Raw genomic sequence first — 71,860 nt, forward strand, 5'->3', positions numbered from 1 at the left:
CCTAAAACTGGATTCTGTACTTTTATTTACCTTGAAATTTTAAGGCTCCTTAGATTCTTCTCTCTTCCATTGGTCACGTGGTAGGATTTCTCAGCACCAGAGGGGTCCAGAAATGCAATCAGCTACTGTAGACATCCTTTTCATCTTTTGAAGGGCACTTTAATGAGGGATCCAGAAGGAGGAAAGAATAAATAAAGACAAATTACAACTTATTAATGGTACTCAAAACTGACTCCATGCAGGTGAAAGGGATTTGTGGAGGAAGATATTTTCTCATTAACTTTTCTCAAGTGGAGCCTTCCAAATATCCACAATTTGCAGATATTTAGCAAAGATTTCTTGAAAACCTTTTTCACCAACATTAGTATATCTTCCCTATAAATATGATGACTGACCATCAGCTGACCTTGATTGGATGATCAACACCAGGCAAGAGCCCAAATCCCCAATCGATTACCTAGACATCTTGTGCTCACTGGCTGAGAGAGGCTGTATCTTATTACATGAGTGTGAGTGATGTATGGAAAGCGAGACACTAAGTGGTCCTTGTATTTCAAATGCTTTTTATCCAAAGGTCTTGAAACAATAAATGATAGTTACCTGGATAGTTTCTCCTTCCAGTTTTGAAAAGAAAAAAGGAACGGTACTTTTCCCACCTATCCTTGGAAAACAAATTAAGGGAACCAAAGTATATTAGAGGAAAAGAGATTGAGGAAGTATAGTGAGGAATTAGGTAACAATAGAAATTGGCCTCTGCATCTGATTGTCTGGTGGTAACCAGAAGAACAAAGAATAGGACCTACAGGTGCAGGCTGTAGGCTCTACTGATAACTTATTCTGATGCTTCCGAATTTGTGGGACTCTATAGCTCTAGTTGCCAAGTCTCTTTGAAGAGTTATGTATTATTTTTTGATCAAAAGATTTTGGTAGAAAATGATCTCAGATACATTTAATCTCTCTTTCAGATGTCCATAGTCCATTATCTGAAATCTTTAGGCCACGTGTTTTAGGAAAATAATTTTCCAGAGTTTAGAAAACTCATATTCTTGATATTAGGTAACAGTATCCACAGGGTCTTGATGAGTTACTCATAATCAAATAGATTGATATTATTTCAAAGAACATATGAATATTTAACTATGTAGGATAAATAAAGATGATAAATATCCTCACACTAGTTCATGTCAGGTTTTACAATCACTTTAGGTCAGGTTGTGCAGCCAAAAACTTCAAGTTTCAAAGTTCAGTGGATTTCAAGAGAATGGATAAGGGGTTGTGGCCCTGAAACTAAAATAGCGGTAGAAATCCCCTGGGTCTCTGCTTTATATTCTGTAAATTGAAGATGTTGGACTGATTGGGATTTTAATTCTAAATCTGCTTCAACATTTAAGATTATCCAAACTGATTCTAGATAGCTATTTTATAGGCAAGTTAGAGTCCCAAATGTTAGTACCTCAGCCAAGAAATGAGACAGAGAAATTCTAATGACAGTCTTCATCTTCCTATAGGGCCTAAATAGTGAAAGAATAGAAAGGAATCCCAGACAGTCCTTATTTTGAACAGCTAATTTAGACATAAGTGGATCCCTGCTTTCTTCTCATTCTTCAGCTAATGCAGCTAGGAATTGGTGTTAGGAAAGAGAGCAGAACTATTTAATTATTTCCTTTTCTTTGGTAAGACGTAGAGTTTCTCAGTGGTTGGGAGCAGTATTTCTGAAGCCTTGACCTTTTCTCAAAATAATTTGTTCTGCCACATTGAAGAATAGTTTTAGCAACAGCCACTATTCTGTCCACATGGAGTTGGTAAACCACTTTGGTGAAGATCTTTATCTGGGAAGAATCACTAATGTAGTATCTCTTAAATTAGCTAATAACAAGTTATTAGATAACTTGTTTTGAGGATGAATATGCCAGAGCCTTCCTTATATGATACATAAAACAGATTCTACCCTCGGAATTCTTGAACGCCTTGGACACAACACTCAGATTTCAAATATGAATCCTGTCATTCCTAGCCTTATCCATACATATAACCCAGGCCCTGGGATTGATGACAAAAGATGCAAGCATTCTGTGAATGTAGACATGCATGAAAAGTACATATTATTTAGGCGTCTTCAGACTAGCCACAAATGTTAACGGTACCGCCACAAAGAATATCAGCCTTTTAGCAATGGAAGAGCAATAAATGTTGGAGAATTTTTAAAAATTCTAATTTGAGGGGTAAGATGGGAATCAGAAGAGGATAGTGTTGTTGAGACCAATTAATGAAGATTTCAAGAGGAAAATTGTCAGATATGTCAGATGCACCACATGCTCCACATATATTAAAAAACAGAAAAGACCCATCATTTTCCAAAACATCATGCTGTGTTATGCCACCTCAAAATCAGTGTGCATTGCATGATATTTCTTTCTGAATTTCTAGCAAACAGAACAATGTCTGGCATAAAAAATAATTAGAGAGGACAAGCAGCAGTGAATTTGACTTCAGGGCAGAGACAGGAGTATGGTATTCCCTCTGTGCACTTTGTCTGGAATGTTGACTTGGAAAGCATATGTGTGATCAAATTAAATGGATCATTCTTTCATGGGAGTCTTTTTGTATCCTCTCCAACTCAAAGTGACCTACATGTCCAGGTATCTCTGTTTTTTTTCTTCTCTATCCTTCGGAAATGATTCCCTATGTGATTACTTGCTGCCTTTATCATGTTAGGTAGAGTAATGACAATAGTCCTTGCTTACCCTAAAGGCATAAAGGAAGAGTGTTGAGTCTGAAAGTCAGTTTTTTAATAATTATATTGAATAAAAATCATCTCTGTTTGCCAGGACAGTCCAGGTTTTTGTTTGCTCTTCAGCATAATTGTTTAATGACACCCACGCACAACCCGCCTTGAACAATAAATTAAATGGTCACTCTTTGGTAGATATTCCTCTAATGGTTCCATCTGGACACCAGCAGGGGGCAGAAGCAGTCCGATGAAATTTCCCCTTTCTTCAAGGATGCATAGAGCAACTTTGTTTTAGAACTGGATAAGTGTAAGGGAGGCCAAGCCCTTAAGGGTTTTGGCATGGCTGAAGAGATAAGAACCTTCTATAAGCCTAGTGCAAAGAAACCGGGTGTTCAGCGTTCTGAATATGCTAGCATCAGAGACAACTTATTCAAGACAAACCCAGGATAGGCTTAAAATACCAGTTTATATGAATGGCTATTAGTATTAATTTTGCAAATGGTCTCTTTATTATATATTATTTATTTATTCATCTAGTCTTTACTATATATTTTACTTACGTATTGCATAAGATGTCTATAAATAATACTCTCATCATGATTGAAATATCGAAAAATTATTATCCATAATTTAGAAGCATAATAAAAATCATTTTAAGTGATGCATCTGTTTAACTGTGGCTATCTGGATATTTGAGAAATTTCCATCAGGATTTGTATGAGTTGCTTGGACTATGACATAAATGATCTCTTGCAAGGGAGTTTATCTATTTTGTTTTAATATTTTCTCTATATTTAAGAAAATATGAGACAATTTAAATAAAAATCAGACCTAATAAAATGACAAACACTGAATGAAGGATAAAAACCAAGCAGAAAAGTGTAAAGGGCAAGTAAATCTATCTTTAGTTTTACTAAAATAAGCAAATTTTTTAGCATAAATACTTAAAGTGTTACACATATTTAAAATTGTTCCATCAAAATTTCAGCTTATTGCTAAGACAATCTAATTCATTAGCCTCTTTTTCATGATAAAGAAACTTGTAGGGACTTTCTAAGAAATTGAGAGCCAAAACCAGGACTTCTAGACTCGGACCCAATTGTTATCCAAGGCATTTCTATGGCTTCATCTAGAATCACCATCTCTGTCACTTCTCTCATTCTCTGATCCTCACATACTGGAGAAGAATAGCTTTGCCAGCAACAAAAAGTATTGTCTTATCAAACCATTAATATCTTCAGAAAGAGATCTAGAAAACTTATGGGTAATACACAGAATTATATTTACATCAAGAATCGAGATTTATTCATGGAAATTCACATTACCATGATTGTCTTTACATGCTTGATAGAAATTTTATTAATAATGAAGTTTTGAGTTAAGGTACTGGCATTAATTTCCAGTTACATCCTATTCTACAACAGGAGACTATGAGGAACTGTAAATTAATCCCTCAAATTTGCCTGCTTCATTCCCAACTGAGAGAGCAGTACTTTGCTTAATGGAATCTAGGCCCAGATGATTGGATATTACTGAGATAATTGTATCCCAGACCATAGGAGAGAAGGAGGTTGTAGGCGACGGAGTCCAGGATGACTAGCAGAGGGGGATCCCCAAATGGCTGCCCAACTCTCCTACACAATCAATGGGAATCCAAATCCCTACAGACAAGAAGGAGTGGGAAATGGTGTCCAGCACATCGCTAAAGAACATGACTTGCCTGCTAGCTCTACTGCTGCCACAGAGATGGGGCTCTTAGCTACAATTCCTTGTGCAGAGGATAATGCTAGCCCTGATCTTAGGATGGGAAGTTTGCTAAGAGGCGAAAATTAACCCATCCACTGAAATTCTAAACTAAGCCAGATAAAGGAGGGCTGGGAATGTAGCCACAGTGTCTTAGGGAAGAGAGTTACTCAAAGCAATTCACCAGGATGTTATTGCCAGGATGTGCTATTACTGGGAAGAAAAGATGGTGGGGTATAAACGGGTAGACTTCCCTGTAGAGCTTACATGAGGACATGTGTGACTAATATGGCACCTTTGCCTTTCCAGTCCAAGATTCATCTATTCTGATAGATGCAGTGCAGGAGGCTGCCCTTGCTGTAGACTTCAACAATGGATTTTTGGATTGTATAAGAATAGACTATTTCTTATTTATACGAATCAAATTTTAGTGTTTATTGGCCATCGTTTTATTGTGAAATTGTAGAAGATGTAAAATTTTATTTTTTCTGTTTCCTAGAATTCCTAGATCGTTAGATTTCTAGAATGCCCCATAGGTGAAAAAAGCTTATTATCTCGAGACACTAGATCCAGGCATTTTTGGAAATGAGAGTCCCAGGTTTCAAGGCCACACAAATCAGGTACGAGCCAGGCATGTCTCTCAGACTGGAAGTGGTAACTATTTGGAAGGATTCATTATTCTACAATGGGACAAAATACCCAAGAAAACCACTGGTATCATAGAGATTATTTTTTCATTCAATCTTGCACTGTCACTTAACAAGTTTTTCTTTCTTTTTTTATTCTCTTGTTTTGTTTTGAAAATACACTGTGTATAGGTATGTGTGTCCAGGTTTTATAGTAAAGGTTATGGTAAAAAAATAGACAATGTCCGGAATCATAGAGTTTAGAGATTAGTGAGTAATAGAATCTGGTGTGATATCTATTTTTCCAGTTTTAATGCATATCTGTGTGCTGTGGAAACACAAATGAAGGCCACAGCTGGAGTTTCAGAGGAAGAGAAGGGTCAGCAAAAATGTACTGTAGGAAGTAACACATAACACCAGAAAGACAGTATATATTGGTGAAAATAGTGGCCTTGGTGATCCAGGAAGGGATGGCAGCATATGTTAATGTCTAAGAGTAAAGGAACATGCATAATATTCTTGTGTGTGTGTCTGTGTGTGTTTGTGTGAGTATACATTTCAGGGAAAAGGAAATAAAGAGGAAGGATGAGCCTGAAGAAATTTTCAGCTATTACACCATACAAAGGAGGGGTACAATCAAATTTGTCTCTTAGAAAGTCCACTGTGGCCTCAGGTAGAGAAAATTGATTATTGTAATACATTTTGTTGTTAATATCACCATGATGATTATTATCAAGAGCTAACCATTTATTGGGAACCTATGTTATTTCAGTCATTGCTCTAAGCATTTTATCTTAATTAGCTCACTAGAACAAATTGTAAAATATGTACTTTTATAGTTCTCAACTTATTTATGTGGAAACTGAAACAGAGAGAGATTAAGTGATTTTCCCCCAAAACAGAGTTATCAAGTTATAGACTTGAGATTAGAACTCAAGCTGGCTCATGAGAGGACTTGCCAACCCATATTGCAAGGTACAATAGGAAAGTGAAGAGAGTTAGTTAGAACCTGTTGTAATACTCCAAGGAAGAAATGATCATAGTTTGAAATTTCAAGTAGAGTAAGATAGAGACAATGTATGAGTTTGGGAATATTTAAGAGAAAGAAAGGCCATGAAAGAGTGTGGAAATTATAGCTAAGTGAATGATCCTTGGAGTCAGTGAAAACTGGGTTCAAATACTGGCTTTGATATTTACTAGGTACATAACTTTGAGCCAAACACTTAAGCCTACTTAACAATTAGCTTATTTTCTAATAAAGTTGGTATGAAAATAATATATGAGAAGCAGCTCACTGTCTGGTAATCAATACTTATAAGTTTCTGTGAAAATCATTACAATGACACGAAATTAATGAATTAATAGATATGCAGTATGGAGGAGAGAGTAGAGTCACCTTCACAGATGGAGTTTGGGCTTGGATAACTGAATGAAACATTCACCAAGTTTTGTGAATGTACAGGAGAAAATTCAAATATGTGGGAAATGATGATTTGTAAAGTTTTCAACATATTGAGTTTGAGATGTGCATTGGACACGTAAGTGGAGATGACCACTATGCTATTTTAGCATTTCTTCCACGTCATGAAATGTGTGATAATTTAACCCTGGAACACAGCAAAGAATTCCCCATCAATGGAGTTGTTCTTAGGGGACATGGCATTATATGGCGAGGATATAACTGGCTTTGGAATTAGAAAAATCTTGATTCTACCAATTAATACTTGTGTGATCTCACCACCTTATTTACCTTTCCCAAGACCATGTGTATGAAATGTGGCATAACAACTGCTTAGAATGTACAGACCTTACTAAGGAGCTACCTCTTTTTTACGTTGTTCTTCTAGGCTCTGCCTTTCCCTTCTGTAAGTATTTTTGTTACTTTTCTATTTCCTTCCTCTTTTCTCCGTAGAGTTAAGATTTTCTACCTAGATTTAGGTGCAAAAGCCGATATGGTGGTGAAATTTCAAGCCAATTTAATTAAAGGCATTTAAGAATGTGTTAATACCTAAATCTATAGGCATTCCTTGAAATCCAAAGAAATAATCTGGCTTTTTCCATTGTTTATTTTTTTAATTTTGTTTTTAAATATTTTAAGTACAATATTCATATAGAAATATACTCAAATCATAAGCAGCGGGCCGGCCCCGTGGTTTAGAGGTTAAGTGGCATGCTCCGCTGCTGGTGGTCTGGGTTCCGATCCTGGGCGCGCGCGGAGGCACCACTTCTCCAGCCATGCTGAGGCCGCGTCCCATATACAGCAACTAGAAGGATGTGCAGCTGTGACATACAACTATCTACTGGGGCTTTGGGGGAAAAAAATAAATAAAATTAGACTTAAAAAATAATAAGCGTGCAGCTCAGTTAACAATTGCAAAAATGTAGCAACAACTCAGATCAGGAAATAAAAAATTAAAAGTATCCTAGAAGACCCCCACATGCTCCCTCTTTGTCTTAGCTTCATTCTCCCCAAAGTTAACCAAAATCCTGATTTGTTTTATTATATCTATCATGATTGATTCATTTTCCATTTTTTAAAATTTATATGAATTGAATGTTACCATGCTCTTTGTCTGACTTATTTCTGTGACATAATATTTATGAACTACGTTCATATTGTTGATATAACTGTAATCGATTCCTTTTCAATGCTGGATAGTATTCCATTTTATGTATATATAACAATAAATTTATTGACACTACTATTGATGGGCATTTGGATCTTTTCTAGCTTTTGACTGTAATGAATAATCCTGCTATGAAGATTCTTGTACATTTTTAATATACACACACACATATATATGAATTTCTGGAAATTGCTGCCTCATAGGGTATGCATGTCTTCATCACTGGTATATAGTGCCAAACAATTTATCTTTCCATTGAAGAAACTGAGTTCTGGTAAGTTTAAATTGTCCATGGCTGCATTCTGTAAAAAAATGCACACATTTTTTTCCCATGCTTGACTAGGAGTTATATGAGGAGAACAGTTGTGAGAGGCAAGTTGGCCCCAGTAGGAATAAAATCAGAGAAATACCAGGGCATCTAAAGGGATTCACACTCTTCTTAAGGTCATTCTCTCAAAAATATCTGATTAAATTTTGGGTATGCTGTAGATCATCTCGGCAAGGTAGGAAATCTCTTCCTTGCAGGCAGTCAGACTATTCTTTTTCCACAGCTAGGTCTACTATGCAAAGTGAGAGGAAGGGGAGGATCACCTATGCTAAATCTTCTGTTACTTTAGTCTATTTCTGGGGGAAAAACAATAAACCCATATCCGTACTACCTTCGGAATTTCTCTACTCTCTCCATTCCTAAATTTTTTTGTTTTTCTTTTCAGGTATTTTTTGTTCCTTTTTGTTTCCTCCCTTTTCTTCATGGAGTCAAAGCTGTTTAACCTTGGTTTAGGTGCAAAAATTGATATTTTGGTGAAGTTTATAGCCTAGTCTTACCTTCCATAATGAGTAGGCAGCTGGGGAACAAAGAAGGGGCTAGGAGCAGCACCAGCTGAGACTTAAGGTCTCCTACTTTTCCCACGTGCTCTGCATGTTGTGCTGGCAGCTGCCCAGCTCAGGGTTCATCAGAGACTGAGAAGGTCAGTTCTCTTATGCATTTCACTCCGTTACCAACAAAGCAAAGCTACTTTTATCTCCATTTTCCCCTTCTGATAATTCCTGCATGAGCTCCTTCGTGGTATTTCTTAATTTTCTTAGTGCCCTCTGATTTAGTTTCAGGAGTAGGACTTGAGTTACTATAATGGCTAGAAATGAATATTAATAATTCAGGTTGGCAAAGGAGATCAAAGAGTGCACCATGTGTGGAAATATTTTATTGCCACATGCATCTGAGAAAGAGAATGATAGTCGTAACTGAATATCTTTAAAGAAGAGGAAACTTCTTGAACTAAATTGCTCATAAATTTTCTGAGGGAAAAAATAATATTATTTTTTACCTTCAACACCTAAGACATTTAAGTTTTATATTTACTAGATAGGACCAGTATAAATGCTTGTCGAATAAAACTGAACCAAAAAGTGGTAAAGAGTAGCAAATCACCAAATTTCTCTCATGATGTACACACAAGAACTGTTAAGGACTCACAGTTAGGTGTGAGATTGTGTGTTTTGTCATGGGTGATCTGATATAAGAAAATTAGAAGAAAGAGAAGACAGAGCGCCTGCAGAGAATGTCATACCAATCTACCAGCAGGCTAGTTGAGACTTTTAGCAATTCTGCCAATTATCTTTGGCAAAGAAAAGAATGTCACTCTTTATTTGAGAGCACTTTGGGTAGAATCTTATCAATCCCTGCCTTTCTCCCAATCTCATTTTTTTTCTTTCCATAATACTCCTTGGCTTCCAAATCCCCTTTAGTTGATGTCTTCTTAGCTTCCTTGCGTACTGACTTACATCTGGATCCATGACTCTGTGGAATCCCCAACAAAAGGGAAAATCGATCCAAAGTCTGAAGTCTGAAGAATACAGACAAGATCTTCAGGATAGTGTCATTTCACAACCTGAAATGTTATGAAGGGCCCAGGACTCCGTTGGAGAACCTACTTCTAGGCACTGCAGAAGTTTTAGACCTCTGTTAGAGTACGTCAGGAACAGTGCCTCTATGCTCTTATTTTCTGTTCTTGGAAATACTCAGCCACAGCAAAATATAAAAGAGAACATTGGATGTTCTGCACATCAGCCAACTGATGCACATTTTCATATGGATTGCCTATATCTTTGTCTCTTTGTTTTATTTCACCTGGGCTGTTTCAAACCCCTTTCTATCATCAATCATTTTTCACCGCTGATCTGACCTCCTAAAACCTTTGACTTTAAAATGAAAGAGTTTTTCCTACATGTTGATTCCAGATGCATATAGGAATTCAATTTCTTCTAGACCTGGATCCTGATAGCACTTCTGCCTTGATGTTGCTCAGGCCCATTGAAAATAAGCTTCCCAAATTTCATACTACCCAATATTACCATCCCAGGCTGAGATCTTTGGGATTTAGGAAAGAAGTTAAATGAGTCAACTCACTCTGAATTCTCACCTGGTACAAATTTTTGTTAAAAGTCAAAATAGGGAAGCCGTTTCTTTTATTCTGCTATGTCTAGTGGTCCCTGGCATGCCTGGTCTTTCATATTTCAATGTTAGTTCTTCCAAGCCCTGGCTGACAGGTTTTCTGGGATTTGAATTGGCTTGGTGCTGAATCTCCATCCCTATGTTCTTGGTATACCTGGTGGCAGGCCTGGGCAATGCCGCTGTTATTCACATTGTCTTCATGGACTCATCCTTGCATCAGTCCATGTACTATTTTCTGGCCATGCTGGCAGGAACTAACTTGGATCTCTGTGGATCAACCACAACCACAGGACTGGGACTGCCATGACTAAATTTTGTAAGTATCCATTTATATATCTGTCTTTTCCAGCTTCATTTCATCCATATCTTTTCTTTCATGAAGTCAGCCATGCTTTAAGCCATGGCATATGATCTCTTTGTGGCCATCACCAACCCTCCGAGATATCCCTCAGTGCTCACCAGCTGGGTGAGCCAAGATTGCAGTGTTTTGGGGGATCAAATGCATCCTTTGCCATCCCTCCTGGCCTGCGCCTCCTTGGTTTCTCCCACTGTCATGACAATATCCTTTCTCACTCCTGTTCTCTAGACCAGGATATGATTCTTCCTGCTCTGACACATGGTTCAACAGCCTCTATGCCTTGTTGGTCATGTTGCTCACTATGGTCTCAGTCTTTCTTTTCATCTTGTTCTCCTGTATTCTGATTCACAGATCTGTAATGGCCATTGCTTTCCACAGGGAGCAACTAAAAGCTCTCAACACTTGTATGTCACACATTTTGGCTGTCCTAGCATTTTATGTCCGTGTGCTAGGACTTTCCATTGTACACAGGTTTGCAATGCATTCCTCCCCCGTCATTCATACCATCATGGGCAATGTGTATGTCCTCTTTCCACCTCTGATGAACTCAGTCATTTATAGCATCAAGACTCACCAGATCTGCAGAGATATTATCAAGGCATTTTCTCTGAAACGGGCAGAAATCTAGTGTGTTCTCAGTCACTCAAATCTCCTTCAGCTGGATTAGTTGTGACAAAACATGCAGGTTTTGTTCAGCTCTAACATCAGTCCTCCTCATGTGCCTGAGTCCTCTTTCTCATTTTGTTGTGAGAAAGTAGTAAATATATTCATTTTAATATCACCCAGAACCAAACAATCAGAAAATAAAATACAGTCCTAGAAGAAAAATCAGTAACTTTATTAACCAAGTTTTAGAAGCAGAAGAAAATTTGAAACAAATCTGACTCTGATCTATTTTATTAATCTGAATAATTGAGAATGTTCTGCACTGCTTGATGGCTATTAAATTATTCCTCCTTTCCTACCTCCAACTAATGTTAGTGCAGGAGTAGAACAAAAGCCAGATAGCACCTAGTTTTGCCAAAGCTTGGCATTTATCACTCGAAGACACTATACCTCTAGCCAAAAGTGTACTAAGTGATGCTTATAGAGTCGGTAATTAGTAATGTTTATTGAACGTTTCTCAGTCTTGATATTACATTTTTTATGCTTCTAATGATTAAAAGAAACAAAAACTAGAAGAGAACATTTGAGAATTTGGATGGTAGGAGGCAAAACCTAGTGATACAAGAGCAAATTATCTGATGTGCATAGTTTGTTTCCATAATAAAACCATCTTTAGCTTAAGTACTTTTGCACAATACTACCTACAAAGTGTACTCTGCTAAACAAATCAAGTTATAGAACCTGGACCACTTAATATTATTAGTCTTTCACCTCCATTCTCAGGCCCTTGTTTGGACCTTCTTTATTATCAACATTTCTGCCTGCCCCACTCCCCGCTTTCGTATTGATGCCTATGCAGGCATGTTTAGTCCACTTTTTTTCAGACTGTTTGCGTGACTCTTCTTTCCACTTTACTCTGTGTCTTAGTCTATCAGCTAATACCAATCATCATTTCATCTAGATCTACAGGGCTCCTGCTCTTCTGTGCTCTCTCTGTATGCAAACTCCTTAACACTCAGATCAATATTAAAGGCAAGATTTCATTCAGAGGATACACGAAGTTGTCACCAAGACACACGTTTAACTTCCTTCTGATCGTGGAGGCTTGGAGGATTCCCATTTATATATTTGGAAGGACATCTTATATTCATTTCCATTCTGTATTTAGGTGAAGATTGTTTGCATATTAATTAATTAATTTACTTATTATTTTTTGACTTGGTACTCTAGCTTTGTGAATAAGCAAGTTCTTCTGACTATTCACCAGAATAGAGCAGCAATGGATAATATTCTCATATCACCACATGAAAGTCTGCCACTGCTGATAGAGAAAGTCAGCCATTTGATGTGGAGTTACTGCATACGTTTTTTTAAATCTACATCCTTCAGGAAGACCTAAATTTCTGGCCCCTGGAGCATTTGTATGTCTTTTGCTGACTTGCTCCCAGAATCATTGTCTGTGGCACAGTAACAATGTCCATAATGTTCTCATAATTTTTTTCTGATAAGATATGATATTTACTTGGTTATATTCTCAACAGCATGATATGGCATGATACTTACTTCATATACTATTTACTTCTTCGTATTATATTTACTTGGTTATGTGACTCAATAGTCTGCAAGTTATGTTAACTTTTTTATTGCAGTGTGCTGAATAAAAGCTCAGGTTTCAGTTTGGGGAGGGTTATATGTTTCCAACTAAATGAGCCAAAGGATCAAGAGGAAGCAATTTCCAGAGGGGACAGAAAGTAACACCTTTATAATGATTATCTACACTGAAATCTATGGGTACATCTTTTGGGTGATATCTATCACCTCTTAACAAGTTCATGCCGATTATTAATGCCAAATCAACTCAGAAGGATTGAGTAACAGTAAGGAGCCCACCTGTAGTATCAGGGTTTTTCACCCAATCTCCCTGACTAGTTAGAATCTTCAATTGTGTAAATTTAATAGGTAGACTCTGAAAATCTTCAGTTCCATTTAAAATCAGAAGACCTCGGGCTCATCCCAGAGTATGGGCTTCATAGTATTGTATATAGCATGGACCAAGCAGGAATTGTCTGAGCCTGCATTTTATACTGGTGACTTCAACATGCAAGGACATGTTTTTCTTGTACCTTCAACTATTCTCTATCCCAAGCCTCTTAGTCTGTTGAGCTGTCTAAACCACGAGAGCAAGGGATATTTCTAGGTTGTATGCTACATGCTAATTAGCATATAGAGTTTGATTATTGGTTTCATACTTAAAGTCTTTTCTTTCTTCAGGGTTCACACTAGAGACATTTAGATCAGATCCAAGGGTCTAATATATTTACACTGTTATTTCTTGAGCAATTGACTAGGCTTCAATAGGATGTGGATATGTTGGCTGTCTCCCTTCTAGCAGAACTGATGAAAAGCTGAATTCGCTGGCCATGCCTGGATAGAGTCACTGTATATACTATGATCATCAGCTAAGGAAGCTATCATCCACAAAACTACCTTAGTGAGGCTGCTAAATTTAGATTTTCATCCTAGTTCTCCGTGGAAGTCTGAAGCTACCTTTTAAAGCTTGAGAGGGAGGTCATTTTGGGTCCATCTTCCTCAAGAGTACATACTATTTCTTATTTCTTATTGATCTCTACTTCAGCAATTCTGATTTACTCTTTAAAAAAAAAATTATTTATTTATTTATTTTTTGGTGAGGAAGATTGGCCCTGAGCTAACATCTGTTGCCAGTCTTCCTCTATTTGCTGAGGAAGATTAGCCCTGAGCTAACATTCGTGCCCATCTTCCTCTATTTTGTATATGGGACACCATCACAGCATAGCTTGATGAGAGGTGTGTAGGTCCACCTCTGGGATCCAAATCCATGAGCCCAGGGCCGCTAAAGTGGAGTGCATGAACTTAACTACTACACCACCAGGCCAGCCCCTCTGATTTACTTTTCGACCTATGGCGTTTTAATTTCAGATTCCATCCTAACTACTGAAACTGCTCTCATTATGGCCACAAGTGAATTTGTAACTATTGAAGTTGATGCACAAATTTTAATATGTATCTTACTTGACCTCTCTGCTGTATCTGACTCTTGCAGACTACTATGCCTTATTCAAATATTTACCTCCCTTTGGTTACATGGAACTGGGCCAAAATGCTCAGAATGATAGCATTAATTACTGATATTATTATTAGCATTTTTTTTCATGGTGAGGAATATTAACCCTGAGCTAATATCCTTTGAGAATCCTCCTCTTTTGGCTGAGGAGGATTGGCCATGGGCCAAAATCTGTGCCCATCTTCCTCTACTTTATGTGTGGGATGCCTGCACAGCATGATCTGACAAGTGGTGCGCCCCAGGTGGGTCCCTGCCCAGGATCCGAACCTGTAAACCCTGGGCTGCTAAAGCAGAGTGCGTGCACTTAACCACTATGCCACCAGGCCGGCCCCGTGGATATTGTTTTTAAAGTGTAGATTATGCATTGAACTTTAATACCAGGAGGAAACCCAGAGTACTTCAACCACTCAAAACATGGGATTTTTACCTAATCAGGAGGATTGTAAGATAGTAGAAATATACATATATATGTATAAAATATCCTTAACAAAGTGGATAAAGCAGGCAACACACCAGCAGTAGCCTCGGTATTAAGTGAGATTTAACGGAACTTTGGCCTTGGGTAGAAATGATATTAAATAGTAGAGCAAAATACAGGCTTGGCTTTTACCAATCACTTTACTGAGGGATATCATAGAAAAGTGGTGACGTAATCTTGTAGATATCTTGTGAAAACAGGGAATAAAGAAAACCTTGAATGGTTATTGTTGAAGGAAAAGATAATGCAGCAGGCATGTGAAGAAAGACTCAGCTGTGAAACCCATCTAATCTTTCCTTCTCCAAGTCGTGCAGGCACTAGACTATAACATTTAGATAACATACCAATTATATTGCATCATTTTTTTAAAGCATTAAATGCTATTTTTAATCAGAAAAGAGTTTACTTTCAACTCTTTTTTTTTCCTGTTCCAAAGTTATGTCCTCCTGCGTGACAATCACATTTTTTATTGTTTTATGTTATATCGTTATATCACGTCTCTGTTATTGACAATCTTTTCTTTAATGTGATAAAGAAAGCTTTGTCTATAGTCTTATTTTTATTTTTCGGAACAGTTTCATCTTGCTTTCACTTACTACGTACATATATGCGGATGACTCCCATATCCTCTCTTCTAAGCTCTAGCATCCTGCATGTTTCTCAGACTCAACACACCCGAAAGTGATCTTATATTTTTTCCACCAAACATATTCTTTTTTTTTTTTGCTTCCTTGTCCTGTAAGTGACTGCCATCCTCAAGCAAGAAATCTGAAATTGCTCTATTTCATTCACATCCCCCTGCCTTGTTGCTGTTTCATGACCAGCTGCCGAGGAGTTGCCCCTTAGGTTCTGTGGTTATGTTGTTCCTCTTCATTTCACTGCAAAGCCTAAATCCTGGCACATGTCTCCTATAGAGACTATTTCAAGATCCTATTTTATGCTCAAAATAGAAAAGGAATAAACAATATTAAAACTGTATTCATCATTAATTTTTTTATAAATTAATACATGTTGGTTATATGCAATTTGGAAAATGTAGAAATTATTATAAGTGAATAAAACACCTGCAATCCAATTTTGGTAGACTTTGTTCTTGTTTGAAACTCTTCATTTTCCTTTGCTGTAAGAAGGTTATATGCTATTCATTGTATATTAGAATGTTTCCTATGGGAAAAATGCACATCTGTACCTCATTGACCTGATTTAGCTATGTGACTTGTTTTAGCCAGAGGAGTATGATTCCATGGGACATATGCAACATTCCAGCATAAGCTATAAGAGCCACTGTGTGTTTCTGCAAGCTTTGTTCTTTTCCCTCTGCCATAAGAAAGACATATCCCAAATAGGAATTGCTCTTTCAGTCTGGGTCAAGAACCGATAAAATAGAAAGAACAGTCTTAATCAACTTGTAGCTGCAGATATCAATATAAGATGCAAATAAACCTTTATTTTTGTAAACTACTAGGATTTACAATTTTTAATTTCCTCACTTTTGCCTGGCAAAGCTTACTAATGCCCACCTTTCAAGAAATCCTAACTATCAATATGGACTTCAGTGTCTTTTCTCTAATATCTTATTAATACATTAACTTAACAAGTGACCATATTATGCATGTATGTGTCTAATATACATGTATATTAGATATATAATACATATATACATATATTCACATTATATATATGGTTTTCTAACCTATTTTTCACTTGATTATGAACATATTTCATACATCCATAAGTGAAATATATTTCAAAAATATTATTTGTAATAGTTTTACAAATTTCCATAAAAGTTGTGTTAAATTTGTTTTACAGTCCTTATTGATTTTTAGGTTAAGTAGTTCACTAATTTTAAATAATGCTGACCCACACATATTTTTATATTTTTTCATCTGATAAATTCCTGGAACTGGGATTACTTGATAAAAAAATGTTAATATCATGTGTTTCATGTGCTCAAAAAATGTTAACTGATCTTAGAATCCCTGCAACAATGTATGGGGGTGATTGATCTCCCCACCATCATCTTCGACAACATGGCACATTATGCATCTGAGAAGATAATGTAAGCCAGAAAATATACCCACTTAAAATTACATTTTGAAATAACTGACCAAGTTAAAAAGTTTTGAAGTTTACTGGCAATTATTATTTCTTATTGAGTATACTTGCATGCCTTTTTAAAGAGTTTTCTCTGTTTATATTTTGTTTTTGAATTGAATGAGAAATTACATTTCAGAATTTTAACCATTTCTCTGTCACACATCTAATAAGTGTACTTTCTTTTGTCATTTACCTGTTACTTTTATTCACAGGATTTTATTTAACATAGAGAACTTTTTAAATGTTTTTATTGTCAAATGAAAAGGAATGAATGCAATATGTAGTTATCAATGTTTCTTCACTGCTTGAAGTAATAATAATAGGAAATCCAGGGGCTAAAACTGTATAAAATATTTACAATATATAAAAAAAGATGAATCAGAAAGGGGAGAAATGCAGACAAAATGTTCTAAGTCCGTTGTATTATCTTGGAAAACAGTAAAATGATAAATAGATGTTTGTGTCTGAGAAATCAAGGACGCAACTGTAATCATTGAGATGCACTTTTTTTGTTGTTTTATTTGTGTGATATATTTTATAAAAGTGGTCAAAACCCTCCAAAATTACATAAAGGAAAATCTAGATAAATAGAAACACACGCTGTCTCCATAGACAGTACAACTCAATATAGTAAAGATTTCTATTCTCCCCAAACATGTCTCTAAATTCAAAGTTACCTCATTCAGATCACCAGCTAAACTATTCAAAGGAATTGTCATTTATAATACAGATCTATTCTAAATGTACATGAAAGAATAATTTAGAAAGAGCACATTAGATATTTAGACATACTGCAGAACTATAGTTAAAAAATAAAGAAATATTAGAAAAAAATATGATCCTGGTGGAAGAATCAACAAAAAGAACAATGGAACATACAGAGAGTTCATAAATAAAGTCACATATCTATGGGGACCTGAGTGGTGACAAGGATGACATCACAAAGCAAAAGCATAGATTGATTAGTAGATGACATTTGGAAAAAACATCCTCTATTTGAAGAAAAGCAGAGCTATATTCCTATCACCCTCCATATGCAAAACAGGATTTCAAGTAGAGTACAAACATAAAAGTTAAAGTACATTGACAACAAAATGTTAAGGGAAAAATCTTTGTGTTTAAATATTAGGGAAAGAAATCTTAAACCAGTTCTCCAGGTACAAAGAATGAGAGGAAAATTAAGCATCTCAGCTCAATGAAAGATATCACAGAGTTAATCTAGAGATGACAATCTAGAAAAGCATTTTTAACATTCAAAATCAATTAAAAAGAAATCTTGAAATTAATCGAAAGGTAGGACAATAATTAAAAATTGAACCAAATATATGAATGGATAAGTCACGCAAAGAGAAGACTGAATTACCTAGAAGTGAATTAAATGATCTTTAAATAAAGTAGTAATCAGATAAATTCTATTTTTAAAAAGTTGTGATATTACTTTGCACTCATAATGACAAAACATAAGAGAGTTGAGTAAAATCAAGTGTTGCATAGGAAATGCTAATAGGAATATAAACTATATACACAATTCTTGAAAGCTGTCTGCCAATATTTTTGAATTAAGTATTAATAAATTTTATGACCAAGCAATGCCACCCACATTTATACAGCCAAGGCTATTCGGTTTCCTACAAAAGAATGCATTGAAAGATGCTCATTTTATTGATGTTCATGTTGGAGAAAATGGGAGACAATTTCATTGTTCATCTCAAGGGGAATGGCTAAGTAAAATGTAATGAATGTTGTTTTTGCAGCTGTGAGAAACAACTGGATTTTCATGTAACAGATTGAGTGAAAACAGCAAACAAACATGAGATTTTATGGAAAAATACAATTTGTGTAAATTAAAATGTGTACAATCATTGTGTATTTTACAAGAGTACATGAACAGTTTTTAAGTACATAAAAAAGGATAACAATGTAAAGATGAAGGATAGAGGGGTAAAAATAAAATGAAACCTTTTTTGGAGTGGTGTTAAAAATCTGCTATAAAGTGAAGAGTATAATGAACCCAACTGTGTGCTTGAATTTCAAACTCATCATCATAATCATGATCAAAACAAAAACAAAAAAGTAGTAGTAATCCAAACAATCTTTCTGTTTGGATATTAGGGTCCCAAAAAAGACACCCCTCCTGTTGGCCCAGCATGTGAACAAGTTGAAAAATATATCAAATTTACACAGAGGAAAAACTGTTAATCCAAACAGTAGTAAAGTCTGCTCTATTTCTTTTATTGATTCCATAAGCCTCTAAATACTGCTTTATTGTTTGCTAGTTCTAATTGAGTTTTTCTTATTACCCTACAGACTTTAACTGACACAAGAACCTACTGTATGTCAGGTGTGTCAGTTGTCAATGGATTGCCTATCAATTCCAAATCCACTCAATCATCTATTCTATGATAATAGAAGTAGACCCTGTTAAAAGTTCTCCTTTTCCAGTTGGCACAATGTTAAGTTTTTGTCAGCAGAGTGTGCTAGAGAGGCACTGGAGAAGGAAAAAGATTCTCTTCCTAGTTCTGGTGTGATCTGCTAGGCAGGATCCTGCAATAATCTCTGTCTTTGCGACACCAGACCATGGCAAGGTGCTCAGCTTCTGGAGTGCCAGGTTCTAGCAGCACACGTGGCTTTGCAGCAGAGTGCTGCCAGTGTAGCCTCTCCTGTGAATGGGTCCCTCTGACACCCCCTTGGGTGGCTTTGTAGCAAAGTGCTGTCCTTTTGGAATTTCCCATGAATCACTTCTGTTACAACCTCAGGCAGTTTCATAGGAAGATCTGAGGTGCAGTTCCTTCACATGGGTGGCTTCCCCTGGCACTCCAGGGAACAGATTCTCAATAAATGCTGCTGAAGTGGTACCTGCCAGTGGATGGCTTCTCATGCACCTCCCCTGGGCAGTTTAGCAGCCTCAAAAATTGTTCAGCTTTCTCTTGAGCTTTGGGCATGCTGTCTCTCAAGAGGTTTGGCTATCAGTCCCAGGAAAAAGACCCCTCGCAGATTGTTCCTTAATCGATTACTTTATCCAGCACTAAGAGCAGTGACTGCTCTCTATGTCTTCTATTCTTATATTTTCAGAGTCCTCTTACTCCTTATTGACTAATCTTCCATTTCTCCAATCTTTGGTTATAGTTAACAATTCCTTATAATTAAATTTCTCTTTTCAAATTTCTGTGTGGTTTCAGTCTTTTAACTGCACCCTAACTCATGCACTCAGCTGAGGCTTTCCGATAATCAACAAATCATACAGATTCCTGAATATAAGAGGTTAAGGGGCATGGATGGTACCAGTCGAGGAATGATATTTCTGGCTATGGTTTTCCTCTTTAATGAGACAATTCTTTCAAGCATCATCATCAGTATTAATGACACCACTTCTACCTTTATTATTCATAATGATTATAACAAAAACACTATTTAGATTACGTTTGCTGAGCCATGTGTCAGACATTGTGAAGTACCATATGTTGCAATTAACTTTTTTTACACTTTATCTCATTTAATACTTACAGTCACACCACAAGAAAGATATATACCATTGGGTATTTTACAGGTAAGAAAAACGAGGTTCAGGAAACATAAGTGATTTTCACAAGGTCAGAGCTAATAAGTGGTAATGTTTTCTATCCAGGCTGTCTGTTTTCTATCCAGGCTGTCTGATTTCAAAGTTTATGTCTTAACCTGCTATACTATCCCATCTCACTTGTCAGTTCTTAGTATAAGCATCTCATGCATAATAGCTAGATTGTATCCTCTCCTTTATGGATTTTTAATTTTAAATATATCCTCCACAATGTTCATGAAAGTTCATATTCTATTCTATTCTATTCTATTCTATTCTATTCTATTCTATTCTATTCTATTCTATTCTATTCTATTCTACTCTATTCTACTCTATTCTATTCTACTCTATTCTATTCTATTCTATTCTATTCTATCCTTATCTTATCCTATCCTATCCTATCCTATCCTATCCTATCCTATCCTATCCTATCCTGTCCTATCTTATCCTATCCTATCCAATTCCCTTGCAGGCAATTTTGCTTTGCTTGTCTTTCTTACCTACTTGAAATTCTCAGAATACCAAACACCTTATTCATCAGCAATTTGGCATATGCTATTCTCCCTTTCTGTTTTGATTTTTTCTTTTTCCTTCTCATTCTGATAAGTATATACTTAACTTTATCATTCATTTCATATGGAGGGCTTCACCCTCTGATCTCATAGAACCTCGTGCATACTCATTTATAGTCACTTGTTAGATGAATTACTTTCAGATATCCCTAACTAGATTCAGAATTGGGGGTGCAAGAGGAGACAAGGATCGCCTGAAATTCTTATTTTATTTTCAGAATCTAGTATCCACATAAGTGACTATTGAATGAGAAAATGAAATTAGGGTGTGTTGCTAATGGTAACTCTATGCTAATGACTACAAAGGTAGAGAAGCCACCAGAGGCAGGATAAGGAAGAGAGCAGATCTCCAATCACTTCCTGAATATGAATGCTAAAGCATCCTGAAGAGAATGGGCTCACATTTGGTGTAAGCACATGAAAAGATTATAAAATAGCAGTGAGTATCAAGCCACAAAAAGCCATTTTTTACATTATCCTCAGTCCTATGCTTATCACAATATTAGCAGCTCCCTCCTTCGAGTGCAGACTGAAAGGCTTAGGGGAAGAGTCAGGGAAACTACCTCCCCCTGCTTTTCATCCTTCAAGCAGATCTCCATGGGGTGAGAGAGAGAGAGCTAAGATAAGAGCTATGAGAGGATGGCAATGGGGAAAGCAGAACACATAAGGGAAATCTTGGAGGGACAGGGGTGTCTTTAGGAGAAGAACTTAGTGAATTTAGGGCTGTGAGGACAACTTATTGGAGAGAACATGTTTATAAGGAAGGCTAAATAGAATAACTAATTTAAATAAAACATAGCAAAAATCTAACTCCCAAATCAAGCCTCAATTTGAATCCTTTTCGAAGGGAAACTGAGACTAGACAGCAGGGTCTGTTTCCCACATATGCTAAATATTTACAACCTCTTCTTTCATGGAGTCCAAGATATAGATGTATTTTCCCAAGGTTTGAACTAGCTCCTCATTTCTTTATGTCTTAAATGCCTTCCCTCCCACGTGCCCATCTGAGTGAGAGACACAGAAATAATTTAAATACACCAGTGCAATGAGAATAAATGTTCTTTATTAGGCAGAAGCCAGATGCTCACATCCTTTCATAATATCCCCATGTTCAGGTGTTGGGCTCTAGGGACAACGACCTTTCTTGAAAAGCAGGAAAGGGAGTTCAGTGGTATTTGTGGGCCAGGGCATTGGCCACACCAGCCACCACCTTCTGGTAGGCAGCCTGCAGTTGTGGGGTGAATTCCTTGCCAAAGTGTTGAGCCAGCACAACAACAAGCACGTTGCCCAGGAGCTGTGGGGAAAAGACAAGAGACAGGGGCATGGTTAGCAGAGGGACCCAGCTTGGACTCAGAATATTCTAGCCTCATCTCAAACTTGTGCCCTAGAACACAAGCAGAAAGACCGCTGGATCTTGGATATTACTGTTGATGTGAATCCACCCATATCAGTCTGAATTTATACTTAATAATGTCCCTCCGTTTCTGTCTTAATTCAGAACTTAAGTTGTCACTGTTATTCTTTAGAACCATGCAAAGAAGCAATAATACATTTTATTCTCTTTGCTTTGAAAGAAAGAGATAGAGATAAGGGAAAGAAAGCGTTAGATAAATTTTTTTGTGAAGTAGATTAAAAGAAGAAAATTATTTTTAATTAAACACTCAAAATAAAATGTTTAATTAAAAAGATAGAGAGAAAACATGGCAGAGAACAAAAAGAGGAAAACAAGATTGAATAAGTAGAAACAAGGGATGTGAGCAAAGAGAGTAAAAGAAACTAAACGTTCCTCCGGAGTCCGCAGAGATACAGCCACAGTACCTCTTCCCATTCTGAACTGCATCCCTCTCCCCATGACATGAGCTTGACCATAAGAAGGAAGACAAAGGAGAAACTGAGGGCCACATAAACTCACCCTGAAATTCTCAGGATCCACGTGCAGCTTGTCACAGTGCAGTTCACTCAGGGCAGCAAAGGTGCCCTTGAGGTTGTCAAGATGATGCACACCGTCACCAAAGGAGTGCAGCACCTTCTTGCCGTGGGCCTTCACCTTGGGGTTGCCCAGAACAGCAGCAGGTGTGGACAGATCCCCAAAGGAGTCAAAGAACCTCTGAGTCCATGGATAGACAACCAGCAGCCTAAAGGATGAAAACAGCACAAAGGACAGAGGGAGTCAGTGCCTGTCAGAAACCCAGGGGACTGCTTTGTCTCCATCTCCACATGCCCAGCTTCTGCTGCTCTCCTTAAGCCTGCCTTGTAACCTGGATACCAACCTGCCCAGGGCTTCACCACCAACTTCTTCCTCGTTCACCTTGTCCCACAGGGCAAGGACGGCTGCCTTCTCCTCAGCAGTCAGCTCCACCATGGTGTCTGGTTTTGTGGTTGCTAGAGAACACGGTTGTGTCAGAAGCAAGTGTAATCAGCAGTTGGCCCTGCTCGTCCTTTTATGCCCAGCCCTGGCTCTGCCCTCCCTTCTTCTGTGAGCAGATTGGCCAAGACCAGGGTGTGGTTCTGCAGGGTGAGGCCTGAGTGATGGCAGCCATACCTGTCCTCAGCAGTTCTAGCACTGGCTTATGAGTCTGGCTTCAGAACATCAGCCCTCTCTCTAGGTATCTCCAGGCTCCATCCCAGCAGTGCAAATGCTCCTATAATCGTCCTCCTTGGAAAATTGACTTGTACGTGTTTTTAGAATGACAGCCTGGTAATCTCTCAGAGTTTGCCTCTTCAATTTTCTTATTGCACAGATGAAGAATCTGAGGTCCAGAAAGTGGAAGGGATTTACCTGCTGTGGTTCAGCTTCAGACTCTGTGGCTGGATGACCTCCTCAGTCTTCGGAATACGCAAAATAATGGCAAGGACAGCATGGATGAGACCTCTGCCCCTGTTCTAAGTATATCTTCCTTCTCTGGGTTTGGTTTAAATCCTTCTGGTAAGAAAATAAATATTCATTAATTTTTTCTTAATTTAGTCATATAATCAAATAAAGGATGATTGAAAAATAGAATAAATATGAATCAAGAGTGGTCTGTGAAATAATTACTCTATTAGGTTTTGGGGATCCGCAGATGAAAACATAGAGATCTCTCAATGTAGTAAAAAGTAGAAATAAATGAAAATCAGTTACAACCCAAATTGTTAGTCACACTAAGGGAAGCAATGTTTTCAACGAGTAACCAGGGATATATAACTTGTTTCTTTCTGGACTGATCTGGGAAAGTGTCTGCAAGAACAGAGCAGCTTCTCTGTGACTTCAAAAGAGAAATAGGAAAGTAGAAGGAATTCCAGCTTTGTCTCAGATTATTTTTTTTCCTCCAATATTGTTGAGTCAAAGAAATAATCATTTCTTTGCCTCAAATTCATCACCCATAATCCCATTTTCTCTATATATTTTTGTTTATTTGTTTAAACTCTCTTCTATTAAAATTTACCCTTCTATCTGTATAGATTTTCCAACATCCCCCCTTGTTTTCCCCCATGTAATAAATTTTGTTAACTTCACATGTAGAGTTCTGCCCCATTAAAAGATGCAATGAAAAGAACAAAAGCAGCAAGTATTTCTGAGCTCAGCATTGCATCTCAGATGTCCCTGAGGGCTCTGCTACTTATTTTCCCTACTGTCTATCATTTCCACCTACCGCATCTTCCCCCTTCCTGAAGTCCCATTTCCTGTCACTAAGGAAAGGGCCATACATTTTTTACTCACCATGTTTCTTCTACCTTAGAATCCTCTCCTGATTCAGGCACCTTGATGTCTGGAATCATCTTTCTCTCTCCATTGCCATCACTGGCAACAGATATTTAACAGAAATCTCTCATCATTTTAGCTCTAACGCTCTGAAACTCCAAGTACAGAAACATTTTTAGGTGAACTAGAAGAAAAGGACTGCTCCGTTTCTAAAGAAATTCACAAAATTCCCACTTCCATTGCTTCATTCTCCAAAACACTTTCTCCATCACCCCCCAAAAAAAGTAAAAATTCATCACCTTATTTACCCGTCCCAAGCCTCATCAAGTACTTGTGGAAAAACTTACTCTGATTATTCTTAGACATGTAGGAAAGGCTTGGTTCTTTTCTGGCTATCCAGAGATTAGATCAGAATTATATGCCCATAAAAAATTATAGGGATAAAACAGATAGAATTTAAATATTTTCAATTTATATTAATTCTTCTCTAAAACCTTGAAGCAAAGAGGATCTTACTATTGGTCTATCCTTGGGAAAGGGTATTTCAGGTTGGCTTCTGGGAAAAGAGGTCTTTCAAATGTTTTAAATATTAAAAAGAAAGAAAGAAAGAAAGATTTGGTTTTACTGTTAGAGTTTGAGTTTCATTTTATTGAGTTTAAACCTCTATTAGCTTTATCATTGTTTTACATTCAGCCTGTTTTCAAGACCCTATGTCACTCCCCTGATATCAGAGGTCAGGCATATGTAAATAAAAGCAGGTTTTCTGGGGAAGTTTGAACATGTCTTTTGCAGGAACTCTGTGTCATGGAAAATTCACAGACCTTATGAAATAGTATAGAATACTTTTATATTTTCCTGTAAAGAGCCAAATTGTCAAGACTGCAGCTTTGCCATCTTGATTGACAGAAATTAACATCTACTTAAAGCCTTCCCCTGCCATTTCTTGTGCTCAGAAATTGTTGCCCTAAAGTTCTTCTATTGAGCCTTCTTCCTTAAACCTTCTTTTGCCATGGATGACCCATGAGCCACTCTTTTGTACTGGCATCTGCTGCAGCTACTGTCATCCTGGCTTCCGGCCAGGAGTTGCTGCTCTCTCTCACCATTGCTACTTAGCATGACTGAAGAGTGAAACAGAATTTTCCTTCTATTGCTCATAACCTTGCAGGGATAAGGCTGCAAGCTGTAATAAGACATCAAAAGCTCAGACATACCAGACAAAATAAGAAAGGATGAATATTGATAAATGTGGTCGTGTTCAGAGCCTTAGGTTCAAATCCAGATCAGCATTCAAAGGTTCTGGAAAGTTCTTAGGCCCACTGCCATCTTCACCATTGTGAAGTTACTTCTACTCTGTGAAGCATACCATAGGATGCCTGCTCTGCTTTGATTCCAACCCCACTGAGCCTTCAACACACAGACAGACAGACAGACAGACACACACAGACATAGACACACACACACACACACACACACACACAAGTCCCCGAGAGAGACAGAGAGACAGAAGGTTTTTTCCTTTACTCCAGTCTGTCAAGTTTACCTAATTTCTAATACTCTATACCAGGATGGGCCTGGTCTGAGTATAATTAAGAGGGTGAATATTAACTTCCTTCAAAAGAATCATGACATTCATCTGGAGAGGTGTGGTATTGTCATTGTTTCAAAAATTACACTCAACTAGAACACATTTGTACATGCTCTAGTGTTCAATTTTAAATTACTTAAGTAGACTATTTCAGCAATTTAATTTATATTTTCCTGAGTCAAGCACAGTTATTCTTTACTCTTCTCTTCCAAATACACAATCTCTTGGTTACCTCAGTTTAACATCTTTTCAAAAATAAAATATTATTAAATTAAATTAATAAAATAAAATAAAATAAAAATGCTCCAAAAAGAGTAGAACTCATAAAACAAAGGACATATAGATAGAATAGTTTGAGAATAGGATAGTTCAACTTGTTTTTAAAATGTCATATTTCTTTCTAAAAAGCAATGAAGTTAATATAGCCATAACTTTGATAAAGTATATTCTAATTATTACAGAACAATTAATATGTCAGTCTACCACTTCCACATTAACATTTCCTCCATTCAGCTCAGACTTTCATTCATAATTAGCTTTTGTTTACCTCACTAAGTGGCCCATGTGCTGTTTATGGAGAGCACAGGGGCAGTCTTTCCCCAGTTAAATTTGAACCTCTACATCTTTAGAGACAGAAACTTGGCTTCAGTTTGGGCACCCTTATCTAATACGTAAGGTATTAATTCATAAGGCCAAATCTCCAAGCCATTGCGCTGAGGCTCAAGAGATGGATAATCTAGAATATCATGCTAAATTCTCTTAACATTAAATTAAAGTATTTTTAAATGGTTATAGAACCTAACCCACAATATTATTTTCTTCTCTGTCTCTTTCTTACCTCTCCCCTCCTCTCCTCTTCTCTCCATTCTTACCCTCCTCTTTCCTCTCCTCTCCCCTTTCTCTCTCTCCCTTCCTCCTTTCTCTTTCTAACTTTCTTTCTTTTACACACATACCCCATCTTCATTCAAACATACTAAACATACTATGTAAAGCAACATTATAGAGAGGAAATTGAAATAACCGTTGGGTAAATTATCAAATATAATTAAGATCAAATATTAAGGCATTACTTATACTCCTAGACTTTTACAGAAGCTCTACTCTAACAAAGAATGAGAATATAATAACAAACTGCCAAGTCTCTTTCCATCCCTTCACTTCCTCACTCCCAATGTGGAGACAGTAATGCCTGGTATATAGTAATTTTTTGTGCTTGATGCAAGTCCCATCCGGGTGATGTTCTCTTGAATTCTCCAGTATTGGGACTTTTACGCCCAACTTCTTGTCTCAATTCATTGGCCAGTTCCAGAGGTGAAGGAACAAAAGAGAGTACAGTAAGTTTTATATATTTTGGTTCTTTTCATGATCATTTAGAGGGAAGACAGTTACTTTGGTTCCCCCTTTCCAGATCATGAAACCTACAATCTCTCTTACCCTCTTTCAAATTGTTTGAAAGTCTCTGCTTCTCCTAATAGCTGATTCTTATGAGAACTATTCTGTGTTCAGGAGTATAAATGTAGTCTTCATAAAATTGCTCTGAGATATCTGCTTCTGGGATGTGAGCCCATGGTTCTTAAGTATCCTATTCAGATATAAAGAGTTCGCAGTGCTTACTTTGTAGAATGATCTGAGAAGAAAAAAATGAATATAAAAAAGCCTCTGCCCTCAGGCAATTCAAAATATAAAGGTGAAACAGTAAACTCTAATGCGTTGCCTATATGCTGGTAGAACAGGCAGAGCTATTATGAAAGCACTTTTATACAGAAAAAAGCAACAGGTTCTGTTTCAGGTAGTCAAGTAAGTCTAAAATTAATCAACAAGATCATAATATAGATTTAAAGAAATGCATACAAATTAGAAGGTTCTAGATATCCTTCTAATTTGACATATGACAAAAATAGTGCTCAAATTTGTTTTACTACCTATGATCAGAAAGCAAATGTCTGATCAGTGCTTTACTTTCCTACACGCTTCCCCATTGTAGACTGAGGCATTAACACCAAAAGAACACTATACAATCATCCATTGTTCAGATTGTCCCTCTAGTCCCAGGAGTTCTAAAACAAGGTATAATTATTCATTAATTCGCTGACTATATCCTTTAACAAATACTCACTTACTGCTTATGGAAGCACTTAACAAGCCACAATAGTCATGTAGAATAGTACAAAATAGGCAGCAATGTCTATACAGCATGGAATGTGAGTGTGATGGATAAACAAATGTGAAAAATGGGTAGGGGAGAAGGGTTTGTAAAGATTTCCCTAGGCAATATTGCAAAGATCTTTGAGGCTAAGGTCAAAAGAGGTCACAAGTGATATGTGAGTGTTGAACTGTGCCTGAAATGGGACAAGGGCAGGAATTATTTTGGGAGATGTTTTGGGGCAAGCGAGAGAAGGGTGTTATTTCTTAGAGCAGGAACTCTTGATGGAGTGTAGTATTGTGGGCTACAATGTGCAGGCAAGGGAAGGAAGAAAAAAGGAAACATAACAGTGTCTTGAGCAATCATGATATCTCTAATTGAGCATATTATCTTTTGAGTAATTGTTGGAAATGGATCAGATCATAAGCTGAAGACTATGTCTTAGGTTTGAAGTCTCCCATAGGCCCCTGTAATGCCAGTATCCTCTCTATATTTCAAACCTTCTTGACAATTCCTCTGCTTTGGAGGTAGAATTGTCATCCATTAGTGACTATGTGTGGTTCGCTTCTTTTTCTCATTTTCCCTGACCTCTTTGTATAAGACACAAAAGCTTCCTAACTGTAGACACTCAGGGATTTTCCCATACACCCAGAGGAAAAAAATAAAATAAGTGAAATGAATCAGGATGTTGAGATGAAAGTTCTTTATTAGGTACAAGCCATACCCTTGAGGCGGAGGCATTATTTCCCCAAGTTCAGAAGATAGACTCTAGGGAAATAGAGTCTTCCAATGGTCTCCAGGAAACAGGCCAAGATCTCAATGGTACTTGTGAGCAAGGGCATTGGCCACTCCAGCCACTACCTTCTGATAGGCAGCCTGCAACTCTGGGGTGAATTGCTTGCCAAAGTGTTTAGCCAGCACAACAACCAGCACGTTGCCCAGGAGCTGTGGGGAAGAGGTAGATAGACACAAACACATGATTAACAGAGAAATCAAGCTTGGCTTCTGAGAAATTGGGCCAACAATCATTTTCCTCTGCCCACACTGTAGCAGAAGTTAATCCTCAGGCTACCTCCACCAGCATAAATGAGTAAATATATATGTATGTATTACAAACAGATAGATAGATATGTACTCTATACATTTATATATTTTATCATATATATTATATGTACTAATTAATGGATTAATTAGTGTGAGGATGGGCTGTCTTTTAGCAACTACTGCTGCCCCAAATCCCTACTTCTGGTCTTTCATCCTCACATATTCACTTTCCTTTCCTTTCCATTGAATCTTGACTCTATAATGTTCCGATTATTCTTCAATTTTGAAACGATTTAGAAATTCTAGAACAGCACTATCTGCCTCTCCTCTTTGAGGAACCTTTCCAATACCATTTGGAGAGACAGAGGGTTTTTCCAAGCGTAGAAATAGCATACGAGAGCTGGTATGCACAATTTGAGCACTAGGTACGGAAAAGGAAGTTAGGGGGAAAAAAGCGAGAGAGGCAAAAAATAAGACATTAAATAAAGAGCTTGATTAAAAAAAAAGAAAGATTATGAGAAAGGAAACAATATGGAATAATCAAAGAAAGAATATAAAACTGTATAAATTTTGAAAAACATTAAATGATGACATGCAAAAATAAAAAGTAATGTGGAGGAAGAACATGTAGGTAAAAGAACAAGCAAAAGACTAGAAAATGAAAAGAAGAAAAGGGGGGCATCTCTTAGACTCACCCTGAAATTCTCAGGATCCACGTGCAGCTTGTCACAGTGCAGTTCACTCAGGGCAGCAAAGGTGCCCTTGAGGTTGTCAAGATGATGCACACCGTCACCAAAGGAGTGCAGCACCTTCTTGCCGTGGGCCTTCACCTTGGGGTTGCCCAGAACAGCAGCAGGTGTGGACAGATCCCCAAAGGAGTCAAAGAACCTCTGAGTCCATGGATAGACAACCAGCAGCCTAAAGGATGAAAACAGCACAAAGGACAGAGGGAGTCAGTGCCCGTCAAAAACCCAGGGGACTGCTTTGTCTCCATCTCCACATGCCCAGATTCTGCTGCTCTCCTTAAGCCTGCCATGTAACCTGGATACCAACCTGCCCAGGGCTTCACCACCAACTTCTTCCTCGTTCACCTTGTCCCACAGGGCAAGGACGGCTGCCTTCTCCTCAGCAGTCAGCTCCACCATGGTGTCTGGTTTTGTGGTTGCTAGAGAACACGGTTGTGTCAGAAGCAAGTGTAATCAGCAGTTGGCCCTGCTCGTCCTTTTATGCCCAGCCCTGGCTCTGCCCTCCCTTCTCCTATAAGCAGATTGGCCAAGGAAATAGCAGAAGTTCATTGGTTTGTTAGAATAGAAGATGCACCCTCATCCCTCAGTCCCGTTCAACAGGTCCTGTTATTGACTGTTCTAGATCTTAGGTGTCTTGACTCAGAAACTCTGCTCTCCCTCTGCTTATCTCCTGATCTCATCTCCTTTAGTAGTTCCTTCTACAAATATACTCCTAGTCTCATTTATGCATAAATGTTTTAGTCTGATATAGTGGTATGTACCTTAGAGTTTAACTTACTCAATTCTTTCACTTTATAGATAAGAAAACTAAGACCTAGAAAGCAGAAATTTTATCAAGTTGATTCTATATGGAGCTTCCCTTTGCCTCTAGAGATATTTATAAATGATTGGAATAGATAAATATTTTGTCATCGTTTTAACTTTCTTTCTCCTTCTTTTGATAAATATTTCCAGTCACAAAACTTCTTTTTTCCATTTCTTCATTGAAATAAATGTTCATTAAAAGAATGAGAAACAGTGAGTATTGTCTCCTTACCAGCTACTAAAATATATTTGTGGAGCATGAATTATAATGGGAAGAATTTAATGAGAGATAAAGGAAAATGTCTGATACCTATAACATATTTGTTTAAATCTGTGATATGACTAAAGAAAGAATGCAAAGGAATTGCCAGGAAGATTTTACCTCACTCAGTCAGGTTAACTCTGACAGGGTTTCTGGGAAAACGCAAGTGCAGAAATTTCCACAGCTGTGTCCTCAGGAAAAAAGTAGACTTAAATCCAGGAATGAAGATTCAAAGGAAATTACACTCTTTTCTCAATTCAAAATAATAATAAAATGACATACAAATATATATCCACAAGCATAGCTAGAAGGAAGAAAGGAAGGGAGGGAAGTGAGAGAGGGAGGGAGGGACTAACAGAAGGGAAGAGAATGGAATGAAAGGGAAGGAGGAGGGAAAGTAATATAAAGAAGAGGAGAGGAGAGATTGACAATTCCAAAATTTGACAAGGATATAGATCAACAAAAACTTTAATACTCTGCTAATGAGAGTGTAAAATAGTATAATTGCTTTGGAAAATATTTGGTAGTGTCTACTAAAGCAGATTATATGCAACACCCATGACCTAGCAATTATACTTCTAGATATAGAGAAACGTATGCTTGTGTGTGTCCAACGACATGTAGATGAATGCTTGAAACATCAATATGCATAAGAATCTCAAGCTAGTAGCAACTTAAATGTTCCTCGTTTAGTGGAATAGATAAATACGGTAAAGGAAAATAGTGAAAAGAATCAATTACTGCTTCACATACAACAATACAGATGAATTGTACAATGTAATGTTCAAACTATATGATTTATATATTGAAAGATGGACTGTGTGACTGTGATTTAGATCACAAGGGAGAGTGGTATATGAAAGGAAGGTGCAGAGGATACATGAATGATCTTTAAACTATGTTACATATTATTATTCTTTAACCTGAAAGCCAAGAAAAATCATTGAAAACTTCAAGGATAGGAGTTGCATGATTTGATTTGTATTTTTCAAAAATTATTCTTACTTCAGTATATAAATAGATTTTAGGGATAGATAAGCAAGAGACAAATAGTTAGAATGATATTGTAGTGGGAGAGGAGTAAAAATGCCTTCTCTATTTCAGGCTTGAGCAATGGATGATGCGTTAGTCACTGAGATGGGGAACACAAGAAGAGGGCCACGTTAGGAAAAGATCAAGAGTTCAGTCTTGGACATATTGTATTTGATGCACTTTTGAGAAATCCAAAATGAGATATTAAGGAAATAGTAGGATACATGGGTCTGGAGCTCAGAAAGAACATAATCAGGTCAAGAATACACAATGAATCAGAGCACAGAGGAACAGATCCTAGTGCATTGTATAAACCATGACCACTAACTTTTCAAAAATGATACACAACACACTTTATAAATATCTCCTTGAAACCTTGAAACATATTGTGAGGTAGGAATCATTATCCCACTTTACAAACCAGAAAATTAATTCTGAAAAGAAGTTAACTAAACTTTTCTAGGGGATGGGGCTATAATTTGATCTTTGTCTATTAATCCAAAGCCCTGGCTTTTTGCTTCTATGCCAGGGACTTAGGTACAGGAATTTGAAGTGATTGCCACTAAGGTAGCTGTGCTCATTGCCAGCTCCAAACAAGAGACATGTAGGCATTTTCTGTTCTGTCAATATATTTCCTTCTTTTCTTTCACCAGACAGGGAACCTGGCTATCATTGGTGACTTCTCCACTCTCTGTTTCACTATGTTCCCTTTGCCACAATGGTCCCTTACTTAATTTATTCTTAGTTTCATTGCCCCTGTCAAGTTCAGTTCTTTGCTCACCACTTCACTGTAATCACAGCAAGCCTCTATGGCTATATCCAAGTTAAATCCTTTCTTGTCAGTTTTATACCCACATGTGGATCAATTTCCCTATTCATTATGTCACTCTTGTGTGCAAGAAACTTCACTGGTTCTTTCTGCTGTGAAAATATTGTCTTTTCCTGCTTCTTCTGGTCTCTCTAACAGCTTCTCTAATTTTATACCACCCCACTGCTTCTAAAGGACCGATTTCTCTTTTGTCACTTAGTTTTGGCATGCTGATTCCTGAATTTGTCATTTCCCCATGTAAATGGCCTTTTGTCTCCACCAAAGTCTTAATAGAATTATAAATATGTTCCAAGTCACAGAGCTAGCAGGTGAAGTACATATTCAAACCAAGGCAGTCAGTTCCTATGACTTATGGATGGTTCCTCCATTAATACCATTGAAAATATGAGAGAAAAGTTTAGAGCGTGGTCCCTGACTGGGTGAAGCCCCATCTTCACTGCATTATAGCTAATAAATATGTTTCTTATAGTAAATAGAAGTGAACTTAACCCAAAAAAGACCTCTATCCTGAGTTTGTACAATAACAGCCTATCCAGGTCCCCTAATTTGAGTCCTAACATGCCCATGCTTAATATCAACAGTCTTCTTGCATCTCGCAAGAGTACCTCCAGTCTCTCCCTTTTTCTAAAGACCTCGTCCAACTCAAGAGTCTACTTTCCGTTCTTAGGGGTAACTACTTCATTGAAGCCACTCTTATCTTACGGAATCTCATAAAAGTTTCTTCTCTATTTACTCCAAATTCCCAAACTCCAATACTCCCATTCCCATCAGAGTGTTTTCTATTAGCTGAATCAAAAAAACAGATAAAGACAGAGAGAAAAGACAAGGATATTCCATATAGAGCATAATTTTTATTTTATTTTTATCATGTAGGACTTAAGTCTGGAGGCAGGGCACTGTCCCCTAGCCTTCAGGAGATTGACTCTTGGGACACCGGGCCCTCCAGTAGGCGCCAGCATAGCTGGACAGGGAACTCAGTGGTACTTGTGGGCCAGAGCATTAGCCACACCAATAGTCAGCTTCTCCCAGGCAGCCTGCATCTGTGAGGTAAATTCCTTGCTGAAGTGGGTTGCCAAGACAATCAGTATCATGTTGCCTAGAAGCTGGCGAGAGAGTAGGAATAAAAACAAAATAGTACATGGTGAAAAGAAGGCCTCAAGCTGGCCTTGCAGCAAATAAATAAAACACTCATTTCCTTCCTAGTAAGAGTTTGAGCAACTTTAAGGGTCATGCTCCTCCAAAAGTGCTTCATTATGGGCTTTACATTGGCTTCAATATGACTCCAAGCCCTGTACCTCCCATTGTGTTCTATTCTTCTCTCATTTGCTCTGCCAATTCATGACCTCAGAACATTGCTTGGGATTGCTTCTCTCCTTTAGAGACTCTTTGTCTTTTTTAAAAGTAGGATTATAGTGCTTCAAGAAAACTTAATATATGTAATCTAAGTCCCCAGATAATACATACATTCAAATTGTTTGGACACTCATATGACAAAGAATCCTGTGCCTTGTACACAAGAGCATTTCATCACTGCTAAGGGGTGAGAGGAAGAGGAGAAACACAATCATCCATTGAAAAAATTTCTCTTACTTTGCCCTGCTTAGTCCTAGTTCTACACTCAAGAACCATGCAGAAATATATTCATCAATTTTTATGGAAAATTTCTGTTTCCAAACGCAAGGTGTCCCTCTGCCTGGCTCAGTTTGTATTCTCCACCCCAAAATATTTAGCTCCATTTTGGCCAATGCTCTTCACACCATGTATTTTTTAAGAAATATCAGAAGGCCAGTGGCCTCCACTGATCGTAGTAATTGGTCTGCTTGGTCTTACGTACTATGATCTTTGGAACAAGTTAACTACCAAAATCCAACCCTTCTCTAAAATATTACCTCCCCAAAATATCAATATAGGAAAAGACTTAAGTGCATGTTTCTCCTAAAATACCCACAGCACAAATACATAGGATGAAAGAACAAAGCACAAGCTCGCTCAGAACTCACTCTGAAGTTCTCAGGATCCACATGCAGCTTGTCACAGTGCAGCTCACTCAGCTGAGCAAAAGTGGCCTTGAGGTCATCCATGTGCTTGACAGCATTTCCAAAGGATGTCAGCACCTTCTTGCCATGGGCCTTGACCCTGGGGTTTCCCATTATTGCAGATTCAGAGGACAAGTTGCCAAAATTGTCAAAGAACCTCTGGGTCCATGGGTAGACGACCAGGAGCCTGTCGGGTGATCATAGTCACAGACCAGATGGGAACTCAGTGTACGTAAGAAACCTGACCAGTCTCTCTTTCAGGAACGCTGTCTGCCTTTCTGCCCCCTGCCCTGGCCTCCAGTGCCTACCTTCCCAGGACCTCGCCTCCAACTGCCTCCACGTCCACCTTGGCCCACAGGCTAGCAACAGTAGCCTTCTCCTCAGCAGTAAAATGCACCATGGTGTCTGGGAGCTTTCTGGTGATCACAGATGAGCCAGAAGCAAGTCTGTGCTGATGCTTCTTTGTGTGGTCTTTTATTCCTCCTCTCTGGCCCCCAGGCCCTCTCTTCTCCCAATGAAATAAGACCATTGGTCAAGGATGGGTTGTCACCGCCAAGGGTGGGGTTTGGACAAGGATGGGTCAGCAAGATGGACATTGGTGTTTCTGATAGCGTTGGTTGGCCTTATCAGGGGGATTCTGCTGTCCTCTCCTTTACCATCTATTATGCAATTCATATCTCAACCTCCCCACCACCACTATCCCTGAAGTGACCTGTAGGCTGACCATGAGACATAACTAGAATTAGAAAGATTAAGAATTAGAAATCTGTTTGGCATTGCGTTGGGTATTTACAAGACATCATTTTGTTGCTCACCTAGAGTGTAGAAGAAGCCACAGCTCTTCTTGGTTACCAATTTTTCTAAAGTTCAGATAGGGGTCATGATTTTATAGTTTTTGCAAACAGGAAAAAAGATCCCAATCCAACATCAGTTTGGACACAGGATAAGTAAGAACTGGGTAATTTAGAGAAGAATTGAGCATTGCCTCATTGTTGTTGTGTTCTGTTTATAATATATGCATATGTCTGAGCAAATTTTTTTCACTCAGATTATATGGACAAGAGTCTCTGGCTAATACCATATATCTACTCATTTGTGTCAGAGAATACGCAATTGAGTGTGGGGGAAAATAGCTGCTCTTGTGTTCAGTGAAGAGACTATTAGAACACTCTGTGGCAATGGCTCTGGATTAAGGGAGTAGTCTCTGCCACTGGAAGAGTGTGTGCTGGAAGCACACTCCTTGCTGTGTTTAATTTTTCCTCATATCTAACTGGCAGAGGCAATCTTCATTGACAATATTCCACACACTACTGCACCTGTGATCTAAGGTACTTTAGTCTCATGAATCTCAAACGAGCGTTTATAAGACAAGACAGGGGACACTTCCAGTGGGAAAAGGAATGGTTTATTTTATTTTTTTTTTATCTCAGAGCGTATTTTTCCTCCTTTTTGAGCTCCAGGAAGCTGGTTGTTTGTTTCTCCCCAAGATGAATTTTCCAAAAAAAAAAAAAGTGTATACATGTATAAATATATATATATAGTTTAATAAATAAGCTCCATGTGTATTTACAGAGGAACTCTAAAATTTAGAGTTCAACCCGATATTTTAGAGCTGAATTTCTTCTATTAGAAAATAAATCCTTTCTATCTATTTGATATAATGAGAGCCTTTTATCTATTCAGCTTGGAAAAGGCTTAAATATAAAACACGAGTAAGAATTGTGAAGGTACCAGAAGCTAGTTTACGATGACAAACCCAATTATCTGTGAGCTCTCAGTCCCAAACTATATTCGTGGGAGCACTTTGGTACAGAGATATGAAGACAAGAATTTGAATCAATCCCGAAAGGGTTTGCTTCAGAAGAAGAGGTCAATGAAATACAAGAAAGGAGAGAAAACTTTAAATACAGCTAGGAATCCCACTTAGACTCAGTTGAAGTCCTGGCCTGAGGTTTTAGCTCATGGCACTTGCTCTCCAATGACCCTAAAGCTCACATTCAACAGGGTGTGTGCACACTGTAGTCCCTCTGACTCAGGGATATTCGCAGCTCTGAATGTTGGTAAATAGCCTCACATCTTTCCAGCAAATCAGACGGTGATTCTAGCAGTTACCTCTAACTCCTGCTTTTCTCTCACTCTCTTCAGAAATTTGCTTGCCAAGACTTTTTGATTCTTTCTTGCTCATGGCTGTTCCACGCTTCCAATTTATTTCCGTGCTCACTGCTCCCTCTGGCATCTAGATGCTTATCACATCAATGCTAGATCATCATCATAATCGTTTAACAATTTTCCAATCGTTCATCATATATTAAAAAAACAAATATTTGGGGGCGACCCAGTGGCGTGGCAGTTAAGTGCACACATTCTGCTTCAGCAGCCCGGGGTTTGCAGGTTCAGATCCCGGGCGCGCACAGACGCACAGCTTGTCAAGCCATGCTGTGGCAGCGCCCCATATAGCGTAGAGGAAGACGAGCATGGGTGTTAGCCCAGGGCCAATCTTCCTCAGCAAAAAAAGAGGAGGATTGGCATCGGATGTTAGCTCAGGGCTAATGTTCCTCACACAAAAAACAAAAAACACAAATATTTATTGAGACCAATCATGCCACACATTATTTAAACACTAGGTATCTTGGATGAAGAAAACAGCTTATCTAGTCTCATGATGCTCACATTCTAGTGTGCAGAGGAGACCAACACCAATAATTAAACAAATAAATGAATAAGAGAATTTCAGATGGTGTTGTATGACAGGAAGAAAATGCATATGATGATATGTTAGTAAGTGATTACAGAAAAATAATATAAGTATAGATGTCTTAAAGGAAGTTACACTTGAAGTGGGACCTTAATGACAAGATGGAGACAGGCGTAAGTAGTTTGGAGAAACAAGTCTCTAGAAGCAGGAAGGACAAGTGCAAAACTCTGAGACTGGAGAGAAAAAGAAAAAGAATGAAAGAAAAAACAAACTTAAAATTTCATTTAGAGAAACGCGTTACAAGATCGGTGTAAAATATGTTATGGGAAGAATGGGAGGAAGCAAAGTTGGAGAGTTGGGCCCAGTCCTTATTATTTGGGTACATGAGAGTAGAGTTAGTATTTTATTCTAAGGCATGGGAAACCAGTAGGGATTTGTACACCTGACATTAGCACAATCTCTAATGTACTCAGTACCACAGCCAGGCTAATCTTCCTAACTTTCCTGTCCATCACATTAAACTCTTGCCTATAAACCAGTATGAACACATATTCTTTCAACAAATATACTGAGCTACTATGAACCATCAGTTGTTCCATGTACTGGTGATTTAAGATAAACAATTCAGAAAAGGAAGCTCGTGTGGGATTATATTATATAGTGTGAGAGATACATAGAATAAATTAGTCAATCAATCAGCAATTTCAGATATTATTATTTGCTATGAAGAAAATAAATGTCTTGATGCAAGTGGGACACAATTATATAAGCAATAATCTCTTTAAGGGGGTAATATTTGAGCTGGGGCCATAATGACATGAACATGCCTGCCCTGGGAAGATATTAAGAAAGAAAGTTTCTGGAAGTCGGGACAGCAAATGTAATACTCTAAGACAGGAAAGCAAACACACTCACACGCACACAACACCACATACACGTATACATACTTAGTACGTTAGAGAGATAAATAGTGGATCAATGGGGTTGATATGTAAATAGTAAGAAGAGCGGCCAGAGATGGTGTTACAGAAGTAGCACCTGCTTAATCTCTTTAACAGTATCTTCAGTGGTGAGAAGTGAGGAGCTATTAGAGAATTTTAACCATGATAATGACATCATTTCTAATCCATTTGCACTGTTATCTAGATTAATGTTGAAAGAATATCTTGTTTATTACTAAACTATCATCTCAGGTGGCTTTTATAGACTATTAATAAATATTAGATCCTATTCAAATATTAAATACCCTGTGTATTTAATACCCTGTGAAGGCCTGTGTGTGTGTGTGTATACGTGTTCACAAATAATCCATGAGGACAGCAGAGGAGAAGGGTCAAAGGAGGTGAGAGATTGCTCAGGTGTGAAAAGAGTAATAAATAACACAGGAAAAGAAGGAATCCTGCCTTCTTTAATTTAGAAAATAGACTGATGCCTAAAAGAGGCAGGGAATAGGACAAATATAGGATTTGAAGATGTTGGACACCGTAATTGCTTACAGAAGGAGCTTAATTAGTGTGCATTAAGTGTGTGAGTGACTGGCTACTAATTGTGCATGAGATGCTCCTGTTTATTCTGTTTAGTGAGTTATAAGTGACTCAGGGACTCATGAAAATGCTAAAGAAACTCCAGAAGCTGTTGAATTGTAGCAGCCATCGTCCTATGTGCTCCCATCCAAGAAAACATTAGAACTCTTCAGTGTGGACATATATGGGAAAGACTCTGAGGAAAAAAATTTAGTATTAAAAGTCAGTGAAATCGGGCTAGAAAGGAGATGAGGTCTTCTAAAACCTATTAAATATTTGTTGAGTTAGTTTGAATGTTCTAGAGACTTCTTTAATGCCTTAGAGTTTGAAATGATTGCCACAAGAGTGGCTGTGGTCATTTCCAGCTCCAAAGAAGGAACATCTAGGGGCCTTCTGGGTTAAGTTTGTGCACTCTGCTTTGGCGGCCCAGAGTTTGCGGTTATCCCGGGCACGGACCGCTGCACCACTTATCAAGCCATGCTATGATGGCATCCCATATCAAGTAGAGAAAGATGGGCATGGATGTTAGCCCAGAGTCAGTCTTCCTCAGCAAAAAGAGGAAGATTGGCAACAGATGTTAGCTCAAGGCTAATTTTCCTCACATACACAAAAAATAAAATAAAGGAACATCCAGGCATTTTTCACTCTGTCAATAGATTTCCTTCTTTCTTACTCAGCAGACAAGGAACCTAGCTATCATCTGTGACTTCCTCACTAACTATCAATCAGTTTCCAAGTCTTGCTGAATCTTTTCCCTAACTGTCCTTTTTTTTTAAATTTTTTTTTCAAATATTAGTCTCAATGCTTTTGTCAAAATCCAGTCCTTTATCCAATTCCTTCTTTATAATCACAAGCAACTCCTATGGCCATACCTAAGTCTAGACTCTTTCTTCTCTGATCAGTTATGCACCAACACTTGTATCAACTTTCCTAAAACTCTTCATTCGTATTCGCTCTCCTATACAGTAATTTTGGCTGGTTCCTATTGCATGTAACACTGACTTTCTTCCCCTCATCATCAGGTCTCTCCAACTCTTTTCCAAATTTGATTATATCATCCCTCTGTTTTTAAAGGACTCATCTCTTCTTTTTCATCTAGACCTGGCATGCTGATTCCTGAAGTTCAGGTTTTGAATTTGCCATTTCCTCACAAAATGTCCTTTTCTTGCCACCAAAGATCAATTGCTTTTATAATGATAGCTATACTTATAGCTAAATATAAAATAAAAACCCTATCATTAGGAAAAAACCATATTTATCAATATATACACATACATATATGTAGATAGGTAGAGTATATAGAGAACATAAACAGTACCATTGAAAGACAGAAATTATATAGAAAATGAATTATCTATATTCAGAGTGGGAGAGCTTATTATGTTCCAGGTGAGGCACTAAAGATGTTACATGTATTAATTTATTTACTTCTCACAAAATAATCTTTGATAAACAGGATATAGAAATGAGGGTATAAGGTATTTAGTAATATATCTCAGGTCACAGAGCTAGCATGTGATACCCAGATTCAAACCAGGGCAGTGGCTTTTTATGTCTTAGGGATGGCTCCCCATTAGTGCATTTGATAACACTGGGGAAAGGCCAGGCAATGGTCCTTGACTTGTACTCTGGGAAATTCTTTTCACCCCAGTACAGCTGACCAAAAACTATGTTTCTTACATTATATAAAATTAACTATAACCCCAAACTGAGCTCTACCCTTAGTTTGTACAGATAAGAATATATATAAACCTGTAATTTTTAATTTTTTTTATTGTGGTAACATTAGTTTATAACATTATATAAATTTTAGATGTATGTCATTATATTTAAATTTCTGTATAGATTACATCATGTTCACCACCCAAAGACTAATTACAATCCATCACCATACACATGTGCCTAATTGTCCGTTTTGCCCTCCTCCCTCCCCCTTCCCCTCTGGTAACCATCAATCCAATCTCTGTCTCTATGTGTTTGTTGTTTTTATCTTATACTTATGAATGAGATCATATAATATTTTACTTTCTCCCTCTGACTTATTTTGCTTAGCATAATACCCTCGAGGTCCGTCCACGTTGTCACAAACTGCTGGAGTTCGTCATTTCTTATGGCTGAATAGTATTCCATTGTGTATATATACCACATCTTCTTTATCCATTCGTCCCTTAATGGACACCTAGGTTGCTTCCATCTTGGCTATTGTGAATAGTGCTGCAATGAACATAGAGGTGCATGTTTATTTATGCATCGGTGTTTTTGTGTTCTTTGGATAAAAACCCAGCAGTGGAACAGCTAGATGGTATGCCAGTTCTATTCTTAATTTTTTTGAGGTATCTCCACACTGTTTTCCATAGTGGCTGCACCAGTTTGCACTCCGACCAGCAGTGTATGAGAGTTCCCTTCTCTCTACATCCTCTCCAACACTTGTTGTTTGCTTTCTTGTTAATTATAGCCATTCTGATGGGAGTGAGGTGATATCTCACTATAGTTTTGATTTGCATTTCCCTGATAGTTAATGATGTTGAGCATCTTCTCCATCCTCTTGGATTGGAAGAATTAACATAGTTAAAATGTCCATACTGCCTAAAGCAATCTATAGATTCAACACAATCCCTATCAAAGTTTCAACAACATTTTTTCACAGAAATAGAACAAAGAATCCTAAAATTTATATGGAACAATAAAAGACCCCAAATAGCCAAAGGAATCCTGAGAAAAAAGAACCAACCTGGAGGTATCACACTCCCTAATCTCAAAATATACTACAATACTATAGTAATCAAAACAGCATGGTAGTGGCACAAAAACAGACACACAGATCAATGGAACAGAATCAACAGCCCAGAAACAAACCCACATATCTATGGAAAGCTAATTTTTGATGAGGGATCCAAGAACATACAATGGAGAAAGGAAAGTTTCTTCAATAAATGGTGTTGGGAAAACTAGCCTGGCACATGCAAAAAAATGAAAGTATACCATTATCTTACACCATACACAAAAATTAACTCAAAATGGATTAAAGACTTGAATGTAAGACCTGAAACCATGAAATTTCTATAAGAAAACATAGGAAGTACGTTCTTAGACATCGGTCTTAGAACCTTTACTTTGAGTCAACATATCCCACCCACCGCCAACAAAGTTCTTAATCTGTCATGAGTCCCTCCATTCTAAGCATTTCTGTAAAGACATGGTTGCACTGATCCTGTTGAAGCTGTTCACAAGTTTTGCATTGTCTTAAACAATCTCACAAGAATCTCTTTGTTGTCCTGTTCATACACTCCATCTCCAAATCCCTCAGTCCCCATGGAGTTCTTGCTTTCTTTTGAAAAGAAACAAAAGACAAAGACAGAGAAGAGAAGACAAGGACATTTCCTATAGAACAGAGTTTATTTTTTTTTTATCATATAGAAGTTAAGACTGGAGGCAGAGCACTTTTTCCATCTTCAGGAGATGGACTCTTGGGACACTTGGGACACCGGGCTCTCCAGTAGGCAGCAGCATAGTTGGACAGGCAACTCAATGGTACTTATGGGCCAGAACATTAGCCGCAGAAGTGGTCAGCTTTTCCCAGGCAGCCTGCATCTGTAGGGTAAATTCCTTGCTGAAGTGAGTTTCCAAGATAATCAATATCATGTTGCCTAGGAACTGGGGAAAGAGTAGGGATAAAAACAAAGTACTATATAGTGAACAGAAGGCCTCAAGGTGGCCTTACAGTAAATAGATATAAGACACATTTCCTTCCTGATCAAAGTTGAAGCAGCGTTCAGGGTCCCATTCCCACAAAAGTACATCATTATGGGCTTGATATTGGCTTCAATATGACTCCCAGCCCTGTATTTCATATTGTGTTCTATTCTTCTCTTATTTGCCCTGCCAACTCATGACCCAAGAACAATTGCTTTGCATTGCTTTGTCTTTATCTTTTTAAAAGTAAGAGTATAATACTGCTAGGGGCCTTATGGGATAGTATACATCCCAGTCATTACATGCATGCTATTTTCCTGAACAATCATGTGAAAAAGAAGGCTATGTAATGTGTACAAGGTCATAGTATCATTGCTCAGGGGGGAAAAAATCCTCTTTAAAAGCCAGTCCTTACTTTGCCCTGGCTGGTCTTCTTCTAACTTTGAGAATTATGCCAAAAGGTGTTCATCAGTTTTCACAGAAATTTTTAGTTATCAAAGGCAAGATGTTCCTCTCCATCCCCAAACTTACAGTCCCCAGTCCAAAACATTTAGTCCAATTTCAGCCAGCACTCTTCACAAGATGGTTTTCAGAAATATCAAATGTGAGTGCTCTTCCAGTACCCCTGATTTTTATTCTACCTTGTCTTAGCTATGCCGTTTACAGCAATCTAACTCTCAAAATCAATCCCAGCATCAAAATATCAGATCCCCCAGCTAACTCCTACTTCCTCCTACAAGAGGTAGCTGGTACAAATTATCAAAAGTAGCCATGTCATAGATATCAAGGATGAAAGAACAAAGCACAAACTCACCCTGAAGTTTTCGGGATCCACATACAGCTTGTCAGAGTGCAGCTCACTCAGCTGAGCAAAGATGTCCTTGAGATTATCCACGTCCTTAACAGCATTTCCAAAGGAGGTCAGCAGCTTCTTGCCATGGGCCTTGACCCTGGGGTTGTCTATTACTGCAGAGTCAGAGGACAAGTTGCCAAAATTGTCAAAGAACTTCTAGGTCCCCGAGTAGATGACTAGGAGCCTATGGAATAATCATAGTCACAGACCAGATGGAAAGTCGGCATACATAAGAAACCTGACCAATCCCTCTTTCAGGAACAGTTTCTGCCTTTCTGCCCCCTGCCCTGTGCTCCAGTGCCTACCTCACCAGGCTCTCGACTCCGGCTGCCTCCACATTCCCCTTGGCCCACAGGCTAGCAACAATAGTTTTCTCCTCAGCAGTAAATGCACTACGGTGTCTGGGAGCTTTCTGGTGATCACAGATGAGCTAGAAGTAAGTTTATGCTGATTCTTCTTTGCGTGGTCTTTTATTCCTCCTCTCTAGCCGCTAGCTCTTGTTTCCCCCAGTAAAATGAGACTATTGGTCAAAGGTGGGTAGTCACCACCATGGGTGGGGTTTGCACAAAGGATAGTCTAGAAGATGGATATTTGTGTCTCTGATAGTGTTAGGTGGCCCCTTCAGAAGGACTCTACTGTTCATGTTCAATTTGAACCTTCACTTCTTTCTTCTCTTTCCTCTTACGCCCCATCCCTCCCACTCCATCTAGTATCCAATTCATATCTCAAGGTCCCTACCACCACTATCCTGCAATGACATGAAAGCTGATGATGACATATGGATTAGAACTAAAAAGGGTAGGAATTATAAATTTCCTAGGCATTGGGTGAAGATTTGTGACAAATATGTTTTTCAGCCAGTCTTTATATCGAGGAAGCCACAGCACTTCTTGGTTCCCAGTTCTTTTAAGATTACATTGGGTGCACAATTTAATACATTTTTGTAATAGTAATAAATATTTCTATCCAACATCAAAAAAAAGCAGGATTAGAAAAACTAAGTAAATTAGGGCAGGCTTGAATGTTACTCCAGTGTTTTTCAGTTCACTTACTTGTCAATGTACTTATTTGAGCAAAAGATATTCCCTCTGAGTCATTGGATAACAGTCTGTGGCATATTCCATGTATCTACCATTTTTTGCCAGAAAAGATAGATGTTTAGGTGTTGGAGGAGAAGGGTGCTCATGTGTTCAATGCAGAGAGCAGTAGAAGATTCCGTGGCATGGGCTGCAGCTTAAGGAAGTTGTCTCTGGTGTGTGCTGGATCTACACTCCCTTGCTCTGTTTAACTTTTCCTCATATCTAACTAGCAGAGGCAATCTTCACTGACAGTATTCAACACACTACTGCCCCTGTGACCTAAGGTACTTGGTCTCATGCATCTCAAACAAGCATTTGTGGGACTAAACAGGGCATACTTCCAGTGGAAGTGGGAAGGGTTTATTTATTTTTTTCTCTCAGTCTGCTACTTCTGCATTTAGAGCTCCAAAAAGCTGATTTATTTGTTTCTCTCTGAGATAAATCCTTAAAAAAACAACATGTAAGAATCCACCTCCATGTGTACTTACAGGGTACTCTAAAATCTAAAGAGCTCACCCCAATACATTATAGCCCAATTTCTGCTATGAGAGAAGTAATTCTCTCGGTCTACTATACTTGATATAGTTGAGAGGGTGTTATCTGTTCTTAGGGAAATGGGAAATATTTAATGTGAAAAAGGGATAAAGATGTGAGGCAAAACCAAGAGGATTTTTTTTTAAGATCAGAAATCAATAAAATGAAGGAAGAGAAGAGGCAACTTCGAGCACAGCCAGGAAACCCACTGAGACCTTGATAAATTATGATGCCTGAAGTTTTGGAAATCTGTTTGATTATTTGCCCCTGTAGCCGGACATGATGATCATAAGAAAAAGCAGATTAAGGAGTTACCTGTGCATTTTATTACAGGATGCCTCTATCTTCAAATTAGTTTATCCTCTAACTTATCAGGTTGCCTGAAATTACAATAATATAGGTGAAATCCTTTCAGTTTTCATAATCTTATGTAAAGCCTATATCTGTTCATTGATGGGGATGAGGAAAAGTGCAGGAGGATGAGATTTGTCAAGATATCAGCAGTTATTTTCTGATTATAGCCATAATAATTTATGACCTCTCAAAACCTAAGGGTACATAGGGTACATTTTTATTGGTATGGAGGTATAGGGCACAGAGCCTGAGGGGAATCCAGGTTAGAGTCTCTTTAAAATAGGAGGTCTGTGAGGTGAGTATATGTAGATCTTTGACCACATTTGATAATCCCGTTGGTTTTGTAGAACCTAGACTTGGAGAACAACTCAGATGCTCGTTTCTAGGCCTCTGACGTGAGTGAATCTTAATTACTCCTCCTCAGACTAATGGATTCCTATAACCCCTCATGTCTGCAAACAACTTCCTGATTCTTTCAGAAACCTGGAAATTGATCCAAAGATCATCTGTAACTCCTGCTTCCCTCCTATGCTTTTGAGGCAATATCTTCCAAAGGCTTGTTGATTTCTCCCTGTCCAGAGCTGTTTTATCCTTCCAATTTTTCCTGTGTCATTGCTTCTGACATTACCCAAATCCTCACTTATAAAGCTGTTTCTTTACAAAAGCCATCTCATTTCTTTCAAACATTCGTTCTCATGTATTCTCAAACATTCATTCAATAATTATTGTTTAATAACTATGTGTTGTAATCACTCTAAGTACTGGGGATTTAAAGTAAATGAAGCAGAGAAGAAAACTTTCCTCTTAAGATTTATAATTTGGGAGTGGAAGATACAGAATATGAATAAGCAAACATATCAACAAAATAATTTCAGATATTATCATTTGCTATGAAGAAAATTAATATCTAGACTTAATGAGAGGGATGCAATTACATCAGGAAGTGTGTCTCTACAGAGGTAGTATTTGATCTGGTCCAGAATGAAAAGAAGGAATCTGCCATGGGAAGATACTGGGATAGAGTCTGAAAGTTGAACCAGTGAATGAAAATCTCTGAGGGAGGTAAAACAAACCTTTGGTATGCTAGAGATATGAATAATGGGCTAGTGTGGTTGATATGTAAATAGTAAAGGTGAGAATGGCAGGAAATATTGCTGCAAGAGAAAGCATAACCGAGTAACTTAGAACTTATCTTCAGTGGTTGGGAGTGAGAAGCTGTTATAGGATTTTAATTCCGGTAATGACATAACCTCTAAATTCTTTGTACTTTTAGCTAGATTAATATTCCAAGAATATCCTGTTCATCACAACATTATATCGTTCAGGTGGCTTTTATTGCCTATTGACAATAATTAGCCATCATTTCATCCATTAAAGATCTGAGTGATCCAGACCTGCATGTATGCATGTGCGTGTGCATGTGTGTTTGTTAACTATGAAATTGTTTTCAATTAAGTTGTCTCCAACTGGCAAAATCTAGATCTAAATCTAGATCTGTAAAGGATAAAGAATGTTTCTTCTGCCCACCACTCATCATCACCATCCTTGACCCCTTGACATTCAGAGCCAGAATAATAGTTGAAGGGCAAGAAAGAGAAAGAGATTTATTGATTAAAGATGGACATTGCTCTCATTTGTTGACTGACTGACTGACTGTCTAGGTAAAAAGTTTTAGTGCCATGAGTTGCCTCTGTTTACCCTGTTTAGGGGCATAATGAGAAGTTACAGGGTTCAGAGATACCAGTGCTGTTGATAGCCTGCAAATATGATAATCATTGGTCTCTCACTCTTATCGTGGAGACATAAAAGCAAATTAAAAGGTAATTCACAGAACAAATTCTGATCAATGTGTGGGGGCAATGAAATGCCTAATAGAGTTAAATTTACCAAGATTTGACACTAGCTTGTAAAATGTGAAGGTCTCAAGCCTTGATGAGAGAGTTTGACTCAAGGCCTGAAGGTCAAGAATCCCTGAGCAACCTAGCAATAACCTCCTCAAGAATGATTCAGTTATTGTCACTCCTCCACAAGGATCCCCAGGTCAGTGCATGGCCTCTTCCTGTTAGATTCATATGAGCTGGGATCTTTAAGCCATCTACCACCACCTCCTTCCTTCTCATCTACCCCAGCCAATCAGATACCATGTCCTTCTAACTCTACCTTTGCTCATCCTTCACCTTTTCCAGACCTCACTGCTCTTCTTGGGTTTAGGCTATTACGTCTGTTCCCCTGAATTAGCATCTACATCTAATCTGTGCAGTTTTGAGTTGACTTTGTGTGCATTAAGCAAATTACTTTCCCCCCAAATCCTATTCCTTGAGTCATATAAGTTCTAAGAATATTTATTGTTTACTCTCGCCAACAGCATAGCAATAGCTTTTATTTTTCTAATCAAGGCCTTGCATTATCAAGTCTTTTCGAATACTCTACCTATATCTTACTCTTTCCTCTACTGCCAGACAGCTATTTTCATGCAAGTCACCAAGCTCTAGCTTGCTGGTTTTAGACTATGAGCCTTTGTTAATATCTTATCTGCCATAAGAAGTCTTGGTTATTCTCCCCCCAGAATTCACACAATATCCTAATTCTAATTTTATTTCAGTACATGTTACATTCAATCAGAAGATAATGCACAATGATTTCATATGTCTTAGCCTTGGCTCCCCAGGGAGACAGTGGAACCCTTCAGGAAAAAGCAGTCTATGTTTGTTTCCTGGGGACTTTCCAGAAAGCTCCCAGCTGTCTCTCAACTTATCCTCTTATCTCCAATTCAATCTCACAAAAGACATGACAAGTTAGCTGATTAAAAATGTACCTTAGAGAAAATTGAAATAGTAACCCTAGCCTAGACCTTGGATCCCTACAAAGATGTTTTTCTTTCTTTTTTTTTTTTAACTGAAGTCTGAAATGCACAAATCTACTTTGTTTTTTCTCAGGCACTACTTAACACCTCCTTCTTTCCCCTCTACAGCAAGTTTTTGCTACACTGCCCTATAAGTCCCTGCCCTCTTAACTAATACTTTGTCCACTCCAGAAAACTTCTTCCCCATCTTGGCATCCTCTCAGACCCTCTGGAATCCTTCCATAATGTCTATTTTCCTTTGAAGAGTCCTCACACACTTCTCAAAGGAGCTCTTGTTTCTTCCTATGTCTCTCCCCAAAACTTAGCCAACAAACGTTTTCTCCTTTAACACAAGAGTAAAAGATGGAGAAGACACAATATTAATTTCTGATTGCTGAATAGAATGTACTTTATTACACGGAAGCTGTGTTCTCAAGGCCAAACTCCAGTCTCCATGTGCAGAAGGAGGGCATTGGGGAAACAAAAGGGCGCTGGTGACCTGGAAAGAGGACTCAGTGGTACTTGTGGGCCAGAGCGTTGGCAACCCCAGCCACCAGCTTCTGCCAAGCAGCCTGCACATCAGGGGTGAATTCCTTGCCAAAATGAGAAGCCAGGATAATCACCAGCACATTGCCCAGGAGCTGTTGGGTGAAAGACAAAATTACAAATAGGCGTGCTGAATAGGCGTTTCCAAAAAGAATTGCAGATAAAGTGGCCTAATACCTCCACTCCCTGCCAACTCTGCACCTTAAACTGCTCCAAAGGTTGTGCCTGCCCAATAAACCCAGACACTCTAGACCCTAAATTCCATTTAATTTTTATGAGCCCTCCATTCAACATTCTGCCTATCTATATCTCCATCTTCTCTCCCATTTCACCATTTTTATTTGCTTCTCTCTCTTCCTGTCTCATTTACCAATGGTCTAATTCCTGTAATCATAGGATTTCAGAGCTGCACAGGTTCTGAGAGTGAGTTTAAAGTCTCCAGCCAATGCAGGAACAAGCGTCCACATGGTCACAATACTGATAGGTAATTTAGTACGTTTTAGAGAAGTTGTATTTTTCTCTGAGACAATCTACCTAAAAATCTTTTCCCCAAATCTCTTCCTAAACTTCAACCATCAGGAACCACATAAAATAAGAAATTTCTGTTTCCTTACATAGGCCTTCATCTATCAAAAGTCAAATTCCATTATTCCTTGAACTAGTCCGCTATTCTCTGATATTCTCTAGGATAAGCACATTCAATTCCCACGAAAGTTCCTGAAACGTTTTAAGCAAATTCAGGCTGCTAGTAACCCTTTACTGTCACTAGTCCTGAATCTACGTGGTCTTGATTATGCCAACTGGAGTTCTGCCCTTCTAATACCAAATTAGAGCCATATTTTCTGACATCTTTGTTTCCAATAAAAGACTCAACTTCCATTACTATCACAAGGTAAAAAGCAAAAAAGAGCACAGGAGCATTTCTGGAACTCACTCTGAAGTTCTCAGGATCCACGTGCAGCTTGTCACAATGTAGCTCACTCAGCTTAGCAAAGGTGCCCTTGAGGTTGTCCATGTTCTTAACAGCATCTCCAAAAGAGGTCAGCACCTTCTTGCCATGGGCCTTGACTTTGGGGTTGCCCATTATGGCAGAGGAAGAGGACAGGTTGCCAAAGGTGTCAAAAAACCTCTGGGTCCAGGGGTAGACGACCAAGAGCCTATGAGATGGGACCATAGCAGAAGGAAAATTAGAGACTTTCAAAAATCTTACGGGCTTTCCTGGTCATTTGCCAGACTCATATTCACCATCTTCTCCCACGCGTTGAAACCCAGTTCTTACCTGCCAAGGGCCTCGCCTCCAGCATCTTCCACATTCACTTTGCCCCACATGCTAGTGATGACAGCCTTCTCCTCACCAGTAAAATGCACCATGATGTCAGGTCTGGGAGCTTGCAGATGATCACAGAGGTGTCAGAAGCAGGTATGTGCTGCTGCTGGAACGTGTGGCCTTTTATTGTTTTCTGCTGAACTTCTGGCCCCTTGTTCCCCCCAGTACTTTGAAGTCATTGGTCAAGGCTGACATGTGTCCCTCAGGGGTGGAGCCAGGTCAGGAAAGGGTCAGCAATGAAGGGTGTGCTCTGAGTTTGTGATAATGTGTGCTGGTTCCTGAGACATCCTTCTTTTGTTAACTCCTCTATCTTCAATACAATTTTCCATTCATTCCCCTTTTTCACCCTCTTCTCTCCCCATGTCATTCTCCAGTATGACATCCATCTCTCCCATTCTCCTTCTTCAAGAAAGACCCATAGAGAGGAGCTAAGCCCAAGATACGGAAAGAGTTTCAGTCAAAACAGCTTTAATAGTTGGGTTAAAAACGGTGACAGGGACAAGAATAAGGTTAAGAAAAAAAAATGCAATTGTTGACACAGAATCTCAGCCAGTTATAGCTCTCTTGAGGAGTGGATTATAACCAAGCCCCTAGAAATTAGTTTTCCAGGGGAGGTAAAACACATACATAGTTACTTCAGGCAGCTGAACAGAGTAGCAAGGATTCACAATAGGACTAAGACCTCAATTCCAAAGTACAATACCCAAGGGCAGTTTCATAGATAAGACAGGCAGAATAAGCTTACATCCTGTGCTTCCAGGAAACCCTATCTCTGTCCATTTCTCAGTGACTACAGGGAAAAGCAGCTACTTTGGGAACATTACCCTGAATACTCTTCTTGATTTTCTGTCCTTCTCATACTTCTTTACACCAGTGACACTGCTGAGGAATCTGAAATTATTTAAAACCAGGACTTGTGATCAAAATGAGGAATAAACATGTTAATCAGGCTGGATATTGGAGTATGTTTAATGTTTGCTGTAGTCAGTAAGTACCAGAGGCTTCAAATTCCTCTGGTGTCCTTGTTTTTTGATGCCTCTGTTGTCTTTGGGCTTCCCTAAAAACTCATCATGAAATAGAGTCTGCACTGAAAAAGTTGCAACCCACTGTTATTGTACTGGAGTCCTCTTGATATAGTGGTAAGGAATTATGGAGGAATAGCATTCTATAATTGCACAATTAAATCGCTTACTTTAGTGGATCGGTGTTCCTGGGCTGTCATGCTCGCAAGTGTTTCTTAGCTTTTTCTCCCTTAAGAAAGACAGGAAAGACTCCCTGGACTAGACTATATAGCGTAGGGTGACAGGATTCTAGGTCAAGAGAGAAGATATTTGATCACTGAAGTAGAAGATCAATGAATGGACAAGAAACAGCCGGCTACTCAGTGAAGAATAGCCCTTAGGTGGATAAGAGTTATTTATTCAATAGAGATAGAGCTCTAGATTTCCAAGGCAAATTTTCTGTAAATCCACAGTGTAGGGACAGTGACCTTTTCTTTAGACCTTTGGTATGAGGATCAGATGTTAACAAAGCCCAGAGAATAAAAAACAGGCCTCTCAAGACCAAGAGTTTGGGAAAAAAGCCTCTCCCTGAAGCAGACACTATGAGTATGTCCCATTCTCCTTCCAATTCAGTGTGGACACTAGTCTTCTCTTAGATTCAGAGTATAGGGTTGATCTTCTTCCCCCTCCCTCACACTCACTGCAAGGCCCATATCTCTTCCTCTAGTAAGGGTCTTTGGGAACAGAGCTGGCTTGCCTCCGGGGATCCAGCCCATCCACTGCTCTCTTATTACTACAGGTTTTGGGAAAGAGTTTCATGAAAGTTTACAGGCTTGGAAGGCAGGATGTCTGTAGTTCAGTACAAGGCTTATGACTTCTGATTCTGAAGTCAGATAGGCTGAGTATGGTCACATTATTGCTTAGGTGCTTGTTGATTCAAGCTAAATTATCTCAGCTACACATTTTGAAGTATTTTATTTATTTCTCTTATGAAATACCATGATTATTGGTATTTTCCTGAATGAAAACCTGAAGTTTAGAGAGAGAAGAGACATGGTTATCCAGATTAGATCAGAAAAAGTAAATGGTCAGAAAAAATATACAGTAAGAATGTTCATTTATTGCCTATAAAATTAAAAATTAATAAAATAAAAAAATTTTAAGGTATTTAAATAAAAAAGAAGTCTTAAAAAGAAACTCTAAGACTTGATAAAGATGAATTCCTGCCTCAGAGTATCCTGTAGCATTTGTATATTTGTAAGTTCTGTGCAGAATTTTAAGAAATGTAAAATGTTTCTTTTCAGCAAGGAAAAATCAAATATTTTCTTAAATCTTGATAGCTAATTTATGACATGTATACTAATCCTATGAGTCAAATATTATATTATCTTTAGGTACTATTAGTATGGAGAATTATGTAAATTACATTGTTGATATGTAAAATAGGCCTTTGACCTCACTGCATGTTTTTCATAGTATTATCCGAGAAAAACTACTTCAAAAGTTATTCTTCATCACAAATGAATTATTTGTTTTTAATTTTAAAATCGAAAAATTATAAACAGGGCTTATAAACCACTGAAGGTACAAAAACCTGCTTAGGGCTCTTGATTAGAGGCTATAAGTGTGCCTGCTTCCATTATCCACCTGAATTTACATTCTCACAACAGAAATAGATTGGATCAAAGGTTCTGTTATGTGTTGCATTAGCCTAGAATACATTGGGTACCATGAGTAGCAGGAAATTCTTGTGGCTGCCGTGTAGGAAGCCAATGAACATTTTCTGGTATAATTTCGAAGAATGCGAGAATAGGCCACAACCAGCAGTCAGGCAACACTACTGCTTTCTATACACCATGCCTCTGAGTCACCTCTCACAAAGGTTGTAGGTGATCTGAACCAGAGCTGGGCCTCATTCTCAGAGTGACTTCTTTCAGTTGGCAGCTTGCAGCAGGGACTTTGACGGCTTGACTGACATCTGGGACCACTGTGCTTAAGGCATAGCCAGAGATATGTGTGAATGTTAACTAAGCAAGAGGAATCTTTTTGGGAAGAGGAAATGGAAAGCCAGAAACAGCCAGTTAGTTTCTATATGATGGACCTTCAATCTGGAAACTTAGAAAAGTCATATGTTTTCCATTTTCCCATGAAATGTAGCTTTACTTTCTTGGTTTACTTGATAATTTTTGACCTTAAGTAAAGTTGCCTTCATTTATTTTCATGATTAAAATTCTAGGAAATTCTTATTTTTTGTGTTTATTTTAAATAGTATTGCCTTATGTATTCTATGAACTAAGAACAACATAGAAAAAAACCACTCTGGAATAGTCAGAAGGAACGACACTATTATTAGAACCAGTGCTTGATAATCTCCCATCCCTTCAGTTTACTGCACTACCATAGGTCATTGGTCCATAACACATGGCTCGTACCCAGACCTAAGTCAAGGAGTAATTTATAAACTTTGTTCACTCTAAAGCATACATAAACTCAATATTTAAATTTCTATCTAGGGTTGATTCAAATGGGACTCTCATAGGTGTAGGGCTTAGAATTTTGTATCCAGAAATGATGGAAAAGATCCAATTCTATGCTAAGTTTCCATCTCTGCTGCTGGAAATTTGGGAAGTCCTTGACTTGGTGACTTTTGAATTCTAAAAGGAAGTTAATGATTATTTTTTTACCTAGGCATGCAATCTTCAGTACTTTGGGTATTCAGTACTGAAGCTATAGCATGGCATGTTTCCTGAATAAAAAAATTGCCTCTCTCTGGAAAAGGATAAATTTGAGATTTGGTTAGTAAGCAGGGCTTACATGGAAGCAGTAATGATTCTGGTTAGACTTCATCCATTAACAAGATCATCCACCATGAGGAATTATGAGAAACTAGGACCCTTTGTTTTGTATGACCTAGTGGGGGCAGTTTAGGAGTAGCTCATAACTGCTCCTCCCCCGAACTCCTTTTAGCCCTTGCTAATTCTAGCCCCAGAAATGTTCTTTCTGAAACCAAATTCCCACAACTCCTATCTTATTGAATCTGAGGTATCTGTGAGGGAATGGAATGCCTCTTAGGCTCCTGACCAAGAAGCTAAAGTAGCTCTTCTTTGTACTCTAGCCTCCTTCAGGCCCTAATGTCACCAGTCTTTTCCTGGGTCTGTTTTTGTTTTCTTCTTCCTCCTCTTCTCCTCCTTCTCCTTCTCCTTCTATTCCTCCTCCTCCTCCTCCTTCTTCTCCTCCTCCCCCTCCCCCTCCTCATTCCCCTCTCCATCCTGCTCCCCATTCCCCTCCCTCTCCTCCTCCCCATCCCCATCTCTATCGCTCCCCGCGCCTTCTTATTCTTCTTTTTCATTTGCTTATTCATTTGTTCTCTGGGGTTTTGGGGTCATTTATTTTATTTTGTTTTTAATCAATAGAAGCAGGCAGATCCAGTGTTTTTCTCATTCTGGGGACTTGGGTTGGTGATAGCTGGGTGGGGTGAGAAACTGTGGGCATAGATAACAGCTCAGGACTACACAGAGCTATGGCAAGGGAGATGACAAACTAAAGACAGTGAGAGCCAGAGCACTTCTCTTACTGCCTTCAAAGACCCCATTCTTGGTTCCAACACAAGTAGATAAATGGAAGAGACTGTGGGTTAGTGCTTGAGAGTCCTGCATGGATAACTGCTCAGAAATGCCTGATAAATACGCTCTGTGTAATATACATATATATATATATACACATATGTGTGTGAGTGTGGTTACAAACATGTGAGTATTGTCAAAATATGAAGGCTACAGTGACTAGATAACATTAAAAGCCTAAGAAGCCAGGGGAATAAATTGCATTCTCTAACTTCAACTGAGATTAAAAATAAATGTAGTGATAAAAAAGAGAGATTCAAAATCACTTGAAAGAGACAGAATGACTACCAGATCAGAAGCTCTTAACTATAATCTTATGGAATGTTCTGATGTATAAAAAGAAATGTGCTAATCACTAGATAGTTGGCCAAAAAGGAAAGTGTAGAAAAAGGAAGGTCGCTTTCTTGGTTTAGAGTCCAGAGAAGTTTTGAACCTCATATAACATTTATGTCCAGGCCAAGTCTATCCTTCTCATGAAGATGGATGAACAAGCCACATCTGACGCCATTCACAAGATGATTACTTGACATGCTTGCATCTGACTATCTGCCTAAGCACAGTTTGTTTCCTCTACTTTTACTTGATTGATATAAGAAAAGAATTTATTGTTCACATAGACATGAGTATTCCAGTTATGTATCTCAATGTAAATTAATAAATAAGTACCTTGGTTTCTATTTTAGTCGTGTGTCTTTTATTTTGTCCAGAATAAGCCTTCAAGAGCCAGTCTCAAGCTACAAAACACATGGCCCACATCCTGGAACTCAGTAATCCAAACCAGGTCCTGCCTGCTGAGGTCTAAGGAGCTCTCCTTGGCCTTACTACTTCCAGCATTATTCCCCTGTTTTCTTTGTGTGTGTGTAGCAGTGGATGTATATGTATATGTCTTTGTACTTATAGTTGTGTGTGTGTTTGGCTATTCATTCATTTATTCAATATTGCAAAAGTATTAATAATACAGACATGAAAAAACCAAAGATCCTGTTTTCATGGAGTTGATAGTGCGAGGATAGACAAAAAGTAAATAAACAAGTAAAATATATAGTATATGCCAAATGACATGAAGTGCTATGGAGGAAAAGAACCCTAGAATGAAGGATAGAGGGTGATGGGGACAAGAGTGCATGGGTATCCCTACATTAAATAGTGTGGCAGTGAGGGGATACTTGAAAGGGTGCTAATCGACGATGAGGAAGCAATTCAGATGAAACTCTGATTAAACATTTAAAGCACAGGAAATTGCAAATATAAATATCTGAAAGTGAGAGGGCTTAGAATTTTCAGGGAATCATAATGAAGCTGAAGTAGGAGCAGATTAAGTGAGGGAGAGAGTAGAAGAAGATGTGGTCATAGAAGTGCTAATCTATAAAATTTGGGACAATAATAATAACTGTATATAGAGATGTAAGAAAATATATATAAACCATATATATATATATTTATGCACACACATATGTATACCTATATAATATACATATTATAAATATATCTGCACATATACATGCCTATATATGTCTACATATACACAAACTATATATACATATATATCTATATATATATATATGCCAACATAAGTATCAGCAATTGTTTTTGTTGTTATCGTAGAAAATTGTAAATATTTTGGCTTTATTATTGGTGATATAGAAAACTATCAGAGGGCTTTGTACAAAGAGGTTACCATATATGATTTATATTTTTAAAAGGTTGCTTTGGCTGCTGTGTTGAGAAGTTGTGGGGGGGCAGCAGTAGAAGCAGAAAGACCAGTTAGGAGGCTACAGTAATAGTTGAGGAGGAAATTATAGTGGCTTAGGCCAGGGGGGTAGCAGTGGAAGTGGCAGCAAGGAGTCAATCTCTAGAGAAAATTTTAAGGTAAAGTCAAAGGTATTTTCTAACAGATAGCATATGGGATTTGTGGGATTTGTGCTTTTGTGTGTATGCATATGTGCACATTCTGATACAAGCTAATTTCTGAGTGTGAGTATATGTCAGCATGAGGATTTTAAAGCTGGATAAAGGGAATCATTATGTTGAGTTTTGTCAAGGCTTTTGTTCATCACAGTAACTGCGTCAGAATTCTTGTTTTCAAGTGGGGAGGGTGGGCGGGTAGATAGAATAATCAGAAACCATCTCTGGAGTTTGTTCACACACCAGACCTTTAGCCAAAGTGACATCAACTAATATCTATTAGATACTGATCAGAGGCCATAAGCTATGACTTTCTAGCTGAAGAAACTCACATTTTCTTTGAGGAGGGAAAACTGTGGGATAAGTTAGAGAAAGATCAGACATAAAAGAATTCTGTGCGGTGAGGGATTGGAGTGCTTAGGCTGAGGCCTCTGTACTATGTAAAGAGGCTAGCTCCCCATTCTCTTCTTCTAAATACCGAGTCATACTCCAGAGCACCACCTCCTCCCTAGGGGTGTTCCTATCTCCCTGATGAGTTACTCCTCTGTGTGTAAAATGGAATAAGAAGGATAGAATTCAATTCAACAAACATTTTGGTACTTACCATACCCTACCCATTATGCTGAGAACTGTGTTAGAGAAATAGTCAAGACACAATCCTTTTCTCCAGGACCATCTACATAATTTCCAGGCTGAGTGCAAATGAAAATGCATGGCCCCTTTGTCAAAAATTCTTAAGAATTTCACGTCAACAACAGCAGATGTTTCAACGAAGCATGGGGCCCTTCTGAGTACAGAGCCCAGCAGGACTGCACAGGTCATATACCTGTGAAGCTGGACGTACCTCCTTTCTGTCCTTCAAAAAGTCGTGACCTGGTTGGAGAAAAAAACAAGAGTAGATCCAAATATATGCAAATCGTATTTAATAAGTACAATAAGGATACAACTCTTGACAAGGTGGCACTATGGAAAAAAATAGCTCCTAATAGAATTGAGAATTGGAGCAAGGAGTGAAGAAGCTAGAGTGAGGAGAAATTATGAAAGATTAAAAGTTCCAGGTCACATAGAAACAAAAAGTAGGTTGGTAGTTGCCTAGATCTGGAAGGGGTAGGGGGAGAGAAAGGAGAGGGCATTTGGGCAAAACGGAGAGTAACTGCTAAAGGATATGAGGTTTCTTTTTGGGATGAGTAAAATGTTCTAAATTTGATCGTAGTGATGGCTGTACAATTGTAAATATACTAAAATCATAAATTGTACACTTTAAATAAATATGTGAACTATATCCCAAGCTGATATACATTAAAGGTTTCGGATCAATAAACAGCCATTTGCCTGAAGGCAGTGGGAAGATTTTGACTCCTCCTGCCCCAAAGGGATATTGCAGGACTAGCTTGGTATTTGAGGAAGATCATTTTGGTGGGTGTTGGTAGGGACAGAGAACGGAGGTAGAAATAATGGTCAGGAGACAGTTACTGCAGTTCAGTGAAGACATCATAGAGTGAGCCAGTCTGGAGGCCTGGGGTTAGAGAGGTGGCCTAGAGAAGGAGGAATAAATGTCAGAGTCACAATGGAAGTGTGATATTGGAATTTCCAGGAAAATTTCTCAGATGATTGGCCAGGTCCTGAATACCAACAATCATTTCTTAAAACAGGGCAAGAACCAGGAACAATTATACATGTTTCTCCAACACTTCTTCTTTGGAATCTTCCCTTTTTCAGGCCCCTAAATAGCAAGTGATCTCTTTTTCTTCTGGTTTACTATAGTTCCGTGTGTGTGTCCTAGATAAATTTCACCTCTGCAGACATTTCTATAAACAACATTCCTCTAAAAATTCTGGAGATCTATAACAAGACCTCCTAGGGAATTGTATAGAATTCTGATCTGAGCCCTTGATTAAGACCTATTCATAGGGGCTGCACTGAGAAAGATAAGATGGTCAGGATGACCACAGGGTTAGGAGTGAACAGAACCTTGACCAGATAGTTCAGCTACAGGCATTGATCTAAGCCAAAAGAGGCACGCAGATGAAAAACTGTGGGCACTGGGCAAAGGCAGAGGGCTGAACTCGGGAAAAGTTCTTCCATCTCTATCTTTTGCTAAGAAAATAAACTAGGAATGTATTTCCTCAGGCTGTGATGTAGCTTTGTCACTATTGGTCAAAGCTTACCTTTTAGATTGTCACCTTCAGAGCCACATCAGTCATTCAACACACATTTGTTGATCACCTGCTCTGAACCACTGCTCAAGAGTGTGGGGGTACATTAGCAAATGAACAGAGAATACAAAACAAACAAATCAAAAATTTCTGTCAGTTCCTTAGAAAGTATGAAACTAATATATAATGGATAAAATTTAGGGTGTGAATTATATATAGATTGAGTAATTTCTTTATGAATTTTCTAGCCTGAATTCCACACAGTTTGAGTAATTTCTGTGAGAAAAAACTAGCTTTGTCTGGCTCAGAGTCGTTAGTCTTCAGGATGTCCTTGCCTCTGAATCCTGAATTTCTATGAGTTCCAAACTTTCTGCCTAAGACTGAATTCTAGCTGATACCCCAAGTGTCTATATTCTCATCTGATTTTCCACTAGACCACTATGGACCTTGCACACCAATTTTCTGCACACCACCTTGAGAATTGATGAAATAGAGCCTCATTCCTTCTTCTGGTTCTGGTTCAAAACCCCATCATTTCTAGCACCTGCTATTACAATCACCTACTAACTTCATCTCTTTTGCTTCTTGTTGTCACAGATCATCACTCATTTATCCCTTTGGTCAATAAATACTGGCAGAACAACTTGCTTCCATGTCTACTTCTCCACCACAGCAGTTATTATTTTGCAATAAAAGTCATCTGTTTACCTGAATGACTACCCCCTGCCAGAATAGATGAATTCATTAAGTCCAGTGGCAGTGTTTTATTTGCGTTTATTCACATTAGTAAACTAGAGTCTAACACAGAGCCTGTTACAGAACAGTACTCTGGATATATTTGCTGAATGAATGAATGAATGAATGACTCTTGTCCAATTCTCATTTTGTGACCCAAATTATCTTTCTTTTCAACAGATGTGATCTTATTCTTCAACTTCAAATCTCTAATCTTTATCTCCTCATTCTTTGCCCATAGGGTAATATTGAAATACTTTGGCATGGAATGAAAATGTTTTCTCAAGTTGTCTCTTTCACCCATCTTCCTAATTCTATTCACATAATTCTCTTTCTTCCTAATTCTATTCACATAATTCATTTGATTACCATAGGAGGATACACAGAACTGCTGGTCCTGTGCTATTTCTGCATCTCGTGCACCTAGTGTATTGCCTGGCACAGACCAGTGATTATAGCAATAATGATAGCCATAATAATAGTAGTCATTTTTTGAGAATGTGATGTTTTGGGTACTTTTAAGTAGTTCATATACGATATACTATAGTCATCACAACAAATAAGTGATAAAGTGTAATTACTACTCCCATTTTATATATGATAAAAGACTTTAAGGGATTCTTTAATTTTCCCAAGAAAAACAGAAACCAAGAGTATCTGACTCCTAAACACATTGCTCTGAACCATCAAGCTATATCTCCTTACTCATACTATGAATGAATGAACAATTCTCTGGTTCTTTATTCACAACTCTCAAGTTTGGCCCAACATCAGTCTTCTACACACCTCTCCCAACTCAAACCATACTAGTCTCTCTAATCCCTGCCCCAATTTTTTTCTCCATCACTTTTTTTCATTAATTTGTGATTTAAATGGCTCCTATTCCAGCCTTTCTTGCAGTTATCACACGCTTAACTCACTCTCTGTATTCTATTGCTTTTATAAACATTCTTCAGGTAGATTTCCCTTCCTAATATCTGCATTTACATTAGACATGCATCAGGTAGCCTGTCTCTGAGTCCTATATTTGAATCAAGAAGGAAGTTACAGCACAAAATCACTAGATCTTCTCTCTGTGTTCCTATCAAAGCCAAATAGACTGACAAGAGGTCACTCGTTCACCAACAAATACTGAAAACTGTGCCAAATATGTACCAGGGCCTATATCGGGCCCTGGGCATCCAGAACCAACACAGCTCCTGAGCTCTAGAAGCCCAATGTATTAAATGAATCAAATGCTCATCTGAAAATCCCTCATGGCTCAGTTGAACCAATCTATCTGCCTCTTTTTAAAAATTTTTTCACAATTATGTAACTCCTCAAGTCATATCACATTTCTGAAACATCTTTTGCCACCAGTAACTCCTGTAGAAGCCTACTTCAGCATCATTCTTCTGATCTCTTAACCTTCTGGTTTTTCTCTCCCCAAGCACTGTCTCATGGTTTCTATCCCTTTGCAGTCCTTGACAGTTATCAACACATGGAAACCCTGCTGGCCCTTCTCGAGGAATGTTTCTTCCCTATCAGGCTTGGAGTTGTCTACATTTTCCCAATAAGAGTAGCAGCACCAAGACTGGACTGAGACGTTTCCTTAAGTTGAAGGCTCCTAAGTGGCATCCCCAGTCAGATCTGACCCAGCATGTGCCCTCTAAGAGCATAGGCCCTTGTCACCTAGATGTCTGGAGGTGTCCTAAAATGGTGAATAATGCCTTCTTTTTCCTCTGTTTCATGTCTTCCTCTTTCATATCCATATCTCAGGCCATGAATACAGGACTCTGTGCAAAGTAGGTGTTCAGTACCTGGATTCTTAGGAAGGTGACAGCTGGAGAAATCTCTTAGCCATCTAGCCCTGACACGTCTTTATAGACAGAATGAAACTAAGATTCTGCCCTAGGTTATATAGTACATGAGGAAGGGTCAGAAACCTCACTGACAAAGGTCCTATGCTTCAAATTACTCTGATAGCATTTGATTAATGACTGTATATTTCATGAACTAAAAATTCATGCACACGTACTGACAAGGGGTGGTTTTTCTGCTTCTAGGTATGAGAGACAAACTACAAGATGAATATTTGATGAATAATGATCGATTATTCTGTGGCATCTGTTGGGACAATCAGAAATAATCTTTTAAATCATAAGGGAATATATTCTAGGACATGTCACATTCTGCCCCAGAGATCCCTTTCCCTTCTTAATGCTGGTTGGGGTGGAGTTACAGTTACAGGCAGACAACTTCTCCTTTTCTTGCCATCTGTCCTGTAAGCTTCCTGCTGGGGATCCAGATAGCAGTCATCACTCAAGGCTAAAAACATCTGTCCACACACCCTAAGCCTCAACATGACTCAGCATGATTCAGCATGGCTGTCCTGGGGCCAGATCCTGGCCTAGAATGCTATACAGACCAAGAAGATAGGGGGCAAGGCATTGACTCAGACTAGGGCCCTGGTAGAAATGTCTGTGCTTGGACTATGGGAAAGCAGCAATGGAGGCTTAGACAAAAATGGAACATGAATTAATGGAAAATTTAAGCTTATTTAATCAGAGACAAGGAGGCTGGAGGGGATAGAAGGGGTTGGGTTTGTAGAAAGTTCAGTCATCCAGCAAATGTTTTTGGAGTATCCGCCACGTGCTAGACACTAATTTCAGTGCTTGAGTCATAAATAAGAATATATCTTGCCTTCCAGAAGTCCTAGTCAAAACAATAGTTAATTATAATACTATATTACAACATTTTTCTTACTGAATAGAGATATATATGGGAGGCAAAAATTATGACTCTCTAAGTGTGAGTTCTTTTTTGGGAGTAAGGAATGGACCAAAAGGTTTTATAGACTTAAGGAAATGTAAGTTGAGCCTTGAGAGATGAAAATGGGTTTTTCACAGTGGAGAATACCTGTTCTCTATCTCCCTTCAGGCAAAGTGTGTGAAACTAACTAAAATATAATGAGACAGAAGGATTTAGTTTTAGAGAGGAGCCTCACTGGTCCATGGTTAGGGAAGGAGACTTCATCATTCTTCGCAGTAAGCTCTCCTTTCCTCCTCTCTTCTACAGCAAAGTTTTCATAAGCCTACTGGGGTCAGACAAATCACATAAAGGAATAGGGTGTCAGGTAGGGTCTGCAATGAATGCAGGCTCATTTCTAATAAAATAATGCAGTCAACACTTTAGCCAAATGTTCCCATGAGGGATTGGGAAAGGCTAAGTAATCCCAACACCACCTACTTCCTATGTAACCTTGGACAAGTTGCTTAACATCTCCATGTCTCTGAAATGTGGGATGATAATGTGACTTAGCTCATAAGGGTTGTCATGAGGATTAATTTAGCTTATTGTATAAAGAGATAGGGACACAGCATTGTTAAGTGTTATCTGTTGTTATAATATTATAATAAGTATATACATATAACTAATAGGGTCACATCTTACTTTCAAAGGATGATTGGAAACAGATATTTTCAGGCATTTTTTTCCTTTTTTTTTATTTTTTAATAAAAATTGTATATATTTAAGGTGTACAACATGATGGTTCGATGTAAACATAAATAGTGAAATGATTACTACAGTCAAGCATACTAACATATCTTTTTCTCAGAGTTACCATTTTTTTGTGTGATTGAGAGCAACTGAAATCTACTCTCTTAGCAAATGTCTAGTATTCAATCCTGTATCACTAACTATAGTCATCATGCTGTACATTAGCTCTCCATACTCATTCACCCTACCTAACTGCAACTTTGTACCCTTTGACCAACATGTCCCCATTTCCCCCACTTCCCCACTTCAGTAACCACTGTTCTACTCTCTGCTTCTACGTATTCAACATTTTTAGATTCCACGTATAAGTGAGATCATGCAATTTTTCCTTTCTGTGGCTGGCATTTCTTGATTTTAAATGTTGGCAGCAGATTCAGTTTATTTTGAAACAATATTCAGACCTCCCAAAACAATTCTATGGAAGATATTTAGACAAAGGACTATCATGTCAAAACTTTTGGTCTACTTTCTCTGTCTCTGACCCTCCCATGCTCCTATCCCTTTACTCCTTATCCTTGTACCTGTGCCCTTCTCCCTAGTCTTCCTTTGATCAGTGAGCATCTCCCCAGGCAATTTAAGACCTTAAGTTCTGGCTTAGAAGAAGAAACATTGATGGCTGATTTTCGAGATAGAGGAAGCAGGAGAGCTCAACCTAACACAGATGATATAGGGACTTCTGTAGGATTGATATTGACTTCTTCCATTCTGCTTGCAGATGAGAAAGACAGTGTGAAGCCCAAACTGATTTTGGAGAAGTTAACATATAGAGCAGGGTCTTGCACTGGTAAAATTTGAGAGGACTCTTGTTGTCAAGCTCTGCAAAGGGAGGTGCAGGGAACTTGCAGAATTTCTTCGTTTTTTGTATTCCTAACTCATCACAGCACTACTCTCAGCATGGTTTAGTGTCCTCAGTACTTGACACTAGTTAGAACGTCACACACAGTTAAATAGACACATACACATATGTTTTGGGGGCAGTGAGTTTCCAAGCTAGGGTAAAGAGAGGGCAGTGGGTTAGGCCTGAGGAGTAACTGAAGAATATAATACCTGAACACCCTCTTCCTTAATCAAACTTGCAGCTTGTTCAAGGAGTAAAGTGGTTATTTGGGCAGGTATAGGCCTCCAGTGTTCTCAGGAACCCATAATCGATAACCTATAATCCATAATCCAACAAGCTCTGTAATTGGCTAGAGCCTCTTTGTCTTCTGAACCTGTTTCCAAATTTTTCTTTACTTCTTTCTCTCTCAAATTCTCCTAAGGAGATGCAAGAGTGTTAAAGATGTATGGTCTGCAATTGTGGCTGTAACTCTGATTTTCAATCTCCAAGGTGTGAAAGTGGGGAGTAGGTGGCAGGGGGGCCTACTTCTGTTACTTGGCTCCACGCTGCATGTCTGTGTTGATGTTTTGTTGTGGAAAGAGCACAGTCTTCAGCAACAGCAGAACTGGGCCTACATCCTAGCCTTACTACTCACTAGCTCTGTGAGCTTGAATAGGTTATTTCATCTCTTTGACCATCAAGTTCCCCACATTTAAAGAGAGACAGTGTAATGTAGACAGTAGGAGACCCCAAACCACCTGAGTTCAAATCACAAATTGGCTGCTTATTAGCTATGTGCCTTTAAGAAATTTCCTTACATTTTCTGTGCCAGGTTCCTCATCAGTAAGAGACATTAATCTACTTTTGAGTATTGGTATGAGGATACACTAAAAGTTAATTCACATAATGAAGTTAAATTATATCTTAGTATATACTAAATACTCAAGATATATTACTTATCATTAGCATTTATTATAATATGTTTATTAGTATATACCTCACAGAACTAGCATATTAAATGAGACTATTTAGATATCCTAGAATGGCACCTGACACACGGAAACATTTCAGTAAGTATTAATTCCCATCCCCTTTTCATTTTCCTGAAGTCTAATTCTCCTCTATTTCTTCACGGGTCTCTCCCATGGTCTCTAGTTCCTTACTCATCTTGTCTCCTGCTCAGATTCTTAGTGGACCTCTTATGCTTCAGAATCTTGGGTTATACATGTTCCCAATGAAATGGGATTTTCTCACACTACAAAGTTGCTGTCAGCTGCCTTCATCAGTGGGTGTTTTAGCCCTTAAAGCTAAGCTCTGGACTTTGACCACAGCACCTGGGAAGATGGTCTTACTGAGGGAGTAGAGGCTCCTGTTGCACGGCGTCTCAGGCCATTGCTAAATTAAACATTGGGCTTTGATACTGTCTCTATATCTTTAAGAGTGATTGGTGTTATTTTCTAGTACTTACCTGCTGCTTTGAGACCTCTCATTCCTAGGGACCCCATAGCTCTGGCCTGAATTGCTGTCACTGGTCCAGACATTGTGTATCTCTTTTGATCCTCATAGTAACCCCATACAATAGATACAATTATTAACTTTATTTTATAGATGAAGAGACTGAGCTCAGAGGAGTCAAGGCACGTGCCCCTAGTTGAGGTGATGGGGAGTCTCATTTTACGTAGTAGAACGTAAAATGCTGCTGTGCTCTACCTCCCTATCCTTTCCATGCTCACCCCTGTACTCACGGTCTATCTCCCCTAAGAGTCATGGGCTCCACCCTGAGCTGCCAGCCTGACCTGACCACCTATCTGAGCCCACAGTCCTGTAGCCCTTCTGGGCCCTGATAGCTGGCAGCTAGCTCCAGCCCTGCCCTCTCTGTGACCTCTGATAGATACGTCTTACATACCAGCTCCCAAAGTCCCTTTGGTGGCCTCGAGTTTGCTGAGTCAAAGTTTGCTGAAGTCCAAGCCCTGATAGACTCCTGCTCCCAAAGTTAAAGTCATCGACTTCTCCACTCCTGCCTCCTTCATCCACTGCCCAGTCCCCCTGCTTTCCTAGGCCCATCCATCTAATGCTCATAGCAGTGCAGCAAACAGCTTCTGAGGAGCAGATTCAGAGTCCGACTTGGGTCCAAGAACTAGTGTCGCCTCTTATAAGTCTGCCCTTAAGCAAATGCCTTGACTTCTCTGAGCTTGTCTTGTCATCTGAAAACAGGGATAATAAGTGTATCCATCTTATGGAGTTAGTATGAGGATGGAAGGAAATACGACATACTGTCTGCAAAGCAGAAGCTTAATTGATCAGACTTGAGAATATAAAAGGTCTCAATAAATAGTAGTGGATTTTTACCATTAATTAATCCTGTCCCTCTTTTCCCACAACTCTCCTACTCACTCCTCATCTTATTCCCCTTTATTCCCACTCATTCTTTCTTTCTCATAGTGATTCCCCTAATTCCTTACAGTGATTCTGCATATTAGAGTGGGATTTGGGGATAAGCCATTAACAAGTGAGGTATTTCTTGAAGAAGTCATACTCACCAATGGATCATCTCAGCAAGGTTCAGGGTAGGGAGGGAGGATCAAGGTCAATGGAAGGAGCCAAGGAAGGAACACGGGACAACAGGATTCAGGTCCTGCTGGAAGCCGAAATCTGAAGACTAGACTGGATGCTGGTAGGATGTCTTCATAGGGAACTACTTCAGCTAAGAGGAGTATAGATTGTGGAAAAATAGTTTCTGGATGGAGGTGAGGAGATTCTAATAGGACACACTGAAGAGAGGGGCTCTGGAGGTTTGGGGCAGGAGGCTCCATGTAGGCTCTGGGCCTCTTTCCTCTTCACATCTTATGGGGCTCCTGATTTTAGGCCAGGATTCACAAAGCCCCGAATTCCCCTCTGCTGGAGCCCTGAATGGGAAGGGAGCATTGTGGTTTCCACTTCACGCAGAGCTCTTTCTTGCTCTGCTTCCCCATTTACCTCAACGCGTCCACTCGATAATCTGATTCATCCAGTCAAGAAGTGTGAGGAGACTCTCTGTCATGTGTGTTCATTATGTGTATGATGGACGAGCAGAGAATAAAATGTAATGTCACAGACCTTCACAGAGCTATGAGAGTCTAGGAATTCAGCAAGACCAACCTTCTGCTTAGAATAGGAATCCCCTCAGAAACACCCTCGCCATATTCATACAATCATGGGTGAAACACTTTCTGTAATGGGGAGGAGCTCATGGCTTTTACACTGAGCCCTTGTCTTCTTTGTTAGACAACTTAATATTTACAAAGTTCCTACATAAATGAAAACCATTTAATCCTGTGTCACATAGTATAACTCAAATCCATATTCCAGAAGATAACTTTTCCATATTGGAACATTCTTACATTTGTTAAACACAAATTGCATGTGTTGTAACAAGTGCTGGAGACATAACAGTGAACCAGAGAGCCACAGTCCTTGAATTCACAAAGCCAAGCATTTACCTGAAGACAGTGATCATAACCACCACCACTTATCACTTGGTGGACTGTTCCCTCACCTCAGAGAAATAAGTTAAATGATATATGTTATGCAAAGTAATTATTACAATTCCTGGCACATGAGTAAGCATTTGATAAATGTCAGTTATTTTTATTATTATTGTTATAAATAAACTGACATAAAGTACAGAATAAAAATAGTTTTTGGCTGTAGCAAGAATGATTGCAGTTAGACACAATAAAAATAGCAAACACTTCTAGAGTACTTAGCATATACTAGGCACTACTTTAAACTCTTTGCATATATATTAACTCACTCAATGTGACAATAATCTTAAAACCCCATTTTACAGATGGGAGAACTGAGTCATACAACCAGTAAAAGGTGCTGAGTTGCCAGCCACTTGGCAGTCTGGCTCCAGAGTCCATGCTCTTAACCACTGCTCTCTACTGCCTAAGAGTTCCCTGCAGCAAAGGTATTGAATCTCTGAAATGAGTTAGTGGAGTGGCTATCAGGCAAGGGTGTCAAGTCCTTTCTTAGAGGTGTATGAGAACAGAAGGAAGGGGGCATCCTTGCTTCTCTACACACGGACCAGCACCCACACATCAGTACCCAGTCAGCCTGTTAAAGAAGAGAATTTCGTTGCTGAATGAGAGAACCTGGTTAGTTGAGGAGTATTGGGTTCAATGACATTCCTGGTTTAGGAGTTGAGGGAGCTTATGAAATTAATCAATAGAAATTCTGTGTTGGAAGAAGGGTCAATTTACTCTAGCTGGCTGTTTACTGGAGAGGAAATTGAAGCTCAGAGAAGGGTGGGGACTTTCTCAGTATGATTTATTTTGTCATGGAAATGCCTGGACTAGGACTCAAAGCTCCTGAACCCCTGCTGTCCAGTGTACTTGCACTGAGATCCTTTGCCTTTAACTGCTCATTCTGAGAGAAGGAACAGATGGAATCTAAAAGACCTTAGGTCTTAGGGCTGGCGGGCTTCTAGTTATTTCTTTCAAAATAAATATATCATTCAAAGACATAAATAAGCAAACTCTGCTCAGGGGCTGAGAGGGAGAGGCTGCCCCTCCTGGGTCCTGGCCCTACAGATAATGCTATCTGAGCCCTGATGGGGACCACTCCCATGTCTGGGCCTTGGAGTGAGTCAGCCTTGCACAGGGGCAAGACAATCCATATCATTCTGACCTGGATGCTGAGTAAGAGAGAGGAGAAAGGGCTCATAGTCCATAAACTCAGGCTATGACTATTCTTCCCCTAAAAAAACGAACAGTACTCAGAGGTCTATGTACACCCTGTACTCCCTTTTGTGTGCCTGAGACCCAGAGAGCTCTCTGCTCTGCAAGTGATGGTAAGGTCATTGCACTGTATGCCATCCCATCCAAACCCTCATCTCGCCCCACACACCAGTCATGGACAATACCCCTCTTCTCAGGTTCATGTGCTTGTCTTTGCATCATAGTAAAGGAATCATTGAGAAATGTACTCTTTCAATTTTTTTCCTGTCTTTCTTGCTTCAATGGCTCAGTGGGAAAAATGTATGTGTGCTTTTTTTTGTAAGTTGACAATAGATTTAATTTCAAATCAATTTTGCTGTGTTTGTGTAAATTCACAATAGCTTTTAATTGTTAGTGTCTGGGTCTTGTCTACTAAGACAAGACTGGTAACTTGTCTACCAGGTTAGTATGATGAATAAAAGACAAAGCCGTTATGAGTTCAGAAAATAAAAGCTATCATCTCTAGGCCTCAATTTTTTATCAATAATATAAATATTATAAAGCTAACCAAATTATTATTATAATGTGTATATAGCATCTAGTCCTATGCCTGACACATGGTAGAAAATCAGGAAGAAACATTGCAGAGTATTTCAATGACTAATTCCTGACACTGCCTGAGAGATACGAGATAGTTGACAATACATAGTTAGTTTTCCAAAAAAGTGACTAAGGTAGGGACGGGATTAAGATCAGAATTCAATTTTTTATAACCAAAAAGAGCTGAAATCAACAACAGGAGCCTGGGTCTTTCCAGCAGTGGGGACCCAGATAGAGTGGGTAGTCTGAGGTCATATAGTTCCTGTTTAGCTGTCTTCAGGTAGAAATCTCCGTAAAGAACTGGTGGTCTCAAAAAGGTGCAGACAAGTCCTTATCCTATTCCATGAAGTCCTCAGAGAAGTGATCCCTGCCTACCTTCAGGGTTAGAGAAGCCTTGAGAAGTCTGCGGCTGTGCCTTTGGGGATTGACATACTTTTCCCCTTTGTCTACCAAGTTCAACTCTCCATCAAGGTCTATTGCAGTAGAAGAGGGACTGAAAGTATTGAGAAGCTGGGAATCTTTTCAGATTCAGGGAAAAGAGGAGATATTAGTGTTCATTCCCCATTAACATGCTCCTGAAACTTTTTAGTCCAATCATCTCCAAAGCACGAGTTGTGGGCCAGAAATTGTTTTTCAAATATTTTGGCTGCCGTTAACATCAGAATCTAACCTAGGCATTGATGAATTAAACAAGGCCAGGTATCTCAGATCTGGGACAGGCACATTTTAAACAGAGTAGGGAGACGATCATGAACGTAAGCATTTACTTCATCTATCTAATCATCTATTCATCTATGTATCTATTCCTTCATTCATAAATATAAACAAAAAGCCTAGAGTGTAGTATAGTATGTAAGTGCTCAGAGCTGTGTGTGTGTGTGTGTGTGTGTGTTTGGGTTTGGGGTTTTGGGGTTGGAATTAAAGTGGAATTACAAATCTGCTGCCCCCCTGTGGTCCCTAGAGTAACCCTTATATCTCTATCAACTGCTTAGCTTAATTTTGAGACTGTTTTGGGGGTGTAGACACTGCCCTCTAATAATAAACAGAGAATAATGATTTTTAGAACAGCAGATTAGTGTAATCTGTAGGAGGGCAGGATCTAAAATTAGACAAACTACAGTCTGAGTTCAGTCTTTGGAACATATATCTGACATTGGGCAATTTAATTAACTTCTATGAGTCTGGAGGTCTCCAGTATAAAACTGGGATAGTAGTGTCTGTATTTATTCTAGTGTTAAAATTAGATCTTAATAGTCTAATGCATCAATGAACTTCTTATAGTGCCTAGCATAAAGTAAGAACCTTATAAATGTTACCTTTTAATACATATTTTTAAGCACCTCTGCATGTCAGACACTGTCTGGGGTTCCCACGCATTATCTCACTTAATCATTAATATACTATGCAGCAAGTATTTATCCCCCTTTTCCAAGTGAGTAAAGTTTAACTCAGGAATATGTAAGGAAATATCTAAACATTAAATAGCTAGGAAATAATTTTATTTATATTATAGAATACTCTCACAGTACAAATGCATATAAAACTAAAAACTCAAAGATCCCATGCAACTCTAGCTTCCTAATGTCATTCCTCTTCCTAGAGGAAACCAGCCCCTGCTGTTTGATGCAACTCCTTCCATATAGAATATATTTCTGTGATATGGGGCTTGGGGGTGGAGAGGGAGGGAGGGAGGGAAAATAAGAGGGACAGAGGGATGAGAGAACAGATTCAATATTTGTCTCTTTACTCTTGAAAAGCTCTTACCATTACATTAAGTTGAAGGTAATATTATACTTTCTGCAATCCTGGGATAAATAAATAAAGACTAATATCTAAAATAATTTTGAAAGTCTGTGACATTTTGAAAATCTAAGATGGTAATGTTTTGCTATCCTTGGCTTTATTAGAAATGGGGAAAAAAGTGTAGTTATTTTCTCAGGAGACACAACTGGGAAAAAGGGAAGTTGGAAGGGTTACCCAGCTGCCCTGTCTCTGTAAGGTGGGTGCACCCACCTTCCATTAAGAGACCTCTTCAACACTTCCCTCTTTTGAAGCTCCACCAATCTTGGCCTCTTAACTCCATAGATATCTCCTTCCCTCTAGTGGTCATAGCGACAGCTGCAGCCTACTTTTCTAAAGAGTTCTTCCAGATATGTGTCACAGATACAATACACTAATAAAAGAGAAAATAATAGTTTGATTGAAATCATTCACTTCTTTCA

At 38.6% G+C, this 71,860-nt stretch overlaps 4 protein-coding genes and 1 pseudogene across 4 annotated transcripts; all 5 read right to left on the reverse strand.

The window, feature by feature from the left end:
* Positions 1–21,993: 21,993 nt before the first annotated feature.
* LOC131408740 (hemoglobin subunit beta-like) lies at positions 21,994–23,366 on the reverse strand. Its single transcript, XM_058545783.1, has 3 exons — positions 23,223–23,366; positions 22,865–23,087; positions 21,994–22,246 (listed from the first exon to the last, which is right to left on the reverse strand). Exons 1-3 carry the CDS (start codon positions 23,312–23,314, stop codon positions 22,118–22,120), a joined length of 444 nt encoding a protein of 147 aa, XP_058401766.1. The 5' UTR covers positions 23,315–23,366; the 3' UTR covers positions 21,994–22,117.
* A 5,684-nt stretch (positions 23,367–29,050) lies between these two features.
* On the reverse strand, positions 29,051–30,607 carry LOC131408746 (hemoglobin subunit beta). The gene is made up of 3 exons (XM_058545788.1): positions 30,460–30,607; positions 30,102–30,324; positions 29,051–29,307 (listed from the first exon to the last, which is right to left on the reverse strand). The coding sequence occupies exons 1-3, from the start codon at positions 30,549–30,551 to the stop codon at positions 29,179–29,181; spliced, it is 444 nt and encodes a 147-aa protein (XP_058401771.1). The 5' UTR covers positions 30,552–30,607; the 3' UTR covers positions 29,051–29,178.
* A 3,318-nt stretch (positions 30,608–33,925) lies between these two features.
* Positions 33,926–35,518, reverse strand: LOC131408748 (hemoglobin subunit epsilon-like). The gene is made up of 3 exons (XM_058545790.1): positions 35,424–35,518; positions 35,080–35,302; positions 33,926–34,182 (listed from the first exon to the last, which is right to left on the reverse strand). Exons 1-3 carry the CDS (start codon positions 35,513–35,515, stop codon positions 34,054–34,056), a joined length of 444 nt encoding a protein of 147 aa, XP_058401773.1. The 5' UTR covers positions 35,516–35,518; the 3' UTR covers positions 33,926–34,053.
* Positions 35,519–42,810: 7,292 nt separating this feature from the next.
* LOC131409072 (hemoglobin subunit epsilon-4-like) lies at positions 42,811–48,896 on the reverse strand (annotated as a pseudogene).
* A 163-nt stretch (positions 48,897–49,059) lies between these two features.
* On the reverse strand, positions 49,060–51,293 carry LOC131408747 (hemoglobin subunit epsilon). The gene is made up of 3 exons (XM_058545789.1): positions 50,514–51,293; positions 50,169–50,391; positions 49,060–49,329 (listed from the first exon to the last, which is right to left on the reverse strand). The coding sequence occupies exons 1-3, from the start codon at positions 50,603–50,605 to the stop codon at positions 49,201–49,203; spliced, it is 444 nt and encodes a 147-aa protein (XP_058401772.1). The 5' UTR covers positions 50,606–51,293; the 3' UTR covers positions 49,060–49,200.
* Between the last annotated feature and the right edge of the window lie 20,567 nt (positions 51,294–71,860).

This window comes from Diceros bicornis, chromosome 7, assembly GCF_020826845.1.
Source record: "Diceros bicornis minor isolate mBicDic1 chromosome 7, mDicBic1.mat.cur, whole genome shotgun sequence".
NCBI classification, from domain to species: Eukaryota; Metazoa; Chordata; class Mammalia; order Perissodactyla; family Rhinocerotidae; genus Diceros; species Diceros bicornis.

Coding starts and splice junctions, on each gene's coding strand:
- LOC131408740 (XM_058545783.1), bottom strand. CDS start 23,314: ATGGTGGAGCTGACTGCTGAGGAGAAGGCAGCCGTCCTTGCCCTGTGG. Junction 23,088..23,222: donor GGTGGTGAAGCCCTGGGCAG/GTTGGTATCCAG, acceptor TTCATCCTTTAG/GCTGCTGGTTGTCTATCCAT. Junction 22,247..22,864: donor TGGATCCTGAGAATTTCAGG/GTGAGTTTATGT, acceptor TTTTCCCCACAG/CTCCTGGGCAACGTGCTTGT.
- LOC131408748 (XM_058545790.1), bottom strand. CDS start 35,515: ATGGTGCATTTTACTGCTGAGGAGAAGGCTACTGTTGCTAGCCTGTGG. Junction 35,303..35,423: donor GGAGGCGAGGTCCTGGGAAG/GTAGGCACTGGA, acceptor ATCACCCGACAG/GCTCCTGGTCGTCTACCCAT. Junction 34,183..35,079: donor TGGATCCTGAGAACTTCAGA/GTGAGTTCTGAG, acceptor CTCTCTCGCCAG/CTTCTAGGCAACATGATACT.
- LOC131408747 (XM_058545789.1), bottom strand. CDS start 50,605: ATGGTGCATTTTACTGGTGAGGAGAAGGCTGTCATCACTAGCATGTGG. Junction 50,392..50,513: donor GGAGGCGAGGCCCTTGGCAG/GTAAGAACTGGG, acceptor CCCATCTCATAG/GCTCTTGGTCGTCTACCCCT. Junction 49,330..50,168: donor TGGATCCTGAGAACTTCAGA/GTGAGTTCCAGA, acceptor TTCACCCAACAG/CTCCTGGGCAATGTGCTGGT.
- LOC131408746 (XM_058545788.1), bottom strand. CDS start 30,551: ATGGTGGAGCTGACTGCTGAGGAGAAGGCAGCCGTCCTTGCCCTGTGG. Junction 30,325..30,459: donor GGTGGTGAAGCCCTGGGCAG/GTTGGTATCCAG, acceptor TTCATCCTTTAG/GCTGCTGGTTGTCTATCCAT. Junction 29,308..30,101: donor TGGATCCTGAGAATTTCAGG/GTGAGTCTAAGA, acceptor TCTTCCCCACAG/CTCCTGGGCAACGTGCTGGT.